We start from the raw sequence: 72,089 nt of genomic DNA, 5'->3' as shown, positions 1-72,089 counted from the left end.
GCGCGCAGCAGTCTCATTGCTCTACGTTCCCCGTGCGGAATGCGCGTCTCCTCCTTCCAGACTCGTAACACCGCTGCATACATCCCTCTTAAATCCCAGAAACACAGAAACTCTGGGGTGTTTCTGTGAGTCAGTACTGGGTTCCTCTGTTCGAGGTTACAAGCAGAAACAAAAAAAGCGCTGAAAGCAGGAAGTTATTTCTGCTCGTAGGCATAAACATGTAAAAATAAATTTTCTGATTCCTAAAACCCTAATAAAATCCATTTAAGTCTCCCTTTCGTTCCCAATGCACATAACTGAATATAAACCAGTCAAGTTCAGGTACTTTTCTGATGTACAGTATCTGAATAGTTCTGGCGCGGCTGTTGTAACAAAGATACTTACGAACTTCTTTTTTCCATACGAACTCTTGCCGTTTTTAAAATGAATATTTTTTTGAATTCGCTAAATCACACGAAACACCAGCATCACTTATCGTAAGCATCTGACCAATTACATTCCTGAATGTTAAACCCATTTAGTATTTATTTTTAACTTGTTTTATTTTTTTTTAAATTACACACCTGTTAACTTAGTCCGGATCGCGGTCACCGAGGACCACTCCTGTCTCCCCAGATGACACTTTTTATTTTTAAGATAAACGCGAGATAAACAACGTTTGTTTGAAACCGCTCCACAAATTTTCTCACATGCACGTATTCTCAAATATCACCACAACAAAACCATAAAGTTTGTTTCCACAGACATGACACTATTATGCAATAAACCAATAAATTAATGAACTAGCAGAATCCCATTAAAAACACACGGCAACCCGGCCAGCACAGCATGTCAATATCATACATTTTTACCAACAAAACCGCAAAAGCAAAAACCAGCAAATATATATATATATCCCATGTTTTTACCTTATTCTGGAGCATGATATATATCCAAAATAACCCAGACTAGTTTATCTCAAGAGCTAGAGACTAGTAAACGTTACTGATTACGTAGTAAATGTTTGAAGAACGAGCGCCAGAAATAAGGCAATTTGATTGGTAAAAACCGCTGTCATTCTTTGTATTTTCAGCCATTCAGAGCCCTTAGGGGGTGAGACTTCCTCTAGAAGCTTCAGGCTGCATTTTTAGCTGTCAATCATTGACTCAGAAGGGATAATCAATCATTTTTTTTATCAGTTTCTTATCAGTGCTCCTATTTTTCACACCAGAAGGCAACTCTGAGGTTTTTTTTCATTGCATAACAGCAGATAAAGGCTCTCTACCAGTGTCTTAAGGTTTTTATAGCAATTGCAATGGTTTTTATTCTTATTATTTTCAATATTTTTATGATTTTTTATTATAGGCGTGAAATTTCATTCCAGGTCCAGTCTTCACAAAACATGATGTAGAAATTTTTCTAAATGATCAATTTGTCCCAAATTTGTATCCAAGCTAGTAGCCACCAGGTTTTCACATCATTCCCAGGTCCTTGACATGCATATAGTTGACAAATCCCAAAAAAAATGTTCGCCAGCTGTTTTTTTTGTTTTTTTTCATATGTTTGTCTGCTGAGTGGACACATTAAGAAATATGAGAAATTTGACTATTCACACTCAAAGCCAAGGGGGTTAGCTTCAATTTAAGACCTGAACCAGGCTCCTGCTATGTTCTGCTGCAGAGACATAACAAATGTTTAAGGGGGAGGAAATTCCAGGCGGACATTGGCTAAATATGTCACTGGTAGTAAAAGGTTAAGTATTCTTGCCATTTTTAGCATATTGTAAGTGGATTTTTTGCAAACATTTTATTTTTTAAATCACATGAAACACAATCAACCCATTGTAACTTCACATTGATAATTCCTGAGCTTTATAACTGTGTATTATTTCTTTTTACCTTGTTTTAATATTTTTTTATTATTTTTGCATTTTACAGAGCTTTTTAATATATTGTGAGCATTTTAGTGTCATTTTAAAATAGGACTATCAATGCTCCTGACTTTTAAACCTGTATTTATTCTGACATTATTCTCTCCACCTGCAGATGAGGGAGGTATTTGATTTTAAATTTGTTGATTTGGGGGGAAAATATACATTCATTTCCTTGTATGTATCACCAGTGGGAAACTTGGCATGTTTGGATGAATTGCAATCTTTACTGCAAGGCCTTCAGACTGATATAGAAATGACTGGAGATTTATCATGACACATTTGATAAATCAGACAAGAACAGCATAACATCTAAAATGGCAGAACCCTCTAAAGTACTGAAAAATTTCCAGCACATTCATAATAAATAACATTTATTTAATTTAAAGCATAAAATTTGCTTTAAAAAGAAAACCACAATTTGTACGATATCATATTTCAATATCGATGTTCAGATGAAGAATTTGAGGATTTGAATATCAATGGAGAGTGCATTGATTTTGGTACAATGTTTGCATCTGAATAATCCTTCCTCCTGGAAAGAAGGAAAAAAAAAGTTTTGAGTCTCAGTCTTCAGGATCCCCCCCAAAAAACGTGCAAATTTGTTTCCGATGTATTTTGGATAAAGATATAACTCTCATAGAAGATACATTTTATCAGTTGAATGCAGTCAATACTTTCGACTTTTTATATGATGATAGGACCTACATTTAGGGCTCAGTACTGATAACACTGCTGCTATTGATGGAGTAGAAATAACTGATGTACTGGCAGTTTTTTTTTTCTGAGGCAAGGAGTCCTAGAACACCTCCTATAAAAATGTTAAGATTCAGAGCAAGAAATATTTTTCCACCTCACCTAATGCTATTGCATTAACGAGGCTGAAGTTGGCTTCTTATTCGCCAGCTGCTGCTTTGCGTTTTTCGTTCCATCTTAATTGCTGCTGCTGTGATGTTATGTCGTCTTTCGCCTGTAGATGGCTCTCTACAGTCATTTTTAAAAATACCTATCCGGATGTATTACTGTACATTTCCTCAGTAAAGGGGAATATGTAAGTAGAGACTGTCCAAATTGCATTTTTGTATGAAACACATTTCAGAAACACAACTCACAATAAAACAAACTGGCATGTTATACCACGAGTAAATAAGACAAAGGCAAAACGTAAATTCACTGGCACTTTCTGCATATTTTCCACGACCTTGCCTTCTGATCATAAAAAGTCTCAAACTCTTGCATTTTGCAAGAAATTTTAATATAGCAGTTTTAAATGGGACATTTAGAACATGGCATATAAGACTATATGGTTAACTGAGGATGAGCAGAGGGTGATCGAACCTACCTCCTGGTTATAAAAATGTCTAAAAATTCTGACACAGATGTGTGAGAGAAAATGGAAAAGACTATCAAAATCCTGAACTTCAGGACATTGTACTGTACTGTTTTTTAAATACGACCCTCTGAACATGGCATGAGAGAATACATTGTCAAATAGTAAATGCAATGTTTGCTATATTGCTAGGGCCCTCCCTCCTGATTTTAAAATCGTCTCATATTTCTGACATCAAGGTGTGAGACACAATATAACAGACTGTCAAAATCCTGAACTTCAGGACATTTTATGATACCATTTTAAAAATATGACCCTCTGAGCATGGCATGTGAGAAAATGGCATGTGAGAATGCATTGGGAAAAGGTGAATGCAATTTCTGCTGAATTGCTATGGGCCTCCCTCCTGATTACAAACTCGTCTCACAATTCTGACACTGAGGTGTGAGACAACATGTAACAGACACTATTAAATTGTGAAGTACAAGAGATTATACTGTTACGTTTTTTTTTAATATTGACCCTCTGGCATGTGAGGACTTGTAGTCAACAAAATAGCACACATTCTGCCAATTTGCTTTGTCCCTCCTTCCGAGTTACCAAAACATCTTAGTATACCGACACTAAGGTAAATGTCTCTAAATCCAGAAGTTAAGTTGTCAAAGTATATCGGAGTCAACCGATACTGATTAGTTTCTGCTGATGCTGAGCCCGCAGCCTTCACCATAAGGTCCAATTCCCCAAGCCTGCTGACCTTATATGTCCATCTCTTCTCGTCAAAATTTGTATTTTCACAGGGTACCCTTCAGAAATTGCAGTATAGAATGAAAAAAACTCCAATAGATATCAGCCACTGTTGGCAATTTTCCTTTAAGATAGATAATACTTTATTAATCCCGTAGGGAAATTGACAAATGATTCTCCAGAAATTTTACGGAGTGTATCACTTTCACTGAGACCAAGAAGTGTTAAGCTGTACATGAGTCTTTGTGGCTCGGTTGTTAACCGAAAGGGTGGTGGTTTGAGACCTCCCAGGGACGCTATGAGCCTTTTAATGAACACACCCTCTTCACTTCATTTCTCCATGGCCGGTCTTGTACCGCAATCAAATACAGAGCCCGTAGGGGGCAGTAAGCCCGCATATATAGCTCAATGTGTATATAATGAAGAAGCGGAGGTTAGTTTCTCATCTGCATGTTGCAGAGCCTTATGCAACTCGTACCAACAGTTGGGGTTTGATCCCTACACGGCTATTAGTTGAAAGACCATTGTAAATGACGTGTAACAGATTTATCCAGCTGGCTTTTATGTTTCATACTAAATTGCTATCTTGAAACCAAAATAATTAGAAATATGGAACACAACTGTTGTTCCCCATGAAGGAAAGCTGTTTTACACTGACGTCACTCCTTTTTATTTCATCCAGATTTTAAAAACAACTCCGCCCTATCAAAGGAAAATGTTACACAAAAGTTGGAAAGCACAATCTGAATCCATCTGTATATTTGATTTACGCAATCCGTTCAAGGCTGCCTATGTTAATCGTAAGTGTATAGATGAAACATTTAATATATTGTTCAGTTTAAATCAAAATGCTTTACTACTACAAGAGAGAAGTATAGTATGGAGGATGCGACAAATGTGTGATTTCTTGGAAGAAAACTACTTTTCTTTGCATTCGAAATTAATCGAAACAATTGACACACAAACCCATTGTCTTTTTTAAAGAGATTATATCTTTAAACAGACAAATGTATAAAATGTGTTTTTTTACCTAGAGATTTTGGACAGGGGCGATGTATTACTAGTAGAGGCTGCTGACTAACACTGTACTGTCTGGAGATCAGCTCCATTTGCAATAAAAAAAAACGTTCGTAACAAAGCTGGAGAGCAGCTGAACTTGTGCTCAGTAGTCAGTATGGTGCTGAGGGTTCAATACTGGCATTGCTGTATTAGCACGAGCTGCACAGGCTCTGAATCAGACCATTTCAATTAGTCTGAGTAGTGCAGGACAAGTTAATGTAGAATTATTGCTTTGTCTGTCTCTTGTTTGTATATAAATGAATGTCTCTGATAACTTAATGTTAGTTTTTAATTTAGTTTTACGATGTAGGTCATGCGTTGATATATGACATGTCTCATTCCTGATTCAGCTCATGCTCCATAGGAGAGAAGAGATTCCTCCTGTTTCCCGTACAACCATATCAGAACAGAAGCCCATGTCACCCAGCTCTGATTCAAGATCGAGTTGCATCTTCAACATTTTGTTTTTGATTCTGATCATAAATTTCTTTAGTTATGATCAATATTGAACTTTTTCTAAATAAAACAAAAATAATCAAACATGCAGGCAGATTTTTGAAAAGTATTAGGAGTTGACAGGGCGCTCCTTCGGAATAGTCGTCAGAAAATGTGAGAAAAGGAAAGTTACGTAAGTTCTCACACACAGCATTAAAGATTGGAATCTGATCATAAAAAAACTAGCTGTCTCCCCGTCGGTAATCAAACCCCGGTTTCCCACGTGACAGGCAGGGACACAAACAACTTTACTAACTAGGAGCGCTTGCTAGCTATTAGGAGGCATTTACTCTTAAATATGTTACTGTTTTGGGATTTGACTTTAATTTTCCCAATACCAGCTTTATACAAAAGTAAAGGCACACGGCACATGTGTGCCACATCACGTCCGAGTTTAGTGACAACTACCTCAAAGATTGTAAGCTGGGTAGTTTCAGATCAGATCACTTTTTTTTTATCAAAGGTTCAAGCAAACCCGAATACTTTTGCAAGAGACATTTCAGAATCCCAGTCAAATCCAGTACGACTGAACTATAGCACAGATCTGCAGTCCACCATTAGAATACTGTGGGTGTGTTGTATAAGCCACACGGCCAAAATAGTTCTAAAAGAGGAGATGCATCCTAGTTTAGGAATGTGGTATAAAGTGAAATGGTCTGGGAAGAGTCCTACGTTTGAACAGTTCAAAATAGACGTAAAGGGGTATTTACGGACTCTTTCGAAATGTAAGAACAAGCTGTGCGGACCTTATCTTTATTTACCTTGTGTAATCGTTTTTCATAAAGTGTAATTGTATTATAGCATGTGCCCCTGATGATTTTCTTGATACGTTATATGTGCTCTTGTTTGTATTGTATGTAGTTTTGTTGTTCAAATAAAACGTAAAAGACACAACTTTCCGGATGCGGCTGCTGTAAAGATAAAATGACATCAAGGGTGCTGTACGCAGAGGTCTGAAACCTGCTCCACAGAAGATCTTTATCCAGAGGTGCTAAAGAAGTCGAGATCTCGCCATGAGAGGGAAAGCATCTCAGAAAAAGCAGGTGCAGTCGGTTCCACAGGTCATAACGCCACTAAGTCGGGCGACAAGAGCAAAACCCACCCGACCTCCTCCAAGCAAGTAACGAGACAAAGAGATAGTGCACAGCGGGTAGCGTAGCCGAGCGTTCTAAGGCGCTGGTTTAAGGCTCCAGTCTCTCCAGGGGCGTGGGTGCGAATCCCACCGCTGCCAGGTGCTTCTGTCGCCACCTCCTTTCAGCTGACTTCAGACAAAAGGGAGGGAACTGCTTTTTGGCAGTCTCTCGAGAAACTAAGCAAAGTGTTTAAAGATACTTTCTCAGCTTGACATCAAGGCACAAAACAAAAACCTTCTTGCGTCCTCTCAACCCAAAAGCGCTTTGCCACTTTTTGCGTTATGCAGGGGATGACGTCTGCCCAGATCACTTTTGTGTCAATGCAAATCGTAGTGTGCCCTCCGTTTTAATGTTGGCTGTGCTTGCGTGCCGCTTCTGTCTGTGAAACTTGAATGTTCTGCTTCTTCACACCGAATCGTTGGCGGGGGTTGAGCTTGTTAAATCTTTGCGCATAGCGCTCCTTTGGAAGTACTTTGTCCAAGTTCAAAAGCGATCGTGGGATTTACTTCATGCGTTCAAGAAGCATGCCTCGCACGACAGATTTAAATGGGGAATGGAGCCTGCTTCTTGCTGTTTTTCCTGTGGTTGCAGTTACAAAGTTGATCGTGCTTTCACATTCTGTTAACAGTATTCACTGGCTGAGCTTTATCAGTTGGCTCGTAAAGGAATCTCTGCTTCGGTTCCAGAAAAGTCATCTGTAGTGTGTTTTTTTCCGTGCCCATGGCAGTCTTTTAAAGCTGGTAGTAATGGCGGCGAAGTTAATTTTTTATCCTCTTTAAAAGAATAAGGACGGGCTGGGGCGAGCTCCATTTGCCACTCTTTCAGCTAACCGCCGAACTCGCGAACTGATTACACTGCAGAGCCACAGGCGCCTCGCTTTTGTCCATTCTCTGGGTTAGGGTGAAAAAAAAACACTGCTGGTATTAGCTGGCCTGCTGGGAGTACCTCTTCTTCACTGATAAGCAAGATTTGTGTTTCATCTTTCGCAAGCTGTATAGATTTCTTTCAAAACAAGTTGTTCCAGAAAGGAAACGAACACTTGCATTCACCTGAATTAAAAGGCATGGGATTTGCCCGTAAGGATAAATTCTGTACAGTAAGACAGGAAGAAAGGCACCGCTGGGAATCAGACCCAGGATCTCCTGTTTACTAGACAGGCGCTTTAGCCAACTAAGCCACGGCGCCGGCAAAGTGCTGTCCTTTCACAGCCACTTGGACACGTCTCAACTGCTCTGAGACATCTGTGTTCGGTGTGCACCAAGCCTGCTCGCCTTGCAAGTTGCCTCATTTACATGCGATAGCTCCACCACTAAGAGAAAGGATGAGAAATGGCTTTTATCTGGCACTTTTCATGTCAGAGGATCTCAATCTGCTTTCCGTGTACAAGAGGATGTCCAACTCATGTAGCTAAAGACGTAGACGACAGTGCTCCACTGAAATCTTGATCTCACAACCCTCGGCATGACTCCGCTGTGTTCTGCTTTAGACAAAGGGGGGAAAAGACTTCTTTCATCACACGTTTTGCACTGTTTACGGTGTTTGCAGTGCTCTTTCTTAAATGAAAACCAGGAATCGGCACCATATGAGGTGAGACTAGATAATATTGGAACAAGTAGCCTCGCCATTCCACGCGTGACGTGAGCAAAGTGTAATTCCTGTCTTTATAGTGTGCTTGTTAGAGACTTAGCTGGCACCCAGAGCGCTTTAAATCAGCAGCCCAAGACAAGAGAGCTTCCTTCGTCTATGTTTTTTGCGTGAAGGGGGGAAACCATGCGTGTGCTGCAAACGATCTTAGTATCGAAGTGCCGTCCCACATAACGGATCCGAACAATCTGCTTTACAGAGGAGCACTGCCGGAGCTTATCGTTGGCAAACTGAAGACCAGGCCGACCTCTTCTGTGACTCTTGAACACTGAATCTCAAGGTTGTGAATTCAAGCTCCACGCTGGCGGGAAATTCCATAGGTAATGATCACATTTTCTTGCATGCTAATCAAAAGAAATATTAAGAAACTTTTCCCGATACCAGTTTTTTACAAAAGTAAAGGCACACGGCACATGTGTGCCACATCACGTCCGAGTTTAGTGACAACTACCTCAGAGATTGTAAGCTGGGTAGTTTCAGATCAGATCACTTTTTTTATCAAAGGTTCAAGCAAACCCGAATACTTTTGCAAGAGACATTTCAGAATCCCAGTCAAATCCAGTACGATTGCTGGATCCTTCGAATTCGACTGAACTATAGCACAGATCTGCAGTCCACCATTAGAATACTGTGGGTGCGTTGTATAAGCCACACGGCCAAAATAGTTCTAAAACAGGAGATGCATCCTCGTTTAGGAATGTGGTATAAAGTGAAATGGTCTGGGAAGAGTCCTACGTTTGAACAGTTCAAAATAGACATAAAGGGGTATTTACGGACTCTTTCGAAATGTAAGAACAAGCTGTGCGGACCTTATCTTTATTTACCTTGTGTAATCGTTTTTCATAAAGTGTAATTGTATTATAGCATGTGCCCCTGACGATGTTCTTGATACGTTATATGTGCTCTTGTTTGTATTGTATGTAGTTTTGTTGTTCAAATAAAAGGTAAAAGACACAACTTTCCGGATGCGGCTGCTGTAAAGATAAAATGACATCAAGGGTGCTGTACGCAGAGGTCTGAAACCTGCTCCACAGAAGATCTTTATCCAGAGGTGTTAAAGAAGTCGAGATCTCGCCATGAGAGGGGAAGCATCTCAGAAAAAGCAGGTGCAGTCGGTTCCACGGTCATAACGCCACTAAGTCGGGCGACAAGAGCAAAACCCACCCGACCTCCTCCGAGCAAGTAACGAGACAAAGAGACAGCACACAGCGGTTAGCGTGGCCGAGCGGTCTAAGGCGCTGGATTAAGGCTCCAGTCTCTCCGGGGGCGTGGGTTCGAATCCCACCGCTGCCAGGTGCTTCTGTCGCCACCTCCTTTCAGCTGACTTCAGACGAAAGGGAGGGAACTGCTTTTTGGCAGTCTCTCGAGAAACTAAGCAAAGTGTTTAAAGATACTTTCTCAGCTTGACATCAAGGCACAAAACAAAAACCTTCTTGCGTCCTCTCAACCCAAAAGCGCTTTGCCACTTTTTGCGTTATGCAGGGAACGACGTCTGCCCAGATCACTTTTGTGTCAATGCAAATCGTAGTGTGCCCTCCGTTTTAATGTTGGCTGTGCTGGCGTGCCGCTTCTGTCTGTGAAACTTGAATGTTCTGCTTCTTCACACCGAATCGTTGGCGGGGGTTGAGCTTGTTAAATCTTTGCGCATAGCGCTCCTTTGGAAGTACTTTGTCCAAGTTCAAAAGCGATCGTGGGATTTACTTCATGTGTTCAAGAAGCATGCCTCGCACGACAGATTTAAATGGGGAATGGAGCCTGCTTCTTGCTGTTTTTCCCGTGGTTGCAGTTACAAAGTTGACCGTGCTTTCACATTCTGTTAACAGTATTCACTGGCTGAGCTTTATCAGTTGGTTCGTAAAGGAATCTCTGCTTCGGTTCCAGAAAAGTCATCTGTAGTGTGTTTTTGTCCGTGCCCATGGCAGTCTTTTAAAGCTGGTAGTAATGGCGGCGAAGTTAATTTTTTATCCTCTTTAAAAGAATAAGGACGGGCTGGGGCGAGCTCCATTTGCCACTCTTTCAGCTAACCGCCGAACTCGCGAACTGATTACACTGCAGAGCCACAGGCGCCTCGCTTTTGTCCATTCTCTGGGTTAGGGTGAAAAAAAAACACTGCTGGTATTAGCTGGCCTGCTGGGAGTACCTCTTCTTCACTGATAAGCAAGATTTGTGTTTCATCTTTCGCAAGCTGTATAGATTTCTTTCAAAACAAGTTGTTCCAGAAAGGAAACGAACACTTGCATTCACCTGAATTAAAAGGCATGGGATTTGCCCGTAAGGATAAATTCTGTACAGTAAGACAGGAAGAAAGGCACCGCTGGGAATCGGACCCAGGATCTCCTGTTTACTAGACAGGCGCTTTAGCCAACTAAGCCACAGCGCCGGCAAAGGGCCGTCCTTTGACAGCCACTTGGACACGTCTCAACTGCTCTGAGACATCTGCCTTCGGTGTGCACCGAGCCTGCTCGCCTTGCAAGTTGCCTCATTTACATGCGATAGCTCCACCACTAAGAGAAAGGATGAGAAATGGCTTTTATCTGGCACTTTTCATGTCAGAGGATCTCCATCTGCTTTCCGTGTACAAGAGGATGTCCAACTCATGTAGCTAAAGACGTAGACGACAGTGCTCCACTGAAATCTTGATCTCACAACCCTCGGCATGACTCCGCTGTGTTCTGCATTAGACAAAGGGGGGAAAAGACTTCTTTCATCACACGTTTTGCACTGTTTACGGTGTTTGCAGTGCTCTTTCTTAAATGAAAACCAGGAATCGGCACCATATGAGGTGAGACTAGATAATATTGGAACAAGTAGCCTCGCCATTCCATGCGTGACGTGAGCAAAGTGTAATTCCTGTCTTTATAGTGTGCTTGTTAGAGACTTAGCTGGCACCCAGAGCGCTTTAGATCCGGGAGTCAGCAGCCCAAGACAAGAGAGCTTCCTTCGTCTATGTTTTTTGTGTGAAGGGGGGAAACCATGCGTGTGCTGCAAACGATCTTAGTATCGAAGTGCCGTCCCACATAACGGATCCGAACAATCTGCTTTACAGAGGAGCACTGCCGGAGCTTATCGTTGGCAAACTGAAGACCAGGCCGACCTCTTCTGTGACTCTTGAACACTGAATCTCAAGGTTGTGAATTCAAGCTCCACGCTGGCGGGAAATTCCATAGGTAATGATCACATTTTCTTGCATGCTAATCAAAAGAAATATTAAGAAACTTTTCCCGATACCAGTTTTTTACAAAAGTAAAGGCACACGGCACATGTGTGCCACATCACGTCCGAGTTTAGTGACAACTACCTCAGAGATTGTAAGCTGGGTAGTTTCAGATCAGATCACTTTTTTATCAAAGGTTCAAGCAAACCTGAATACTTTTGCAAGAGACATTTCAGAATCCCAGTCAAATCCAGTACGATTGCTGGATCCTTCGAATTCGACTGAACTATAGCACAGATCTGCAGTCCACCATTAGAATACTGTGGGTGCGTTGTATAAGCCACACGGCCAAAATAGTTCTAAAACAGGAGATGCATCCTCGTTTAGGAATGTGGTATAAAGTGAAATGGTCTGGGAAGAGTCCTACGTTTGAACAGTTCAAAATAGACATAAAGGGGTATTTACGGACTCTTTCGAAATGTAAGAACAAGCTGTGCGGACCTTATCTTTATTTACCTTGTGTAATCGTTTTTCATAAAGTGTAATTGTATTATAGCATGTGCCCCTGACGAAGTTCTTGATACGTTATATGTGCTCTTGTTTGTATTGTATGTAGTTTTGTTGTTCAAATAAAAGGTAAAAGACACAACTTTCCGGATGCGGCTGCTGTAAAGATAAAATGACATCAAGGGTGCTGTACGCAGAGGTCTGAAACCTGCTCCACAGAAGATCTTTATCCAGAGGTGTTAAAGTCGAGATCTCGCCATGAGAGGGGAAGCATCTCAGAAAAAGCAGGTGCAGTCGGTTCCACGGTCATAACGCCACTAAGTCGGGCGACAAGAGCAAAACCCACCCGACCTCCTCCGAGCAAGTAACGAGACAAAGAGACAGCACACAGCGGGTAGCGTGGCCGAGCGGTCTAAGGCGCTGGATTAAGGCTCCAGTCTCTCCGGGGGCGTGGGTTCGAATCCCACCGCTGCCAGGTGCTTCTGTCGCCACCTCCTTTCAGCTGACTTCAGACGAAAGGGAGGGAACTGCTTTTTGGCAGTCTCTCGAGAAACTAAGCAAAGTGTTTAAAGATACTTTCTCAGCTTGACATCAAGGCACAAAACAAAAACCTTCTTGCGTCCTCTCAACCCAAAAGCGCTTTGCCACTTTTTGCGTTATGCAGGGAACGACGTCTGCCCAGATCACTTTTGTGTCAATGCAAATCGTAGTGTGCCCTCCGTTTTAATGTTGGCTGTGCTGGCGTGCCGCTTCTGTCTGTGAAACTTGAATGTTCTGCTTCTTCACACCGAATCGTTGGCGGGGGTTGAGCTTGTTAAATCTTTGCGCATAGCGCTCCTTTGGAAGTACTTTGTCCAAGTTCAAAAGCGATCGTGGGATTTACTTCATGCGTTCAAGAAGCATGCCTCGCACGACAGATTTAAATGGGGAATGGAGCCTGCTTCTTGCTGTTTTTCCCGTGGTTGCAGTTACAAAGTTGACCGTGCTTTCACATTCTGTTAACAGTATTCACTGGCTGAGCTTTATCAGTTGGTTCGTAAAGGAATCTCTGCTTCGGTTCCAGAAAAGTCATCTGTAGTGTGTTTTTTTCCGTGCCCATGGCAGTCTTTTAAAGCTGGTAGTAATGGCGGCGAAGTTAATTTTTTATCCTCTTTAAAAGAATAAGGACGGGCTGGGGCGAGCTCCATTTGCCACTCTTTCAGCTAACCGCCGAACTCGCGAACTGATTACACTGCAGAGCCACAGGCGCCTCGCTTTTGTCCATTCTCTGGGTTAGGGTGAAAAAAAAACACTGCTGGTATTAGCTGGCCTGCTGGGAGTACCTCTTCTTCACTGATAAGCAAGATTTGTGTTTCATCTTTCGCAAGCTGTATAGATTTCTTTCAAAACAAGTTGTTCCAGAAAGGAAACGAACACTTGCATTCACCTGAATTAAAAGGCATGGGATTTGCCCGTAAGGATAAATGCTGTACAGTAAGACAGGCACCGCTGGGAATCGGACCCAGGATCTCCTGTTTACTAGACAGGCGCTTTAGCCAACTAAGCCACGGCGCCGGCAAAGTGCTGTCCTTTGACAGCCACTTGGACACGTCTCAACTGCTCTGAGACAACTGCGTTCGGTGTGCACCGAGCCTGTTCGCCTTGCAAGTTTCCTCATTTACATGCGATAGCTCCACCACTAAGAGAAAGGATGAGAAATGGCTTTTATCTGGCACTTTTCATGTCAGAGGATCCCAATCTGCTTTCCGTGTACAAGAGGATGTCCAACTCATGTAGCTAAAGACGTAGACGACAGTGCTCCACTGAAATCTTGATCTCACAACCCTCGGCATGACTCCGCTGTGTTCTGCTTTAGACAAAGGGGGGAAAAGACTTCTTTCATCACACGTTTTGCACTGTTTACGGTGTTTGCAGTGCTCTTTCTTAAATGAAAACCAGGAATCAGCACCATATGAGGTGAGACTAGATAATATTGGAACAAGTAGCCTCGCCATTCCATGCGTGACGTGAGCAAAGTGTAATTCCTGTCTTTATAGTGTGCTTGTTAGAGACTTAGCTGGCACCCAGAGCGCTTTAGATCCGGGAGTCAGCAGCCCAAGACAAGAGAGCTTCCTTCGTCTATGTTTTTTGCGTGAAGGGGGGAAACCATGCGTGTGCTGCAAACGATCTTAGTATCGAAGTGCCGTCCCACATAACGGATCCGAACAATCTGCTTTACAGAGGAGCACTGCCGGAGCTTATCGTTGGCAAACTGAAGACCAGGCCGACCTCTTCTGTGACTCTTGAACACTGAATCTCAAGGTTGTGAATTCAAGCTCCACGCTGGCGGGAAATTCCATAGGTAATGATCACATTTTCTTGCATGCTAATCAAAAGAAATATTAAGAAACTTTTCCCGATACCAGTTTTTTACAAAAGTAAAGGCACACGGCACATGTGTGCCACATCACGTCCGAGTTTAGTGACAACTACCTCAGAGATTGTAAGCTGGGTAGTTTCAGATCAGATCACTTTTTTTTATCAAAGGTTCAAGCAAACCCGAATACTTTTGTAAGAGACATTTCAGAATCCCAGTCAAATCCAGTACGATTGCTGGATCCTTCGAATTCGACTGAACTATAGCACAGATCTGCAGTCCACCATTAGAATACTGTGGGTGCGTTGTATAAGCCACACCGCCAAAATAGTTCTAAAACAGGAGATGCTTCCTCGTTTAGGAATGTGATATAAAGTGAAATGGTCTGGGAAGAGTCCTACGTTTGAACATTTCAAAATAGACATAAAGGGGTATTTACAGTACGGACTCTATCGAAATGTAAGAACAAGCTGTGCGGACCTTATCTTTATTTACCTTGTGTAATCGTTTTTCATAAAGTGTAATTGTATTATAGCATGTGCCCCTGACGATGTTCCTGATACGTTATATGTGCTCTTGTTTGTATTGTATGTAGTTTTGTTGTTCAAATAAAACGTAAAAGACACAACTTTCCGGATGCGGCTGCTGTAAAGATAAAATGACATCAAGGGTGCTGTACGCAGAGGTCTGAAACCTGCTCCACAGAAGATCTTTATCCAGAGGTGTTAAAGAAGTCGAGATCTCGCCATGAGAGGGGAAGCATCTCAGAAAAAGCAGGTGCAGTCGGTTCCACGGTCATAACGCCACTAAGTCGGGCGACAAGAGCAAAACCCACCCGACCTCCTCCAAGCAAGTAACGAGACAAAGAGACAGCGCACAGCGGGTTGTGTGGTCGAGTGGTCTAAGGCGCTGGATTAAGGCTCCAGTTTCTCCGGGGGCGTGGGTTCGAATCCCACCGCTGCCAGGTGCTTCTGTCGCCACCTCCTTTCAGCTGACTTCAGACGAAAGGGAGGGAACTGCTTTTTGGCAGTCTCTCGAGAAACTAAGCAAAGTGTTTAAAGATACTTTCTCAGCTTGACATCAAGGCACAAAACAAAAACCTTCTTGCGTCCTCTCAACCCAAAAGCGCCTTGCCACTTTTTGCGTTATGCAGGGAACGACGTCTGCCCAGATCACTTTTGTGTCAATGCAAATCGTAGTGTGCCCTCCGTTTTAATGTTGGCTGTGCTGGCGTGCCGCTTCTGTCTGTGAAACTTGAATGTTCTGCTTCTTCACACCGAATCGTTGGCGGGGGTTGAGCTTGTTAAATCTTTGCGCATAGCGCTCCTTTGGAAGTACTTTGTCCAAGTTCAAAAGCGATCGTGGGATTTACTTCATGCGTTCAAGAAGCATGCCTCGCACGACAGATTTAAATGGGGAATGGAGCCTGCTTCTTGCTGTTTTTCCCGTGGTTGCAGTTACAAAGTTGATCGTGCTTTCACATTCTGTTAACAGTATTCACTGGCTGAGCTTTATCAGTTGGTTCGTAAAGGAATCTCTGCTTCGGTTCCAGAAAAGTCATCTGTAGTGTGTTTTTTTCCGTGCCCATGGCAGTCTTTTAAAGCTGGTAGTAATGGCGGCGAAGTTAATTTTTTATCCTCTTTAAAAGAATAAGGACGGGCTGGGGCGAGCTCCATTTGCCACTCTTTCAGCTAACCGCCGAACTCGCGAACTGATTACACTGCAGAGCCACAGGCGCCTCGCTTTTCTCCATTCTCTGGGTTAGGGTGAAAAAAAAACACTGCTGGTATTAGCTGGCCTGCTGGGAGTACCTCTTCTTCACTGATAAGCAAGATTTGTGTTTCATCTTTCGCAAGCTGTATAGATTTCTTTCAAAACAAGTTGTTCCAGAAAGGAAACGAACACTTGAATTCACCTGAATTAAAAGGGATGGGATTTGCCCGTAAGGATAAATTCTGTACAGTAAGACAGGAAGAAAGGCACCGCTGGGAATCGGATCCAGGATCTCCTGTTTACTAGACAGGCGCTTTAGCCAACTAAGCCACGGCGCCAGCAAAGGGCCGTCCTTTGACAGCCACTTGGACACGTCTCAACTGCTCTGAGACATCTGCGTTCGGTGTGCACCGAGCCTGTTCGCCTTGCAAGTTGCCTCATTTACATGCGATAGCTCCACCACTAAGAGAAAGGATGAGAAATGGCTTTTATCTGGCACTTTTCATGTCAGAGGATCTCAATCTGCTTTCCGTGTACAAGAGGATGTCCAACTCATGTAGCTAAAGACGTAGACGACAGTGCTCCACTGAAATCTTGATCTCACAACCCTCGGCATGACTCCGCTGTGTTCTGCTTTAGACAAAGGGGGGAAAAGACTTCTTTCATCACACGTTTTGCACTGTTTACGGTGTTTGCAGTGCTCTTTCTTAAATGAAAACCAGGAATCGGCACCATATGAGGTGAGACTAGATAATATTGGAACAAGTAGCCTCGCCATTCCACGCGTGACGTGAGCAAAGTGTAATTCCTGTCTTTATAGTGTGCTTGTTAGAGACTTAGCTGGCACCCAGAGCGCTTTAATTCCGGTAGTCAGCAGCCCAAGACAAGAGAGCTTCCTTCGTCTATGTTTTTTGCGTGAAGGGGGGAAACCATGCGTGTGCTGCAAACGATCTTAGTATCGAAGTGCCGTCCCACATAACGGATCCGAACAATCTGCTTTACAGAGGAGCACTGCCGGAGCTTATCGTTGGCAAACTGAAGACCAGGCCGACCTCTTCTGTGACTCTTGAACACTGAATCTCAAGGTTGTGAATTCAAGCTCCACGCTGGCGGGAAATTCCATAGGTAATGATCACATTTTCTTGCATGCTAATCAAAAGAAATATTAAGAAACTTTTCCCGATACCAGTTTTTTACAAAAGTAAAGGCACACGGCACATGTGTGCCACATCACGTCCGAGTTTAGTGACAACTACCTCAGAGATTGTAAGCTGGGTAGTTTCAGATCAGATCACTTTTTTTATCAAAGGTTCAAGCAAACCCGAATACTTTTGCAAGAGACATTTCAGAATCCCAGTCAAATCCAGTACGATTGCTGGATCCTTCGAATTCGACTGAACTATAGCACAGATCTGCAGTCCACCATTAGAATACTGTGGGTGCGTTGTATAAGCCACACGGCCAAAATAGTTCTAAAACAGGAGATGCATCCTCGTTTAGGAATGTGGTATAAAGTGAAATGGTCTGGGAAGAGTCCTACGTTTGAACAGTTCAAAATAGACATAAAGGGGTATTTACGGACTCTTTCGAAATGTAAGAACAAGCTGTGCGGACCTTATCTTTATTTACCTTGTGTAATCGTTTTTCATAAAGTGTAATTGTATTATAGCATGTGCCCCTGACGAAGTTCTTGATACGTTATATGTGCTCTTGTTTGTATTGTATGTAGTTTTGTTGTTCAAATAAAAGGTAAAAGACACAACTTTCCGGATGCGGCTGCTGTAAAGATAAAATGACATCAAGGGTGCTGTACGCAGAGGTCTGAAACCTGCTCCACAGAAGATCTTTATCCAGAGGTGTTAAAGAAGTCGAGATCTCGCCATGAGAGGGGAAGCATCTCAGAAAAAGCAGGTGCAGTCTGTTCCACGGTCATAACGCCACTAAGTCGGGCGACAAGAGCAAAACCCACCCGACCTCCTCCGAGCAAGTAACGAGACAAAGAGACAGCGCACAGCGGGTAGCGTTTCCGGGCGGTCTAAGGCGCTGGATTAAGGCTCCAGTCTCTCCGGGGGCGTGGGTTCGAATCCCACCGCTGCCAGGTGCTTCTGTCGCCACCTCCTTTCAGCTGACTTCAGACGAAAGGGAGGGAACTGCTTTTTGGCAGTCTCTCGAGAAACTAAGCAAAGTGTTTAAAGATACTTTCTCAGCTTGACATCAAGGCACAAAACAAAAACCTTCTTGCGTCCTCTCAACCCAAAAGCGCCTTGCCACTTTTTGCGTTATGCAGGGAACGACGTCTGCCCAGATCACTTTTGTGTCAATGCAAATCGTAGTGTGCCCTCCGTTTTAATGTTGGCTGTGCTGGCGTGCCGCTTCTGTCTGTGAAACTTGAATGTTCTGCTTCTTCACACCGAATCGTTGGCGGGGGTTGAGCTTGTTAAATCTTTGCGCATAGCGCTCCTTTGGAAGTACTTTGTCCAAGTTCAAAAGCGATCGTGGGATTTCCTTCATGCGTTCAAGAAGCATGCCTCGCACGACAGATTTAAATGGGGAATGGAGCCTGCTTCTTGCTGTTTTTCCCGTGGTTGCAGTTACAAAGTTGATCGTGCTTTCACATTCTGTTAACAGTATTCACTGGCTGAGCTTTATCAGTTGGTTCGTAAAGGAATCTCTGCTTCGGTTCCAGAAAAGTCATCTGTAGTGTGTTTTTTTCCGTGCCCATGGCAGTCTTTTAAAGCTGGTAGTAATGGCGGCGAAGTTAATTTTTTATCCTCTTTAAAAGAATAAGGACGGGCTGGGGCGAGCTCCATTTGCCACTCTTTCAGCTAACCGCCGAACTCGCGAACTGATTACACTGCAGAGCCACAGGCGCCTCGCTTTTCTCCATTCTCTGGGTTAGGGTGAAAAAAAAACACTGCTGGTATTAGCTGGCCTGCTGGGAGTACCTCTTCTTCACTGATAAGCAAGATTTGTGTTTCATCTTTCGCAAGCTGTATAGATTTCTTTCAAAACAAGTTGTTCCAGAAAGGAAACGAACACTTGCATTCACCTGAATTAAAAGGCATGGGATTTGCCCGTAAGGATAAATGCTGTACAGTAAGACAGGCACCGCTGGGAATCAGACCCAGGATCTCCTGTTTACTAGACAGGCGCTTTAGCCAACTAAGCCACGGCGCCGGCAAAGTGCTGTCCTTTGACCGCCACTTGGACACGTCTCAACTGCTCTGAGACATCTGCGTTCGGTGTGCACCGAGCCTGCTCGCCTTGCAAGTTGCCTCATTTACATGCGATAGCTCCACCACTAAGAGAAAGGATGAGAAATGGCTTTTATCTGGCACTTTTCATGTCAGAGGATCTCAATCTGCTTTCCGTGTACAAGAGGATGTCCAACTCATGTAGCTAAAGACGTAGACGACAGTGCTCCACTGAAATCTTGATCTCACAACCCTCGGCATGACTCCGCTGTGTTCTGCTTTAGACAAAGGGGGGAAAAGACTTCTTTCATCACACGTTTTGCACTGTTTACGGTGTTTGCAGTGCTCTTTCTTAAATGAAAACCAGGAATCGGCACCATATGAGGTGAGACTAGATAATATTGGAACAAGTAGCCTCGCCATTCCATGCGTGACGTGAGCAAAGTGTAATTCCTGTCTTTATAGTGTGCTTGTTAGAGACTTAGCTGGCACCCAGAGTGCTTTAAATCCGGTAGTCAGCAGCCCAAGACAAGAGAGCTTCCTTCGTCTATGTTTTTTGCGTGAAGGGGGGAAACCATGCGTGTGCTGCAAACGATCTTAGTATCGAAGTGCCGTCCCACATAACGGATCCGAACAATTTGCTTTACAGAGGAGCACTGCCGGAGCTTATCGTTGGCAAACTGAAGACCAGGCCGACCTCTTCTGTGACTCTTGAACACTGAATCTCAAGGTTGTGAATTCAAGCTCCACGCTGGCGGGAAATTCCATAGGTAATGATGACATTTTCTTGCATGCTAATCAAAAGAAATATTAAGAAACTTTTCCCGATACCAGTTTTTTACAAAAGTAAAGGCACACGGCACATGTGTGCCACATCACGTCCGAGTTTAGTGACAACTACCTCAGAGATTGTAAGCTGGGTAGTTTCAGATCAGATCACTTTTTTATATCAAAGGTTCAAGCAAACCCGAATACTTTTGCAAGAGACATTTCAGAATCCCAGTCAAATCCAGTACGATTGCTGGATCCTTCGAATTCGACTGAACTATAGCACAGATCTGCAGTCCACCATTAGAATACTGTGGGTGCGTTGTATAAGCCACACGGCCAAAATAGTTCTAAAACAGGAGATGCATCCTCGTTTAGGAATGTGGTATAAAGTGAAATGGTCTGGGAAGAGTCCTACGTTTGAACAGTTCAAAATAGACATAAAGGGGTATTTACGGACTCTTTCGCAATGTAAGAACAAGCTGTGCGGACCTTATCTTTATTTACCTTGTGTAATCGTTTTTCATAAAGTGTAATTGTATTATAGCATGTGCCCCTGACGATGTTCTTGATACGTTATATGTGCTCTTGTTTGTATTGTATGTAGTTTTGTTGTTCAAATAAAAGGTAAAAGACACAACTTTCCGGATGCGGCTGCTGTAAAGATAAAATGACATCAAGGGTGCTGTACGCAGAGGTCTGAAACCTGCTCCACAGAAGATCTTTATCCAGAGGTGTTAAAGAAGTCGAGATCTCGCCATGAGAGGGGAAGCATCTCAGAAAAAGCAGGTGCAGTTGGTTCCACGGTCATAACGCCACTAAGTCGGGCGACAAGAGCAAAAGCCACCCTTTTTTTTCCGGGCAGGTAATGTGGCTCAGTGGTTTAAGTCTCTGGCTTAAGGCTTCAGTCTTTTTGGAGGTGTGGGTTCCAATCCCATTGCTGCCTGGTGTTTTTGTTTTAGAACCACCTTCCTACTGTTTAGGAATCCAATGGGGGACATGTGTTTTTTGATAAATGGAGCAAAAGCTATTTTATCAGCTTAACATCAAAGCAGGGAAAAAAAAATGTTTCGTCTTTTCAACACAAATTCTCGTTTCCACCTTCAGCAGGGAAGTTTGTCTACCAAGATCACTTTTGATTCAGTGCAAATCACAGTGTGCCCTCAATTATGATGTCGATTGTGTTCCTTTTATCGTTCTGCGTCTTCAAGTCGAGTCGTCCTCAGAGGTAGAGCTGATAAAGTCTTTCTGCATAGCGCTCTATCAGAAATAACTTGTCCAAGTTCAAAAGAGATCGTGGGTTTTACTTCAAGCGATCACAAAGCATACCTCACATGTCAGATCTAAGTGTGGAATTGATTCTGTTTTTTTATGTTCTGCTAGAGTATCTATTGGCTTGCCTTTATCAGCTGTGTTGGAAAGATAATCTGTGCTTCGTCTCAGAAAAAAATCATCAGTACCGTCATTTTATTCTGTGCGTATGGCCGTTATTTAAAATATATAAAAATCACGAGTTCATAGATTTCTCCAAATAACAACGACACCTTGTAAACCTGTGATAAGAATTCCTTCAATCCAATAGTTTCACTCCAGGGAAAAGGCAGGGAAACATAGAGGATTCTTATTTAAAGACAACATCCGTATTGGATTGCATGTAAGCAGGCATCACTCAGAATTCCTAATATGATTCTGAATTCAGTTTTGCAGTTCTTTAGTGTTTTACTACTTTCAGAGAGTCCTTTATTGACCTTGCTGAAGCAGAGAAGCGACATAATCACAAATGTGACCAGTTTTTTTGCTGTTTCTGGTTAATAATGATTATTATTTTGTATTTTGATTAGTATTTTTCGTAGCATTCTTCTTCAGCTTTTAAGTTATTTGGTGAGCAAGAACCACTGAGAACGAATCTGAATGTGTGAGCCCATTTCAAAAAATAAAAAAAATAAGTTATATAAATCAAACCTTTTCTTCTGTAGTAATTTCATTTGATATTAAAATTAGTCCTGATTTACAATTTTTGGACATGGTTCATCTTAAATAATTTTGTAATAAGTTTCAGTTTAGGAAAATCATGCCCAGAAGCTACCAAAACTGGTAATGTTCACATAATGTGTAATGCAATAGCAGCAGTTGGGGTGGGAAACAAAAGGCATCTTTTGGTATGAATCCTAAAACTTCATAGATGGCATTCTAGGATTTCTTGCTTCAGATAAAGCTGTCAATACAACATAGATTTCTACTCAGTCAATATCAGCAGTGTTATCACTACCAAACACTAAATATAGATCCTGGCAATACTTCATGAGTTGTTCATTAGAAAATTGTTTATGTTTTTTTTAACATATTTTCAATACCAGACAAAAAGTCGAAAGTTTCAATTTCATGCAAATGATGAAATCTCTCTTCGATGGAAGTTATAAGTACAGTACATCCAAAATACTGCGGAATCAATCAAATTTACATGTTTCTTGTGGATCCAGAAGATCATTTTGAGACTCAAAACATGCCTGTCTTTTCTTTTTTCGAGGACGAAGGAGTAGCAGCAGGAGTAGCAGTAATGGCAAGAACATGTTTAGAGTTCAGCACTTCTCATTTCTAATGCGGAGCCATCGACTCGGAAAGCACCAGCCCCGATAAAATAAATTGCAGAATTGCTGCCTACACGCTTTGAATTGCTGGCATTCTCTGAAAGCGTTCCTTTTTGAGGGTTCATGAAATTCCTCACATTTGAGCCAACCCTAAAATATTTCATTCGGGGTCGCCTAATTCATAGTGCAAACCGAATCTACAGGGGAATGCTGTGGCACATGAAGCCGTTTGTTATTCTGTTGTAAGGTGTGAAGGGCGGAATGCAAATCGAGTTGGTGAATAGAAAATGAAACAGGAGTCACTTCTTGAGCTACAAATTCCAAAAAGTATGAAAACCTGTGCATTTTAACAGTGCAGAATACTCACAAATTGCACTGAGTTGCTTGCTTTCTTCTGCTGCTTTTATATTTCAGTCATTCACTGTCAGCTAGCACTGGAACAATTCAAGAGAGGTAAAAACAGAAGCAGTCAGGAGTGAGATTTGAACCCACGCCTCCACTTGGAGACCAGAACACCCAAGCCAGCTGAAAAGACACACATCCTTGAGTCTGGCGCCTTAGACCACTCGGCCACCCTGACAAGCGAACGCAAGGGGTGTGCTGAATGTACCAGTAGTTGACTAAACTGAGATTCTTCCCTGAAATTATTTGCTTGCGAAGAGCCAAGTTGCCTTGAATGGATCTTGGAAATCAAATATACGGATGGATTGTTATTCGTTTGTGAGTTTTGAGGGGCGTATTATAAATTGAGTTGGTGAAAAGGCGCTTTTTGTTAGTCTGTCGGGAGGCTGCACAAGGTGTTTAGAGGGAGAACTTCAAAAAGACCGGCTCTCTATGTTTAACATCAAGGCAGATTTTTTTTTTCTCAATGGAAATGCTCTTTGGCGCTTTCAGCTTTACGTAGGGAACAACGTCTGCCGAGATCACTTTTGAGCCAGTGCACAAGGTAAAGTGCCACCAATTACATTTAATATTGGCTGTGGTAGCGAGCTGATTTTGTTTGTGAAGCTTTTACTTCTTTAAGCTGAATCATCAGCAGGACTAGCTTATTAAATCTTTGCTCATAGCGCTCAATCAGAAATACCTTGTCCATGTTCAAAAGAGATCAGGGGATTTACTTCATGCTTTCACATAGCATACCTTACACGAAAGATTTAAATGGGGAATTGATTGTGCTTCTTGATGTTGTTCCTGTGGTTGCCTTGATTACAATGGTGAACGTTCTTCCATGTTCTGCTAGAGTATCCACTGGGTGGGCTTTATCAATTGGCTCGGATAGGTCATCAGTGCTCCGTCTCCAGAAAAATAATCAGCACTGTCTTTTTTCTGTGCACATGACTGTCTTTTAAAACGTGATTATGAAATCACGAGTTCATTGATTTCTCCAAATAACAACAATACATTTTAACCCAGCGGTTAGCATTCCTCCAATCCAATAGTTTTACTCCAAGTAAAAAGCAGCGCAATATATAGAGAGATGATATTCAAAGATTTCAACATTCTTATTGGATTGCCTGTATCCAGATATCGCTCAGAATTGCTAATATGATTTTAATTCAGTTCAGAGTCTTTTATTGACCTTGCTGAAGCAGAGAAGTGACATAACCACAAATGCGACCAGTTGTGCAGCTGTTTCTGGTTAATAATGATTAATGCGGAAAAAAAACAGCTCCTTGCATTAAGAGCAAGAGCAACCAATGCGCTTGCTTGTTGAGTTGGGTGTTTTCCGAGCCACTCTTTTGCTCCCTTTTTGACCAAGACACAGATGTGTGCTGATTGGTTGAGAGTTTGGCGGGCATTGGAGACCCACGTGGTGTTACCACGCCCTGGCAATCCCTGATTGGTTGATGAAGGTGAGATATGAGTCACTTACTCCTGACACTTAGGAATGCAGTCCAGATGTCCATTCGGCACTCCCTAGACAGATAGGTGCCAATGGATGACCATTGATCATGATAGCCAGGCTTAGCTAAGTGCATCTCCGTTTGGGAACTGTCCCTTATCAAAAGAAAACATCTTTAATCAGCCTGCATGAATACTTTCTCTGTGGCTGCACCACAGAGAGGGAGAGTGAGATGGGGCCTCATTTAGGAAAGCACAGCAACGCTTAATTCTGTATTATTAACAAGCATTGCCGCTACAGCTGTAAACTTATTTGGCGAGCATGGACCTCTGAGAAGGAGTCTGAATCCATCAAGAAGACAGGAATTCTAATATCGCACTGCCGTCTTGTGTACAAAATATTTGTTCAGCTCTAACGTCTGTGTGCATTGACAAGGCATCTCAAAAGGATGTATTAAATAGGAAAATGATCCTTTCTGTTACCATTCCTGTAGTTGGAGCATTGTTTCACCCTTTTACGTTCTACAATATTTACAGACAAGGTTTTATCACTGGAGTTGTACAGAACAAGTGTGCATCAGTCCATGAAAATCATCAGTACTACTGTTTTTCTATGCATAGTTTAATCAAGAGCACTTAAAAGATACAAAAGATGGATTGTGTTCTGTGAGCACCTGCACATCTCTAAGTCACTCCCACAGCCTTTTATGTGGGGGATGTAGCTCAGTGGTAGAGCACATGCTTTGCATGTATGAAGTCCTGTGTTCAATCCCAGGTATCTCCACGTGCTTTATGTTACTGTGCTTACATCGCAGTCTTCTGTTGAGTGAGAACTCTTTGCTCGTGCTCATAGAGAGCCAGGTTTACACAATTAAACTCGAAGTGCTACAGTGTTCTCTGCAGTTTTAAATGTACCTCCAAAGCATTTAGTTCTGTTAACTACCAAAGAATGTGAACTAATTTAAAGTCACATTCAGGAAATCCAGAGAACGTCTTCACACTTGACATGGCTGTTGCAGAAAAACCTCACCCGGGATGTTGAATCTCACCCGGGATTTCCTGAGAGATCATTCACCGAGCGAGTCCTCCCTCTGGATTCCGCACTGAGCTGAAAGCTGCGCAAATTCCTCATTGTGTGTCCTGTACTGTGAAGCACAGTGACAAGAACGCCTTGAGTTTTTTTTCCGTATGTGAAGGAAAATGCAAAAGAGCATGAAAAGTATTGATGGCATAAAATATCCATGGTACAACTCGAGAAGGAACTGACGGACAAAACAATGCCATTTGATGATTACAAGAGAAACACAACCGTCCGAACATGGGCTTGGATCCTGAATGCTTGCGTTAAAAGACAAAGCAAAGGATATAACCTGTAAATGTCTTCATGTCTTACACTTTATGAAATAACACAATTGCTTCCTTTCTTAATAATTTCTTACTATTGATAGATGCTTTTTTGAATTTTAACAGAATCACAATTACAGACATTTGGGGTTAAACTGTTATTCACATACTCTAACGAAGAGAAACGTTAGTGTCTTCTGGTTTGTGAGCCCATTTCTCAAAAAATAAAAAAATAAGTTATAAATATTAAATTGTTCTATTTGGTAGGCTTGCATAGTCTTATTCATATTTCAGTTAAACATTTTCTTCTGTAGTAATTTCATTTGATATTATATTAATCCTGATTTACAATTTTTGGACATGGTTCATCTTAAATAATTTGTAATTAGTTTCAATTTTGGAAAATCACGCCCAGAAGCTACTAAAACTAGTAATGTTTGCATAATGTGTAATGTAATAGTAGCATTTTGGGTGGGAAAACAAAAGGCATTTCTTGGTATGAATCCCAACACTTCATAAGCGGCGTTCGAGGATTTCTCGCTTCAGATAAAGCTGTCAATACATCATAGATTTTTACTCAATCAATATCAGCAGTGTTATCGCTACCGAACACTAAATATAGATCCTGGCAATACTTCGTGAGATCTTCATAAGAAAATCCAAAAAAGTACAGAAGCAATCAACGTTTCTTTTGGATCGAGAAGAGGATAATTATGAGACTCAAAATATGCCTGTCTTTTCTTTTTTCGAGGACAAATGGATAATTGAGGTGTAAAGTTGGGTTCAAAACCAAAGTCATCTGCTATTGCTGCTGTTTCTTTGATAGTTTCTTCAAATCCTTCAATTGATCATTGATATCGAGGAATAATATTATACAAATTGTGGTTTTCTGTTAATTGCCAATTTTATTGTTACATCTTCGTTTACAGATGTCTTCCATGTATCACAAGGTATAATAGTCGCCGTGTGTCCTCAGCTAAAATGTTTTAAAAAGTACGACAAAAGTACAATATGCTTAACAACATTTATGGTTATATCTATATTAAAATGAAGGTAAATATACCAAGATATTAAAAAACAATTGTACAGTCCTAACCTAATAATGCTTGTGAAGTTTTCCAATAAATCTGAACTGTAATTTTGAAATATTATTGCTGAGAATGCAAAGAGAATACAAAGATCAAATTCAATGAGTGAAAATACAAAAGTAGTTCACTAAACTGAGTTTCTTCCCTGAAATTATTTGATTTGCTTGCGAAGCACTAAGCAGCTTTGAACAGATTGCGGGAATCAAATATACAGATGGGTTCAGAGTGTGCTTTCCAACTTTTGTGTAACATTTTCCTTTGATAGGGCAGAGTTGTCTTCACAATCTGGGTTACATAAAAAGGAGTGACGTCAGTACAAAACAGCTTTCCTTCTTGGGGAACAACGGTTGTGTTCCATATTTCTAACTATTTTGGTTTCAAGATCTCAATTTAGTGTGAAACATAAAAGCCAGCTGGATTAATCTCTTACACATCATTTACAATGGCCTTTCAACTAATAGCCCGTGCAGGGATCAAACCTCAGCTAATGGTACGAGTTGCGTAAGGCTCTGCAACATGCAGGTAAGAAACTAACCTCTGCTTCTTCATTATATACACAGTGAGCTATATTTGCGAGCCTACTACCCACTGCGGGCTCCGTATTTAATTGTGGTACAAGACTGGCTGTGGAGATGAAGTGAGACTGGTGTGTACATTAAAAGGCTCATAGTGTCCCTGGGAGGGCTCAAACCACCACCCTTTTGGTTAACAACCGAGCCACAAGACTCATTATACAGCTTAACACTTCTCGGTCTCGGTGAAAGTGATACACTCCGTAAAATTTCCGGAGATTAATTTGTTTTTAAAGGAAAATCACCAACAGCGGCCGAGATCTACTGGAGTTTTTCATTCTATACTGCGATTTCTGTAGGGTACCCTGTGAAAATACGAAATTTTACGAGAAGGGATGGACATATAAGGTCAGAAGGCTTGGGGAATTGAACTTTAAGGTGAAGACTGCGGGTTCAGCAGCAGCAGAACCTGATCAGTATCAGTTGACTCCGATATACTTTGAAAATTAACTTTGGGATTTAGAGTCAGACATGCTACCGTTGCACCATGGGGTATTTAATTAAAAAAAATAGAAAAACAGTCAGTGTTCCTGGATCTGTTATCGAGAACAACACCTGCACAAGAGCTGCGCAGGAAGAATAAAATGTGGTCTGGGATGAAGAGACTCTCTTCGGAAGAGCGGCGCGCTTCACAGGAGAATTTTTTGTGAAGCTGATTTGTCTCCTTTGGGGAATTCAAAAGTGCTAATTGTTGTGGCGCAAAGGTAGCATGTCTGATTCCACATCAAAAGGCTGCGTGTTCAAATCACGTCGAAGTCTGCTATTAGTTTTTCAGGTTCTGCTGGTCCTGAACACGGAATTCACACCATGTAGTTGAGTTCTATCTGTACACTACATAGATAATCTAAACAAAACAGAGCCCTACTGGACATGCAGTTAGGATCTCACACAGCGAATACCCTTGAACACAAGAGAGAAGGCACAGTTCACATCTGCGAAACATCACCTCTCTCTTTAGAGACAGCTACATCAGAGAATGGAATCCCGGAAGTTTCAAATAACTTCTTTTAATACAGGTTCAAGAAAGTTAGGGAGTTTCCGGACACTTTTGTTTTATTAAAAAGTGTCTGAAGCCTGAAAATGTAATTTGAAAAAAAACCCGCTATTGGACATTAGCAGGTACTTTTTGTAACGATTTGCTATTTCATGCTGGAAAACAAAGGAAACAGACCCAATGTTTGCTTTCAGGTGCGGTTCATTACATAATACACATCTATTACTGAGGAGCTTGAATAAAATTTACACGAGCCAGGTAGAAGTCGAACCTACAATCTTATGATCCAAAATCAGATGCGTTATTTATTAAACTGCTGGTATTTCACATAACCGGAATTCCCCCATAGTGTGCTCAGCGTCGCTACTAGTAATATACCGCCCCGCCTAAAATTTCAAAGTGAGAAACATGTTTTCTGATTTTTTATGAGTTTTAAAATATTATCTCTTTAAATCAGACAAAGGGTTTATGTTTCGCACTGAAATTCTGATTGATTGAGAATTTAAAGAAAGACTGTTTTCTTCCACAACACCGTATAATTATCACATCCACCAGACTCTCCAACTTCTCCAGACCTTGCAGGGTGAGCAATTGCTCCGATAAATTAGGTCACATATCATGTTAAAACACCTCTTCTCAACACAACATTTCCTGGTGCACGTTTTCTCTATGAAAAAAAGACATTTTTCCCTTGCACGATTTCTCGTTTTTTATCAAAGCGTACAGAAAGAAAAAAGAAGAAGAAATAGTGTTGCAAAAGAACTCTGTCGCCCTTGGGAGATGTCAAATGCATTGGACATGAAAAATGCCAGATAAAAACCAGTTCTCTTCGATTCTCAGTGTCGGGGCTGCTACTGTATGTAAAAGAGGCAATTTGCTCTGAGAGCAGGTTCAGCGCTTTCTGAACGCAGATGTCTCAGAGCAGTGTGTCCAAGTGGCTGTAAAAGGTGATGGACATCCTGTCACCATAGCTTAGTTTGTTAACGCGTCTCTTTATTAAACAAAAAAATCTAGGTTCAAATCCCAGCCGTGTATTTCTTCCTATCTTGTAGTACAGAACGTACCATTTTGGGCACACAAAGGGCTTGATTTCGTTAAATGCATGTGTTCATTTCCTTTCTGGAAAACTTGTTTTTTGATGAAATTCACACAGCTTGCGAAACATGAAATTCAGTTCTTGGTTATCAGTGCAGAAGAAATATTACCGGGTGGCAAAAAGTACGGTAAGAGATTTTTTTTTTGATTCGAGAAAAGGCTTCCACAGTCAGTCTCTGTGGTGCAATCAGTTAGCGTGTTTGACCCTTATCTAAAGGGTGGGTGGTTCAAATCCCCCCCAGGGATGGGTTTCTTTTGTGATGTAAACATTGTTTTCGCATAGGTCGATTGGATTTCTCAGCTAAACCATAGCCATTTTAATATTTGTAGGAAATGCGACTGTTCAACACGTGTCAAAAATGTCCAATAATGCCCAACATCGCAACTCCCCAGAAAACCATATTCACCCAAGAAAAATGATCATCGAATCGTCATTTATACTCCCGTCACATCCTCTGCTGAAATATTTTAAAAATACAATGCAGATTTGTTTGAGAACTTGACAAGCATTGTTTTGTTAGCACTGTGCAGTTGGATTTTGATATTTTGACATATTTACCTTAATTTTAAACTGTTAATACTGTACAATCTATTGTAATTGTGTTATAATATTAAAATATGTTAGCTGAGGATGCAAAGGGGTGAAAGGGAAAGGTCATAGGGTACAGTAACAACAAGGTTAGGATTGGTGGAGGTGGTGGGGGTGTTGATGGTTTTTCTCTGTAGAGGATGATTGAGTTTTTTATCCTTCTCTGAAGTGAGAAACTGGAAGAGTTGGGAGTTGAGAGATCTGATGAGGTTAGTTATAGAAGGAAGTTGATGTGGAGCTGTTAGCCGTAAGAATTCCTTAATGTCTTTGATGTTGTCATCAAAGATAAACTGCAGTAAGCAAAGATAAAAAGAAAATTATCTTTGCATACTGCCCTGTCTTTCTAACACCTGAAGAAGGCTCCACGGCCAACACGTTGTGTTTCCTTTCTTCTCTTTTCAGCATGGAATAACCCTTTACTTGTTCCTTTGCAGCATACGCATGCTGACGCAGCTACTCACCTGATATTTAAATTTCCTATAATCACAAATATGAATGTCCACTGTGGGTATTTTTTCCATGATTATTTATTCTGTCATTGAAGCATATTTTATGTCATACCGAAGTGTCATAATCACTGAAATTTTTTTTTTTCATTTAGAAAGTAAGAAAATGATAAATCACTATGAATTGCATTTAGCCTGTTCTGATCTAGATTTTCTATATACTTTAACATGCCATGTTCACAATGTCACAACTCAGAAATGCAACAGTGAAGTGTTGTAATTACCAATGTACATAGTGTCGGAACATTGAGATGTTTTGGTAATGAGGAAGGAGGGACATGCCATGTTCACAGGGTCATATTTAAAAAAATGGCACAGTAAAATTTCCTAAAGTTCAGGATTTTGATAGTCTGTTCCATTGTCTCTCACACCTCAGTGTCAGAATTTTTAGATGTTTTTATAACCAGGGGGTAGGTTTATAGCAAGAAGCAGAAAGTGCCATCACCCGTTGCTCATCCTCGGTTAACAATATATTCTCATATGCCATGTTCTAGACGTCCCATTTATATTAAAAAGTTCGCAAGATTTTAAGACTTTTTATGGTCAGAAGGCAAGGTTGTGGTAAATATGCAGAAAGTGCCTGTGAACTTCTGTTTTGTCTTATTTACTTATTGTGTTTGTGTTACTATGAGTTTTGAAAATTGGTTTACAATTTTCTGAAATGTGTTTCACACAAAAATGTTATTTGGATAGTCACTACTTACATATTCCCATTTACTGAGGATAAATACAGTAATCCATCCCGATTAGTACTTTTAAAAATTACTGTAAAGAGCCATCTACAGGCGAAAGGCGGCATAACATCACAGCAGCAGCATTTAAGGCAGAAGAAGAAGCTGGCAAATAAGAAGCCAGCTTCAGCCTCGTTAATGCAATACCATTGGGTGAAGTGGAAAAATATTTCTTGCTCTGAATCCTAACATTTTTATAGGAGGTGTTCTAGTACTTCTTGCCTCAGATAAAATTGCCAATACACTTATTTCTACTCCATCAATAGCAGCAGCGTTATCGGTACTGAGTCCTAAATGTACGTCCTGTCATCATATAAAATGTAAAAAGTTTCAACTGCATTCAACTGATCAAAGTTCTCTTCGATGACAGTTATAATTTTATCCAAAATACATCCGAAACAAATTTGCACTGTTTTTTTTTATCCAGAAGAGCATCATCATGAGACTCAAAACATACCTGTTTTTTCTTCTTTCCAGGAGGAAGGATTGTTCAGATGCAAACATTGGTCCAAAATCAATGTACTCTCCTATCGCTGTTGCTTCTTTAAATCCTTCATTTGAACGTCGATATTGAGGGATGATATCGTACAAATTGTGGTTTTCTTTTAAAGCAAATTATATTAAAGTATGAGCCTCTGTTATACTGTAGTTGTCTTGGAAGTTTCGGAAGGTATAATAAACCCCCTTGTGCCCTCAGCTAAAATATGATAAAATACAACAAAATTTATTTACATAGAACAGCACTTATGGTTACATGTATATTAAAATTAAGATAAATATACAAAAGTATTAAAATACAAATGTACAGTCCTAACATAATCATGCTGTCCAACTGTCTTTTTTGCTTGTCAAGTTCTCCAACAAATCTGTGTCGTAATTTTAAATATTCTAACTAAGGATGCATCGAGAGCATAAATGAATTCTTCTGCCAGCCGTTCGAAGATCAAAGTCCTTGGCTGAATATGATGTTCTTGAATGTTGGTCATTATTGGCCATTCCCAGTGATATTGACTTACGTACTTAATTGTTTAACAAAAACATTCACATGTCTTGCAAATATCAAGTGGGTTAAGGTTTTGCTAAGAAATCCGAAAAAGTAGAGATGAGGTTTACATTGCAATAATGAGAAGTGCATTTCTGGGTGGGCTCAAACCACTAACTTTTCAATTAACAGAGACTCACGTGTGTCCTTTTTCTCCATTTGCAAGCTTAAAAAAAGAAAATAATGCTTTTTTCTTACCAGCCTGCGATATACAAGGCAAGATTTGTATTTCATCTTTCACAAGCTGTATGAATTTCATGAAAAGCAAGTTGTTCCAGAAAGAAAATGAAAACTTGAGTTAAACAAAACCAAGCTGTACGTAATCATCCATAGTGATTCATTTTGTAAGACAAGCACTGCTGGGATTTGAACTCAGCATCTCCTGTTTTAAGAGGAAAGCATGTTAACCAAATCAGCCAAAGTGCCATCAATGGATCAACACCATGTCTGAGTCAGTGATTGCAGCTGACTGTCACTGGAGGACAGTTCATCGTTCAACAAGTCAGCCTGCATAATGAGGGGGAAGAGACTGACTTCTGTGATGCAGTATCGACAAATACTAACCTTCTGTCCAACTGTTCTCTGCTGCATTCTGGATTAGCAGGTAAATATTGGTTTCCATGAATGTGTAGGGGTTTTGTGTATTTACTGGGACAATTATTAATTGTAGCAGTAAGTCACAAAATGATTCTTTGATGGCTATTAGAAAACCGACCTTGTGAGTTAACTCATTAACGCACACACAGATACTAATACACTTATTAATACATAAAATGTGCATATAAACATAACAGATCTTAAGAGTGTGGGTTAGCAGAATACAAAAGGTATATATTAAATCACGAAGAGTTCCAAACCAAGAGGGACATTCATTCAGTATACCATTCATTTAGACTGTTTCGTAAATGAACTGGGATTACAACTTCTACACTAGATACTCAAAAGCAAGTACATCACTCATAGGTATTAGATTGATATCAATTGTGGTTGAGGTAACAATTGAATTCTCGAGCTGTAATGCAGAATGTTGAATACTCATCCGATCTGTGTGGATTCAGATCTCCCGCGGACACAAAGAAGTAGTGGCAGGCTGTTGCTGTGTGCAATCGGCACTCTCTGGCTCGGTGCCAGGCAGTGGCCGGTGCGGCTGGCGAGAGAGAGAGGAGGGAGAGATTCCTGCTGCGATGCCCTGCTGATGCTCTTTGAAGACCGGCTAGTTAGTGTTGGCTGAAACTAGCAGAGCTTGTGCACATGGAAAGTGACTGCGGGTCCAAGCCAGTCACACTCTTTAGATGGGAAGAAGACCAGTTCGTTCCCGATGTAGCGCTAGCCCTGAATCCTGAGATTCAGCTGTCAACAGTTCCGACCGTAGTTCACTCGTTGATCAGGCGAGCTTTGGCGGTGGAGTACCAGTGGTTCACGAGGCTGTCAGCTGGGCTAACCTACGGTAGTTCAGTGGCTAAAAGTTCCGCGGGCATTCGAGACCCATGTGGGGTTACCCTGCCCTACCAGTTCCTGATTGGCTGATTGAGGTGGAGGATGAGTAACAGTGACCTCTGACCTTAGGGTTGTAAACCTTGGGATGAGACTCTCCCATGGAATCTCCCAGACAGTAAGGCGCCAGAGATGACCATTTATTAGGATGGCTGGTGAATCTCAGCCCTGGGAGCTGTTCCTTATCAGGAAACTCTATCAGCTAGAAAAACACCTTAAATGTGAACCAGATGGAATGGCCTCTCTGTATCCAGCTGCACTGAGATGAGGGAGAGAGGGACTGGCAAGGGAGCAGCAAACTTAATTCCTGTATTTTAAATACGCCTTGCCGCTACAGAAGTGTCCATAGAAGAAAAACATCTTCTATGATAGTGGTACAGTCCAGCACGCCCCTCCTATAGCCTTTCAAAGAGAAAAAAAACTGACAACAAAGTATGTCTATGTGTGGTAATCAACCAGGTCTTACAAACATTCTTAAACCCTTCCACCTCCTTTCACTGCAAATGATTTGTACATGTTAGAAGGTTAATTTTGGCTTCTGATATTATGGTGGATTAAGAGTCCTGGAATCTTTGTAGAAGTACAAAGATGAAAGAAAGGGCAGTGTAATCATGGCCAAGAGAAGGCAAATGTTGGGCTATCTGCTTGGAGTGAATGAAGCAAAACATAGGCAACTCCTTGAGCAGAACCTGCTTCATCCTTCAGACTGGGGTTTCTGAAGATCTGTACATTTGAACTTTCAAAGTGATTAAAGTAAAGGAGTTTTCCCTTTTTACCACATAATTCCCACAGATCAACACTTACAGAGAGCCTAATTCCAGCCAGGATTCAATCACTGTCTCTCAGGCACCCCAGCAGTGGATTTCATGACTTCAGAAAGCCATCTTCACCAGTGGAGAACTCAATGCTCTGAGGTTTACTGGCAGAGTCTCACACTGGGTAGTGTTAGATGTTGATAAATAATGTCCTATGGAATTCTACTATTGATAAATTATACTATGGAACTACATCTACTATGTGTCCTGAAAAAAATCTTCTATGATAGTGGTACAGTCCAGCACAGCCTTTAAAAGAGAAAAAAAAAACTGACAACAACAAAGTAAGTCTGTGGTGTAATCAACTAGGTCTTGCAAACATACTTAACCTCTTCCAACTACCAACATTACAAATGCTGTTTACACATTAGATGGTTATTTTTGGCTTCTGATATTATGGTGGATAAAGAGCCCTGGAATCTTTGTAGAAGGACAAAAGACGGAAAGAAAGGGCAGTGTAACCATGGCTAAGAGAAGGGAAATGTTGGAGAGATCTTTTTTCATTCACTTTTTATCATTGTTTTTCCAGCCCAACAAAGATCAACATATATGAGCAGGTATCCTGTGTCAAATACAATCTGCCTTCCTTCCAAGCATACAGGAATGTCAGTGAATTAAATATTGACATATGAAAATACACAAAAATATGCAATCACACATATGCAGTTTGAGCAAACATAAGACAATAACCAAATACCACAAACTACCAGGCATCTAGTATCATTAGCAGTTCAGGTGGGGAGCTGTGTCAGCATGTGTAGGCTGCAAAGGAACAAGTCATAGGTCTATTCCATGCTTAAAAGAAAAGAAAGAAAACACAACATTTCAGCCGTGGAGCCCTCACACCTGAAGAAGGCTCAACGGCCAAAACGTTGTGTTTTCTTTCTTCTCTTTTCATCTAGTGTCATTAGCCGTTTAACAGTTCCTGTCAAAATAAAATATAAATGGATAACATTCTAGAGAGAGTTTGAAATACCAAGGTACAATTTAAACCATATTTCTTCCACTACAACCACAATATTTTGGAGAGATCGCTGAACCTCACTGTTCTGGCATGTCTGTTAGCCTCCATCCTGCTTCAGCAATGAATGCAGCGGGGCACATTCTGAGAGAGATGCGGTCAATCAGGTTGCAGGAAAACCACGCTATGCTTTTTTTTGAGATCCTGAAAAGGACAGGAAGCCATGTATATGTGTGCAGCTGGATATGTATTTGCAGGTGGCATAGCAAATTCTGCTGAAGCCCCAATGCCTGGTGTGGACGGTAGCTGTGCATGTTGCAGCAGAATTGTGCATGTGGGATCAAGGGGCCATGTCATGTGTTTCAGCACTTCACTCCCTTCAGTAGCACATGATTCCCTGAGTCCAAAACAATTGTAAGTTCTTTAGATGACCTGTGGACCGATCTTTCACGATGAAGAATTCCTTAAGAAGAATAGATCTCGGCCCACCATCCCAATGCCCCTGTCTCAAAACAGCAACCTCCCACTGCCCTTAGTCTGCAAGGCAGTCCTTTCAAGTGCGATGACAACGCCGGGACCTTCATTGCCTATTGTACAAGCTGAACTTTTGTGCTCATCAATTCAATGCTCTTTCCATCAACTCATCTTTTGACGCTTCGTGTTTTGCGCTCCTTTGACCATCGGCATATCGGGTGACTGCAAACACTGAAGTTCTTGCTTACGGAGTGTGGAACATTGTTTTGAAAGGATCGCTGTTCTGTCATGTTGACGCCGAGTGAATCTTTCTTTGGCAACATGGGCAGCCTGACAGCAGCGCGAAAGAAAGTAATGGCAAATTTCTTGACTTATTTCTGAATGTGAATATTCTTCAGGAAAGGGATGCGGCGTTGCTTCTCCCCCATGTAAAGGTCACACGTTCCAGACGTGGTTATGAGCAAACAGTTGCCGCAAGTGTCTGAAAAGAGCAAGAGAGGAAGTGGCCCTGCCCCGAAACTCACAACTTTCTGATGATGAGGTTATGAGGATGCGAGAGGTCCCTCATTTGTAAGGAATCCACAGTAACAGCTGCTGCCCTGTAGTCGTTGGTGCAGTAGGTGACTAAGCAGAACACCAGATGATATTAGAACGTTCCTGAATATAGTGGAAATAATATCCTCAGTCAGAAATGAACTTGCATCAGTCGCTTGAATTTTATTGTAATATTTCCCCAAAATTGCTTTAAAGACACACCAGAAATATACACAGTGAAGTTTAATTAATTCTTGTTTATTAATCAGTGCAATTTAACAATGTATTTTAATGTCTATAAAATTCGATATTTCAGCTAATAGATGTAGAGCCTTAATATGCAATAGTGAATTTTCAGAATTCCTGGGGAGCAACAAGAACAAAAATTAAATACATATTTAAATTCAGTGTATGTCTTAAATGCGATCTGGCCCCTCTGACTGTTAATTTAATAGATTTGTTGAAATTTTCATTAGGATGGTACTCTACACTTTTGAGAGTGAAAAGGGATAGGATTTGGGGATTCCGAGCATAACGTTTGTAGGCCAGTGTAAGGACATGTCCTCTTTTTAAAAGTCATTATTTAAGACAGTTCTGAACACTCTCACTTCTCTCACTCACTCACAAAGTCAGAGGAGCAGATTGTTTCAGGTCATTTTAGTTCACTGTAGTTACAGAGGTCTCTCCTCTGTAGCATTTTTGACTTATAAGTAAAACAGAAATTATATTTGCAAATTAATTGTATTTGCAGTTCTAAAAAGATAAACTTCAGAGACTTCTGTAACAGATCTTTTCAGGTCATTTCAGCTCAGTGCTGCTCCTCTGACCTTGGGAATGAGTCTTAGGAAATTCAGAACAGCGTGTTGCTCGCCTCTCACTTGCTCTGTGGACCAGTCCAGTAGGAGCTGCACAGTCACTATGACGTGTGCAGTCCTACACCGCCTTGATATCAACAGGATGAACCTCCTCTTCCATCTGCAAGACTATCAGCACTCTGGCTGTATATTACTGGACCACAGCCACAGGACAGAGAAGGGGCAGTGTTCCTACGAACTATCATGAATAATCACTTTTAAAAAGACGTAGAAGGTTCTTTCCTTGAACGTACCCTTACATTTGCCACCACAACTTAATTCTCTGTACCCCCAAATCCCCAATATCCCTGCTTTCCCCAGAGAGTCCTGGCACCCTCTCAAACTGCTAGGCGGTGCGGTCAGTTACAAAATAAAAGAAATTCCTTTATTTAGGCATCGTCATTCCCCGACATTTCCTTGGCCCAGTGTACAACATTGGACACACACCTTCGGAAATGTCTAAGAGGACACATTTTGTGGATACCAGAGATGAACCGCTGTTAATAAAGACCCTGCCCTTCACAAGCACTTGAATATTCATTCAACCTCTGGGTGAAGCCATTTCCAATAGGGGCTCCTTCTCGCCAGTTACTTCCCACAAGTAACTCCAGTCGTTGGGATGTTGGAATGACAGATGACCCAACTGTTGATGTGCTTGTGTGAGCCTCAGTTAACTGGTGTCATGGGATACCAGATTACAGCGAACAACAGTCCCTCGGTAACAACAACATAGTGAGAGCTATTACAGCAATCTACAGCTAGTCCATATTAGGAGAGCAGGACGAATGACCGGAGACAGTTCATCACATCCTTTTACAGAATACATTTGGTTACAAAACAGATCATGACCCTTCTGCCCTTTCTATTTCCACATAAGATACAAGAACAGTGTAAGATTGCAAGGCTTAAGGAGTTGTTTCAGACCTTGCACAGGGAAATGTAAATATAATTAATATGAATATATTTAGAGGTCTCAGGTTTTGCAGTCTTATTTTCCAATAATAGAAAAACACAGAGACAGCAGTTAATTAGTACAAGTACACATCTCATTTCATTTCAAGTACACCTGTACTTCACCGGGTGCCAACAGTGTCCGAAAGCAATGGTCGAACGGGGATTGATTTCTGTTGTTTAAGTTGTGGTACGTGTTGCCAACTAAAGTTCAAACGCTTTCTACAATCTTTGGCTGAACGTGGATCTTGTAGGTCAAACGAATGTGTCGTGACTGAGGATGCCTCTTCTTCGTGTCTTCGAACAGCTTCCAGTCCATTTCGTCCAGCAGCCAGCCCGGCAGAAGAACATGCTGGATTCTAGGGAGATGCGCGATGGCCCTTACACAGGCGACGACCAGGCAGGAAGAAGGTTTCAGCAGATGAGACACGGGTCTGGAGATGTCCACCTTCACCAGGTTACTCAGGCGCCCCAGACAGTGGAATAATTCCTGCCAACCTCTTTCTGTGGTGTTGATGCTGTGATCTATAATGAGTTTATGAAGTCCAAGGAAATGGCCATTTTGAGTTGCCTTTGCTAAAAAAAATATTTATATTTATTTATTACATGGAATAAGATAACATAAGATCACTTTATTAGCCATATACAATTTCTTGCATTAGGAATTTGTCTTTTCGCATACCACAGCTTGCCTTCCATGAGACAGACAGACAGAGAGAATCTTGGGGTCAGAGCCCAGGGTCAGCCATTGTACAGCGCCTCTGGAGCAGTTGGGGTCAAGGGCCTTGCTCAGGGGCCCAACAGAGTAGGATTCCTCTGCCGGCCACGGGATTTGGACCAGCAACCTTCCAGCCAGAGGCAAAGTCCCTTAGCCACAGAGCCACCGCTCCTCCCATAGGCTGAATACAGTTGTGGTATCACAGCTGTAGGTAAGGACAGCTAATCAAGCATTTTAATTCATTCGGATGTCATTTCCAGGAACGTTTCAAAACAGTAGTATCAACCAAGATAATGTTTTCCTGATAGATAGGTTTAAACAATATTATTTTTTGAGAATACTAATGCTACTAAGTTTATATATATATATCTAATAAAAAAAACTTCAATTGCATTGAAAAATGAAATGCACTATTGTTAGAAATAGAACTACTGTTTTCTTACAACACAGTCCTAACTTAATAGGATAACAATTCTGGCATGCAGCTTATCAAAAATTAGAAAAAGCTCTATTTTATGATTTCCTATGCCTGATTAAAATAACTAAAAGCACTCACTTTATTTAGATCTTTTGAATGTTTTATAAACAGACATAGAATGCATCCTAAGCAATGTATTTGAAAAATTACATAGAAAACAAAAAATATGATAAAGTAAAGAGTACTGTTTCTGAGCTGTGTTCTGTAACCCATCTACTTCCTAACCAGGATATCCCACACGGGGTCGGAGGGGAGCTGGAGCCTATCCCAGCAAGTAACAGGCGTAGGGCAGGATACACCCTGGATGGCACACCAGTCCATTACAGGGCAGACGAACACACACTCACAAACAGCAGGGTTAATTAACCTACCAGCATGTGGGTGGAAGCCCACATCAACACAGAGAGAACATACAAACGCCACACAGAGAGCATCTTAGGAACTGAACCCAGGGCCCCAGCACTGACAGGTTTGATTTAGCTCTTATTTTTACACCATTTGAAAATCATACAGTAGACTTGTCATAACAAGCACTTATTCTGTTGTAGATCTATTCTAAACATAAAGGATCTCTGTACAACTTACCAAATGTGACAAGACTGTCATCGTTCAAACAGGAGTGCATTCGAAGGGACCTTAAGCATGGCAGAGTTTGACAAACTGTAATAATCATCTCAGCTGCTTTTTTAATGCCTTTTCCAAACGGCAGATGCAAGACTTCAAGGTTTTTAAGTTTCTGCAGTGCACAAGCTGAGAACACAGATAATTAGCAGCACTTATTTACTCAGCTCTTTTCAGAACGGCCTGTCCCTTCAGGACATTCAGTCTCTTTACTATACATACTGTACAAATATGTGCAAGAGGGGAGTGAGTCAAGACAAACTTGAGGTTCTTGTCTGGACCGCATTTCCCAGAATGCTGTGGGGTGTGAGCTGCTGCCCGCTGTCACAAGACCTGCTGATGGAAGATTATTGGTCAGGTGTCAGATCACAAAGAAGGAAGCTCAAGCTTCCAAAAGTCAGTTGCTTTGCTTTCTGCCATTTGAAGACAGATGGCAGATCCTCCGTTAGGCTTTGTGCATCTGAGGGACCAAGAGAAAGACACAGAGGACAGAGCTGCAAGGTTCTGGAAGTGTTTAGTATGAAGAGACTCAGGGAAACACATGTTTTTTGTGAAGAGTCACAGAGAAAGAGACTGGAGCTAAGAGTTGTTCAGTTAAGGATGGCAATTAGCTTAGCTGCCCACTCCTGATAGTGAGGGACTGAAAAAGAGCTAGATTATTCCTTTGGAGTTTGTTTTTTATTTCCCTGCACTATAAATAAACAGTCCTGTTTCTGAGCCTTATGCCTGTATTTGCACATGTCTGTTTCTCTGCATTAGCCTGTGTTTAAAGACTGTTACAGCAAGTCCAATGGACAGTCAAATGTTTTCATCATTTGGTTTTCCATCACAGGGCACATATAGATGCCAGCTGTAGATATTTTAATGTTTTATAGACACACATACAATACAATATATATGCAATGTATTTGAAAAAACTGATAATTCTGTCAACCAAATTCATCCATCCATTTTCTAGCCATGTTATCCAGTACAGAGCTGCATGGCAGCTGGCGTCTATCCCAGCAAGAAACACGTGCCTGGCAGATACATCCTGGATGTATCTAGATGTGCACATACCTATATAACCTACCACTGTGGGAGGACTGTGGGAGGAGACCAGAGCATCTGAAAGAAACCCACACTAAACCGGAGAGAACATGCAAACTCCCCACAGACAGAACCCAGGTCCGGAATTAAACCCAGGGCTCCAGAACTGCTAATGCAATGACAGGCAATGCCAATGTCCCAGCAATACACCCCAGGGAGCCACCGTGCCACCCATGGACAGAGCAAGCTAATTGGTTTTAGGTCAGCACAATCATGCCCAACATCCCAAAGAAATTGGAGCTGAATTGCAGAGCAAACAATCATTTCGCCTATATTAAAAAACTCAAAGAACTTTTGATCAAATCATAAATATGTTACAGTCACATTGTCAATAAGACGAGTCGTTCACATGAAAGCTTCAATAACTCAGTGAGAAGTGCCTGGCTTTTTAGAAGTTAGTTTCCACCTACCGAAAGCTGGCGTTACTTCCACAGTGTCAAACACTTCATTACACAGCTTCAGCACTTTCAGATTTGTGAATCTTCCAAGCTGTGCAACTGAGAAAAAAAAAAAACAAAACATTACAATTAGCAGAGATCACAACTACAACTGTTAGAGTGATTGTTTACTTGATAAAAGACCTCTTACATTTTCTCTTCTATTATGTCCAGAAATAGAATACCTTCTGTACAGTTTGATCTGTGAAAAGGTTGTGCAAGGGAAATAAACCTAGAATCACAATTTATTTTACTTTTATTCACACACTGTAAAATACATCCTCCAAGTGAAAAACAAATGGTCAGACACTCTAAACAGTAATTTCAAATGAAAATGAAATAGAAACACTGGCTGGACATCTTCAGAATGAACAGTGAAATGTGAACCAAAGAGGACAGAAGGAAACTATGAGAGTGCAGAACAAGATACCCAGGCATGTTGTTGAGGATAATGCCCTGGATTCAAGTGTTTCATAGCAAAAGCAAAAAAAGTGAACTACTCATGCAAGTTACATTCTGTCTTAGATTTCTAATTGATTTGGGATGAGCTGTAGACTTTTGTTATTTTGACATTATTTTGTCAGTAATATGTGAAAAAGTCTAGGCCAGGGTTACTAGTTTTGATAAACTCTTTAAAACCCGTTGGTGTGGATAAGAACTGCTAGAACAACAATCTGGAATATGATCCATCAGAACATGGCACAGACTCATTGGCAGAAGGAAACGGCTCACCAAAAGAGCTCAGCTGAGAACCAGTGAACGCTATGCAGCCCAGTCTGAGCTCCTGCAGGCTAGCGCAAGGCAGGGGGCTGATGATGCCTTCCAATGCAGGACAGGAGTCACTTTCCAATACAAAGCTGGACAAGAGTGGGAAATGCGTGAAAAGCCACGCTGAAACAGAAACAAAAAAACAAAAACCACCCATCAGCAGCTTCATACTGTTACTGGTGCAGACAATGACTGGTCACTCCTTCTGAAAACCACAGCCTCTGGTTCTTTCACCAAGAAGGGCAGTGCAATCACATTGCAATAATACAGTAGGATTTTTCCCAATAATAATTACTGTATATTGATTTGACCTCAGCATTGTCCTTACCTTGATTCATTTTGGTATTGGTATTCTTAATTTATCTGCTTGTGCCTTTTCAAACAATGCTGTGACAACTCCCAAAGTGCACTCTATTCCTTCGTCCTTTAACTTTCCATCAGCACTTTTGTAAGACTTACATTTTGGTTATTTGTAAGCATTAATGTAGCTTCTACTTGTCACACACTATCGCATTTATAAAGGGAAATTTGTAGTTGATTACATAAATAAGTTTGGAAATTTAAGATGGAATGCAGTTAAGGCAGATATTTAGATTCATGCAGCAATATTTTTTGCATTCGTATTGCTCCAAGGAACACATCTGTTCGGTCATGTTAAGTGTTTTTAAAGACAAAATGGTTTGATGTTTTAGAAGAAAATGCAGTCCAAACACCCATATTTGTTTGCTCTGGCACAATATTTTTGGAATCATGTTTTGATCACCTAAAAACTGCTTCCCAGTCTTGGTCAGGAGTAGCCATTTATTCCAACAGATCTTTGTTAGTCTGACTCATCCATCCACCCTTTTTCTAACTACTTATTCCAGTTCAGGGTTAGGGTTAGCTTTGTAGCGCAGTGGCCCTGGGTTCAATTTCAGTGCTGTCTGCATGGATTTTGCATGTTTTCCCTGTGCTCATGTGGGTTTCCTCCAGGTGATGCAGTTTCCTCCCACATTCCACTGGCAGTGCTGGTAGGTGAACAGACCCTGATCTGAGTGTGCATGTATGTTTCTATCTGTCTGCTCTGCAGTGGGCTGGCATCCCATCCAGGGTGTATCCTGACTTACCCCTGTTACTTGCTAGATAGGCTCTGGCTTCCTCATGACCCTGTACTGTATAAAGCACTTTAGAAAATGGATGGATGGATTAACCTGATATTACCTAATATAGTGTCTTCCTCTTGTATGGTAATATTCAAGTACAGTTTCCTTAGAGTAACCACCTTACTGAATCCAACTGGTAGGACACACACAATTCCTGGAGATGGACCCAGTACTAATTTCAGTTCCTCCAGTTTTGAAAATTTGTCCATTTGACGGAGTAGTAATTCTGGAAAATTAGAAAAGGCGGTTTATTCATTAAACTCTAAGCTACTAACAGCCAACTTTCTGTAGTAAAACCGTGTTCAATATTCGTGATTTCGCTTCTTTGCACAAAAGTGTTATAAGGTTTTACAATGTTATAAGGCACAACTGCATTAACATGACTTAACATGATTCTGGAGCAGTGCATCCTGGGTAATGCTTCAGTTGTTCAGTTTCCTTCAGGAAAGCGTAAGAAGTGGCTTGTATGTGGACCTGTTACCAGAGCAGTGCCTGTGCGTGACTCAGTGTTGTGTTGCCAGATAAAAGAAATATTATTAAAACAAATATCTTCCATGAATCCCTAAACTATCAATTTCAATTTACTTTCCTGTCAGTTATTCCTGTGAGGTAATAAACGTCATTACAAGACGATAGTGCTGCATTTTTTAACAATAATAAAAATAAGATCTAAAAAGAAAGAAAATGCACACAACAATGAAAAGAAAAACTTAGTCCAGTACATGGTAATCTGTTATATAGCAGTGATCTTATTAGTTTGCACATACAATAATTAGAATTATAGGGAGGACGGAATGCTTTTCTGAAGTTTTCAGTACTAATTTTCATTAAAAATACTAATAACTAATATCACTTATTTCTGATATAGTTATAACAAAAATAATTATGGTTTTGTGAACTGTGGAACCACACATTATTTTCCCGCAAGGCATTAAGTTCCATGTTTGAAAATTCACCATCTGAGGAGACCTCAGGGCACCTAACCCTCATAAATACCAAAGTGTTACTGTACACTGTACTAGTACACTAGAGGGCACAAGTGAATTTCAAATTAGCTTCTTTACGAAAGCAGCTGTAGGTGTGTGGAACATGCTGCCCAATGATAGTGTTGAAGCCGATACCCTGACTTCATTCAAGACAGCTAGATGAGGTCCTCCAGTCAGGAAGGGAGGCACTCCTTTACACAAAGGGATGTGGGAGCATGGAACAAGCTAAATATCCAAGTTGTTTCACAAATGGAAACCACAGGGAAGTACATTTAAAAATGAGCATGGGAGACAGTAGCTCACACAAAGGGTGGTGGGATAGTTTTCTTTCAGGAAACAAATGGATGACATCCTGGGATCAATTCAGTACTAGCTACCAAATAAAAAAAAGGTCAGAATGCTGTTGTAGTGTGCTCTCATGAGGCACCAGTTCTGTAGGGGTTTGGGCATTTACTGGGACAATTATTAATTGTGGCAGTAAATCGCAAAATGATTCTTTTAATGGCCTTAGAATCCAACCATGCGGTATAACTCAAACAACGCACACACACAGGTACTAATACACTAAAATACATTTATTAATACATAGAAGGTGCATGTAAATCTAACAGATCTTATCGTGAGGGTTAGCAGACTACAAAAGGTATATATTCATTCAGTTACAAAGAGTTACACATATCAAGAGGACATACGTTCAGTATATCATTCATTTAGACCGTTTCTTGAATGAACTTGGTTACAACTTCTACATTAGATACTCAAAACAAGTACATAACTCTTAGGAATTAAATTGATATCAACTGGTTGGGATAACAATTGAATTCTCGAGCAGTAATGCAGTGAAGTTGAATACTCATCCAATCTCTCGGGATTCAGATCTCCCCCGGACAAAGAAACAGTTGCAGGCTTGTTGCTGTCCAATCCGTGCTCTCTGGCTAGGTGCCAAGCGGTGCTCGGTGCGGCTGAAGAGATTCCTGCTGCGCTGCTCTCTGAAGACCGAGCTAGTTAGTGTTGGCTTTAACTAGCAAAGTTTGTGCACAGGAGAAAACTGACTGTGGGTCCCAGCTGGTCAGGAAGAAGAACGGTTCGTTCCTGAAGAAACGCTAGTTCTGAATACTGATTCAGCTGTCCACAGTTCCGACCTGTTCACGAGGCTTGCTGCTGATGCTAACCTCGGGTGGCAACCTCCGCTCTAGACTCTTAGAACAAGGAAAGTTCTGGCACTCGGACACACTGGCCGTTACATGATGATCCGGGCTGAGTCTCAGGATGGTCAGGAGGCATGCTGCGAGAATGTCCTGCACTTCCCAACTGTTCTGGCCTGCGGGCCGTCCTGTCCTGGAATCATTCGCACCCCTGGAATTGTTCTTTTTGGAATTCTTCTTCAGGCCCTCTGTGTTGCCTGTTTTTACCTGGAGGAACTTCAGGTCGTTCATTGGCTGAAAGTTTAATGGGCATCAGAGACCCACGTGGGTTACTCGGCCCTACCAGTTCCTGATTGGTTGATCAAGGTGAGATGTGAGTAACTCACCCCTGACACTTAGGAATGCAGTCCAGATGTCCATCTGGCACTCCCTAGACAGATAGGCGCCAATGGATGACCATTGATCATGATAGCCAGGCTTAGCTAAGTGCATCCCCATTTGGGAGCTGTCCCTTATCAAAGAAACCTTAAATCAGCCTGCATGAATAGCTTATCTGTGGCTGCACCACAGAGATGAAGAGAGAGATGGGGCCTCACTGGCAAGAGAGCGCAAAACTTAATTCCTGTATTTTAATAAGCCTTGCCGCTACAGGTGTAACAGTAATAGTATCATGAAATCTTTATTCCTCCCTGCAGTCTCACTCTCTAACAATGTAAAATAAATGCATTATGACATTATCCATAAACAAATATTTCTGGTAGTAGCTGATACATTAATGCTGCACACTGGTATCTTTCCGGGAGTGAATAGGATGTGCATATAAACTGTGCATCATGTGATACCTGTCAGTTACACCTTCAACAGGCTGACAGGGTTAGCTTGAGAATACCAGCAGAGTTAGCAGAGGAGTGTTAGTTGTTGTGAAGCAGGGTTATGAAGTGGTGTAGCTTCTTCTACACTCTGTTGTGTTAAATCCTGCTTGACCTTAAAATGCCTTTTGTCTTGTGTTTTTGTGTGTGTGAATTACCTGAGTCAGGGTAGTGTCAGCAGGGTCTTGTCACAGTAGATGAGTGTATATACAGTGCCTTCAGAAAGTATTCACCCACTGGACTTTTTTTGTTGTATTTTGTTCCCATTACACCTCCACATTTTAACATTTTTTTCCTCGTTTTAAGAACACTAAATTCAACACATTTATGAATCAAAAATATTTTTTATTCAAGAACATTTGTTTTTCAAAATGAAAGATTTACATTTCTCATTTACAAAAGTATTGTATTACAAGAGATTGTTTGTGTCTGCAGTTTCTCCCATTTCAGCCAAAAAGCTCTGCAACTCTGTCAGTGTTGGAGCTGGCCACTTTTGGTCACTTTTCTAACAATCACCATTCTTGTCCGGTTGCTCAATTTGGTAGGAGGGCCTGATCTTAGTAGTGTCTGGGTTTTGCCATGTTTTTTCTATTTAGTTACAATGGGATTTAACGGTGCTCCTAGGAAGGTTCAAAACTTTGCCAATCTTTTTATAACCTTCTCCAGTTTTTTTTCCTCCTAACAACTTCATCTCAAAGTTCCAAAGGTAGCTCCTTGGTCTTCATGACAGCAGGACTGATCTGATCTGCTGTTTCAGTGAGACCTCACAGTCAGTGATATCTATTGTGCAATCAAGCAATTGAACACCGGTGAATTTGAAATGAACACAGGTGTACCTTGTTAATGTATTTAGTGTGATCTCTCAAGATAATTGACCCAAATTAGGTTGTTGAAACAAAGGGAGTGAATACTTATCAATTAAGTAATTTTCCATTTTTATTTTTAATAGATGTCTTCAGAATTATAAATACTTAATTTCATTTGAACATTATAAAGAATTGCTTCTACAGGAGTGGAGAAAAAACATTTAAATATGATTTAATTTGACTTTGCAACACAGCAGAATGAGAAATAAACAATGGGGTGTGAGTACTTTCTGAAGACACTGTATATATAGCTTGTCCTGTCTGCAGTTGCATTGAAAAAAAAATTGAAGTATTACTAACGGTGCCAAAATAGATTTTCTTATTAAAAGAGATTCATACAGTATCTTATTCTTTATTATTTACCCTTTATTGCATAAATATTTCTTGTATTTGATATATATGCTCTCTTATCCACATAAATTAAACTCTGACAAGAACTATTTCTGTTTTAGTCAACTGTAAATAAGAGTATAGTCAAAATTTAACTGACCAGACGAACTCAAAATTGGGTGACTACAAAGTGACTATGACTAATAGACATTTTGGGAACAAGTAAAGTTTTGTTCCATGCTGAAAAGAGAAGAAAATAAATGTCTCGGCTGTGGAGCCTTCTTCAGATGTCACATGCTGACGCATCTACCCACTTGAACTAAAAGACATATTAGTTGACTTGACTTAGACTATGATTAAATAAAAAACCTGGTGACTAAATTGGTGTTTTTAAGTCACCTGACTGGAACTCTTCCCACACTGACTGTAGCTGAATGGTCTGTCTCCTGTGTAAATGCGCTGGTGCTTTTTTAAGTCATGCGATTGAATAAAACTCTTCCCACACTGACTGCAGATAAATGGTCTCTCTCCTGTGTGAATGCGCTGGTGGGCTTTTAAGCTACGTGACTGACTAAAACTCTTCCCACACTGACTGCAGCTGAATGGTCTCTCTCCTGTGTGAATGCGCTGGTGCTTTTTTAAGTCATGCGATTGAATAAAACTCTTCCCACACTGACTGCAGCTGAACAGTCTCTCTTCTGTGTGAATGCGCTGGTGGGCTATTAAGCTACTTGACTGACTAAAACTCTTCCCACACTGACCACAGCTGAATGGTCTCTTTCCTGTGTGAATGCGCTGGTGGGTTATTAAGCTACTTGACCGACTAAAACTCTTTCCACACTGACTGCAGCTGAACGGTCTCTCTCCTGTGTGAATGCGCTGGTGTGATTGTAAGTGGCTTTTCTGACTAAAACTCTTCCCACACTGACTGCAACTGAATGCTCTCTCTCCTGTGTGAATGCGCCGGTGGGCTATTAAGCTACTTGACTGACTAAAACTCTTCCCACACTGACTGCAGCTGAATGCTCTCTCTCCTGTGTGAATGCGCTGGTGGGTTATTAAATTACTTGACTGACTAAAAGTCTTCCCACACTGACTGCAGGTGAACAGTCTCTCTCCTATGTGAATGCGCTGGTGGGTTATTACGTTACATGACCAACTAAAACTCTTCCCACACTGACTGCAGCAGAATGGTCTCTCTCCTGTGTGAATGTGCTGGTGGGATTTTAAGGCATGTGACTGACTAAAACTCTTCCCACACTGACTGCAGCTGAATGGTCCCTCTCCTGTGTGAATGCGCTGGTGGGTTATTAAATTACTTGACTGTCTAAAAGTCTTCCCACACTGACTGCAGCTGAACGGTCTCTCTCCTGTGTGAATGTGCTGATGTTGTTTTAAGAGGTGCAAGTGACTAAAACTCTTCCCACAATGACTACATCTGAAAGGTCTCTCTCCCGTGTGAATACGCTGGTGTCTTTTAAAGTCACTTGACTGAATAAAACTCTTCTCACACTGACTGCAGCTAAATGGTCTCTCTCCTGTGTGAAGGTGCTGGTAGGGCTTTGAAATGCTAGAATAACAGAAACGCTGCTCCTCCCTGTGCCATAATGGCAGTTTGTCCACTCCATCTGAGCAAGGCCTTGAGTGATTCTTCCTCATCCTCTGATTGTACTGGGGTCTCTTATTCTGCCAATGCTCCATGGAATGGTCTTGCTCTGTGTGCTGAGATTTGTTTTCTCCACCATGTCCTTCAGTGTGCTGCTCAGCAGTGTGAATCATCCGGGGCTCCTTCTCCAGCTCTCTGAGACTAAAACTGTCTAGTTCATTCAGTTGTTCCCCTCTTTGCCCAAGAACAGACCTACTCTCCAGTTCATTAAAACTTTTAACAATTTTCTCAGTAACCAGATTATTAAACCTGTGTGTAAAGCCATCAGATACTAAGGGATCATATGATTGTTTGAGACTCTGCAATGACAGTCTCTCCACTTGAACAGAACAAGGCCTAATTATCAAGCCCTGTAGGAGCTGCTGTTGCTCCTCCCTGTACTGACTCCTCTCTGTGTGCTGTGACTCAGTACTGTTCTCTTCACCAGGTACATCAGTCTGCTGCTCTGCAGCGTCAATCAACTTGGACTTCATGTCCTGTTCTGTAAGATTTAAAACATCCAGTTCTTCACTGTGCTCTCGTACAGAGACACAGCCCAGTTCATTACAACCTTGTGTAATATTGTTCGAGTCCAGATTATTAATCTTATCTATAAAATCATCACATACTAAGAGCCCAGGTGTCTCACTCTCAGGCTCTGTCTTCATCATGGGCACAGAGTCCAGATCCTCGACACTCTGTCTGCTCTCTGTGTGCTGCTCACTGAGTGTCTCTTTCCCTTCTGCGACAGTGAGCTCTCTCTCCTGCACCAAACTGGAGCCCCACTCCTCCTCACTGTGCTGCTGTTCAAGAGGAGCCATTTCCCCAGCGTCAGAGAGAGCACTGGTCTCTGTGCCTGTAAATACAGGAAAAGAAAACAAGAACTTTATAATAATAATAAACTTTATTTTATATAGCACCTTTAAAGGTGGCTTCTCAAAGCACTTTACAGAAGGCCAACAACAAAAAATACACAATATAAGCATGATGAGAATATAGTTAGACGAGTCAGTAGATGGTGGTACTAAGTCCAGTAGGAGCAGAGGGGTAAAGAACAGATAAATAAAGGCTCTTCTGAAATAGAAGGTTTTGAGTCTGGATTCGAAGAAGCTTAGAGAAAGTGACTCTGATATCCTTGGGGAGAAAGTTCTAGAGCTTGGGGCAAAACAGGAGAAGGCCATGTCACCCATAGAGTGTAGAAGGACTGGGGGACAAATAGTTGAACACAATTAGAAGAGCGAAGGTTGTGAGGTGGGGAGTAGGGCGATAACTCAGACAGGTACTGAAGTGCCAAGCCATAGAGAGCCTTATAGGTAAGCAGGAGGATTGTTAAGCATCACGAAACTTGACAGGAAGCCAGTGCAAGGACTCCAGGATAGGAGTAATGTGAATACTTGCACTAGACAAACTGGAAATTACAGCATATTAACACTGCACTGACAGAGATGGGTAAATACAGACACACTGACTGGACACTGCAGCATATTAGCACTGCACTGAAAGGGGTTAATATAGACATGCTGACTGGACACTACAGTACATTAACACTGCACTGAGAGCGAAAGGGGTTAATACAGACACACTGACTGGACACTACAGTACATTAACACTGCACTAAGAGAGGGGTTCATACAGACACACTGACTGGACACTACAGTACTTTAACACTGCACTAAGAGAGGGGTTCATACAGACACACTGACTGGACACTACAGTACATTAACACTGCACTAAGAGAGGGGTTCATACAGACACACTGGCTGGACACTACAGTACTTTAACACTGCACTGAGACGGAGGCATTTATACAGCCATGGACTGCTCAGAGAAGGGGGGTAAATACAGACAGACTGACAGACAGGACACTACAGTACATTAGCACTGCACTGAGAGAGAGCGGTTAATACAGACACACTGACTGGACACTACAGTACATTAACACTACACTGAGACAGAGAGGGGTTAATACAAACACACTGACTGGACACTCCAGTATATTAACACTGCACTGAGAGAAAGAGGGGTTGATTCACACACACTGACTGCACACTACAATATATTAACACTGCACTGAGAGAGAGGGGTTAATACAGACACACTGACTGGACACTACAGTACATTAACACTGCACTGAGAGAGAGGGGGGTTAATACATACATACTGACTGGACACTACAGCACATTAACACTACACTGAGAGAGAGTGTTCAATCAATCTTTATTGACAGAAAAAATAAACAAAGTATGAATCTTGATTCTTAGAACCCCACCTTAAGAATTATTAAAATAAAATCATAATTGGAATATTAATTTTTTATTCACAATCCTGCACGTTTCCGAAACACCAACGCTTTTCAAATGTTCCACAGTCATTATGAGATAATATAAAACATATATTTTAACGACATCCTGCTCTTCACCAACCCTTCAAACATCCTCACCAAGTCTACAGACCCGGAACCAGAGATCTTATTTTTCAGAGTCTTGTAGATGGTGAGTTTGGCCTGGCCCAGTAGAAAGTTGGCGAGGAGGGTCTGAGTTTTTTGTTTTTTGGTATGACCCACCCCGAACATGAAAATAATGTAATTGAAGGCCAGGCCAAGGTTGATGAAGAGCCAAATCAACACGGCAAACATGGGCGACAGGTGGGGGCAGGCACTGTAGTAGTGGAACACCGTCTCCCTCTGAGCGCAGAAGGGACAGGCCCCTCTTGTTGAGGGGAAATCTGTAGAGGCTACCCCAGGCAGGCCGGACGTCATCTGGCACTCCCAGACGAGCCCTCCAGGGAGTGTCAGGGAGTGCAGACAGCTGGGCCTGGTGTCTAGATGTTACAACTAGTCTATACAGACACTTCCCCTCAACACCAGCTAGAGACCTCTTCTCTGAAGCAAGGGACTCAAGGAGAGATCCTGTCGGCCCGGGACTGAGTGCAGGAGACACTAGCAGACCAGGGAAAGGAGGCTGTGTGGTTGGAAGGTGGCGTTCCTCAAACAGACCCTGGACTAGCAGCATCTCCTCGAGAGGCAGAGCAGAGCAAAGCTGACTAAGAAACCCGTCCACACACCGCCGCGAGTGTAGTCCCAGAGCGTCACATGCCCACTCCATGCTGCGCCAGCAGTCCTGATCCACGTCAAGCAGGTGGTGGAGTTGTGTGACGTTGGCGCGGACCAGTCTGCCGGTAAAGTCCAAGGAGCGGCCCAGTTCTGTGTCCATTCACGGATTGTGTACTAGTGGCTCTCAGAGTGTCCAGTATAGACTGGGCCGCTCCTCCTCTCTCCGCACGTGCAGATGCCGCCAGGCTTTCAGGAGACTACGCTGGAAAGGCTGCAGTGGAGACAGGTCAACCCTGCTGGTGTCCATCAGGAAGAGAACAGAGTCGATCCCGAGGTGTCCTGCTAGACGCAACAGGATGAAGGTCAGCTCCCTCCAGGACAGCGAGGCCGGGCCATACAGCAGCTTCTGTACTGCCTGCATACGAAAGGCGTCCACCCGGCTCCGGATGTCAACGAGTCCTTGTCCTCCGTCCTCTCTGGGCAAATAGAGGACACCCCTCCACAGCCAGTGCAGTCCATCCCAGAAGAAGTCGAGAAGCGTGGCTGCAGCTCCTCGATCAGTCCAGCTGGTGGCTCCAGGCACAGCAGGCAATGCCACAACATTGAAGCCACCAGGGTGTTGACAATCAGAACCCGGCCTCTGTAGGAGATCTGGGGGAGCAGCCAGCGCCAGCGGTCCAGGGGACCTTTCACTTTTTCGAGGAGCCCCTCCCAGTTCTTCCTCACACTGGCCTTGTCCCCCAGGTACAACCCCAGGTATTTGAGTCCCCCTCTGGTCCAGCTGAACCTCTCTGGCAAGACTGGGGGACCCGTCTCGCTCCACTCTCCCAGGAGTAGGGTGCTACTCTTGGCCCAGTTTACTTTGGCTGATGATAGCCACTGGAAATCATTCAAAGTTGTATGTAGCGCCCTGACATCCTGTTCTCCTCCAACCACGACCATGATGTCATCAGCATATGCCAACATCTTGACAGTAGAATCGGGGCAGCCCGGGATGGACAGCCTCTTGATGACCCGGCGCAGCTGATGTAGCAGAGGTTCAATGGCAAGGGAGTAGAGCATTCCTGAGAGTGCACAGCCCTGCCTGACCCCCCTCCGCACTGGAAACGGAGCACTCAGCCCTCCGTTGACCTTTAGCACACTGAAGATGTCACTGTACAGCACCTGAATCATGGCAACAAAGACAGAGCTGAATCCGAAACACCTCATGGTTCTCCACAAATACTGATGTTCAACCCTATCAAAGGCCTTTTCATGGTCTAACGAAATGAGACCAGTATCTAAACCCAATAGTCTGGAGGTGGTCACAACATCTCGAATCAGAAATATATTATCAAAGATTGACCTTCTGGGCACACAGTACGATTGTTCGGAGTGCACCACTGATCCCAGCACCACCCTCAGCCTGTTGGCCAGAGCTTTGGACAGGATTTTATAATCCACACACAGCAGGGCAACAGGTCTCCAGTTCTTAATGTCACACAGGTCCCCTTTCCTAGGCAGCAGGGTGACAACGGCTCTCCTGTAGCTCAGTGGCAGGTCCCCGTGCTCCAGACTTTCCGAGAACACATCCAGCAGGTCAGATCCCAGCACGGCCCAGAAGGCACAGTAGAATTTGGCCGGCAAGCCATCAAGGCCAGGGGTCATACCATTACTCAAGACACTGAGTGCAGTGGAGAGCTCCTCCAGGGATAGAGGCCTCGCCGGCCATGCCCCCTCCTCTTCGGGGACCTGTGGAAGGTCTTCAAGGAACCTGCGTGTGCAGACCGAGTCCTCACTTGCCTCGCTGGAGAAGAGCGTCTTGTAGAACTGCATGGTCCTCTCCTGGATCTGCCCAGCCTTGTGCAGCTCCTGCCCTGTCTCCGAGCGCAGGCAGAGGTTCTGCCTGCTCTGGCCCGGTTTCTTCTCTAGGCCAAAGAAGTAGCGAGTCGGGGCGTCTACCTGTGATGCACTCTGAACCCTAGATTTTATTAGAGCTCCCTGTACTTTTGTGTCCAGAAGGCCAATGAGTGATTCTTTTTGAGTGTGGAGGTTATCAATTAGCCTCCTGTCTGCACAACACTCCAGAGCCTGGTGGAGCTCCAGAATGTCTCTCTCCAGAGCATTCATGGACTCACGGATACCTCTCGTGACAATTCCAGTGTACTGCTGGTGGAACTGGCGAATCTGCACCTTCCCAGTATCCCACTACTGCCTCAGGGAGACAAAGTGGGCTTTCTGACTCCTCCACTGCTACCAGAAGAACACGAGGCAGTCACAGAAGTGAGCATCGTCAAGCAGTTGGGTATTAAAGTGCCAGTAGGCACTGCGGGACCTCACTGATGGGACGACGACTGTGCAGATGGTGAGACAGTGGTCCGACAGGCCCACTGGACAGATGGGAGTACTGCTTGACGATGCTGTAATGATGTTTACGGCAGTAGATGCGGTCCAGCCTGGCCAGAGAGAGGGTGTTCCCTCAGACCTGGGCCCAGGTGTACTGCCTCTTGTCCCCATGACATCTCCTCCAGATGTCAGTGAGGTCAGATTTGACAAGGATCCTGCGCAGCTCCCTGGCCGACAGGCCATGTGGCTCTCCGTGATTCCTGCATAATTCCTGTCCAGTGTGCTGCTCTCTGTGCAGTTAAAATCTCCTCCTAGGAAGACCAGTTCTTCAGGCTGGCAGGTCACCAGCGCATTTTCAAGCTCCCTGAAGAAGGTGACCCTCTCTCCGCCGTCTGTGGATGCGTAAATGTTAATAAAAACAAAGGTTTTCTTCCTGTAAACTACTCGCATGAGTCACAGGCGACCTTTCACAACCTCATGGACGGTGATAGAGAGGGGCTTGAACCCCACAGAGAACAGCACCGTGACCCCCGCGCTCACAGGGGACCCATGATTGTACACAATGTCCCCCTGCCACTCCTGCTGCCAGGCAATGATGTTGGAGCTGTCGGTGTGGGTCTCCTGCAGGAACGTCACCTGCAGGCTGTTTTCTTTGATGACCTCCAACACCGCAGCTCGCTTCAAAGCCCTCCGGCACCCATTGGTGTTCAAACTCCCTATTCTAATGCCGCCCATGTTTGCGGAAAAGAAAAAAAGAAACAACATAAAACACAAACAGACACATAGCACGCAGACGGATAGTGATGTGATGTAAGAGACGGGACTCATTCGTGCTGAGGTGCATTCCGTGGTCCTGCCCTGATCTTACCCAATAAGCTCTTCAGGCACCATCTCTCTTGATCGCTGAAGTCATTCGCACCTGAGCCTTTTCAGATGGTGCGTCGCGGAGAGGACAAAGAGCTCAGTGTCGGGAAAAAAAGTCCTCGACCACAGTTCCCCTCTTACCTTTAGTCTTCTCCAAGAACTCCCTGATGCTCTGGAAACTGTAGCCTACTCTGCAGCTCTGCCGGGCCGAGGAGCCCGAGGCGAGAGAGGAGTCTGGGAAGCCGCCCTCGTCATCGTTGCTCCCGGACTCCGAGGAGCTCCGGGCGGCGGTGGCGAGGACACTCCAGCGCGTCCTTACTCTCCCAGTGTCGGAGTCACTCGCGGCCCCTGGGCCGGCGACAGAGCCGCCCTCCACCGAGCTCTCTGTGCTGTGCTTTTTCTGCACCGCACTCTGCACAGATTTTTTCGTACGCTTTCTCCACGGTGTCTTAAAACCATCGTCTATTTTTCTGGATGTTAATTCATTTCCTCCCCACACTGTGTCTACAGTTTTCGCTGCCACTTGTGACGAGTTTTCCTCCGTCGGTGTCACTGCCTGCTCTCTCTCTCCCTGACTCTCCTGAGCAGCGGGGCTCTGCAGCTCCCCTGCTCCGCCAGCGCTCGTATCTTGCTCCCCGCTGTGGGGAGCTCCCATCTGAGGGCTGAGGTGGTCCACTCTTCGCTATCTGTTCTCCTGCATGGGACACCACCAGCTCGGGCTCACCTGTCCCCTCCAGCGATCTCCTCTCCTGCACCCCGGCCGTGGGCTCTGCCTCCCTGCTGCCTCCCTGCACTGCTCCACTCCCCGCTGCCTGACGCTGTCTCCTGGCCTCCTGTGCACCCTGGGGCTGAGGCTCCCTGCCCATCTCATCCTCCACCTCCGGGCAATTCTTCACCACATGCCCCTTGCTCCCGCACCTGAAGCACTTCGTCGATTCCAAAGTCACGAATGCAACATAATCACAGGTGTCAATCCGAAATTTAAGAACCACATTGATCTCTTCCATGGGGTTTTTTAAGATGCCCTGCAGCCCAGAGGGACCCTCCTGATCGGAGAGACCACCTGTCCGTAACGGGACAGCTCCCTCTACAGCAGCTCGTTCCTCATGAACGGAGGCACATTGGAGAAGGTGATCCTCCAAGCTGGGGCCGCGAGCGGCAGCACCGGGGTGAAGGTGCCGTCCAGAACGACCCCTTTACCACCAGGGCATTTGCCAGATCAATAGATTGCAGGAAAATAACTATCCCTCCACTCATGCGGGAAGCGACTTGATGTTCCTGCAGCCCACAACCTCCCCGACCGCAAGAACGCACCTCTCCAGCGGATCATACAGACACACTGACTGGACGCTACAGTACATTAACACTGCACTGAGAGAGGTTCATACAGGCACACTGACTGGAAACTCCAGTACATTAACACTACACTGCAATCAGAGAAAGGGGTTAATACAGACACACTGACTGACTGGACACTACAGTGCATTAACACTGTACTGAGAGAGAGGGGGGTTAATACAGACACACTGACTGGACACTACAGTACATTAACACTGCACTGAGAGAGAGGGGTGAATACAGACACACTGACTGGACACTACAGTACTTTAACACTGCACTGAAAAAGGGGTTAATACAGACATGCTGACTGGACACTACAGTACATCAACACTGCACTGAGAGGGGGGGGGGTTAATACAGACACACTGACTGGACACTCCAGTACATTTACAATGCACTAGGAGAGAGGGGGGGGGGTTAATACAGACACACTGACTGGACACTACAGTACATTAACACTGCACTGAGAGAGAGAGGGCTTAATACAGACACACTGACTAGACACTACAGTACATTAACACTTTATACAGACAAGGACAAACTGGAAATTGCAGCATATTAACACTGCACTGACAGAGTAGGGTTTAATACAGACACACTGACTGGACACTACAGTACATTAACACTGCACTGAGAGGGGGGGGGTTAAAATAGACATGCTGACTGGACACTACAGTACATGAACACTGCACTGAGAGAGGGGGGGGGTTAATACAGACACACTGTCTGGACACTACAGTACATGAACACTGCACTGATAGAGAGAGGGCTTGTTACAGACACACTGACTAGACACTACAGTACATTAACACTGCACTGGGGGGGGGGGGGTTTAATAAAGACACACTGACTGGACACTACAGTACATTAACACTGCACTGAGAGAGGGGGGGGGGGTTAATACAGACACACTGACTGGACACTACAGTACATGAACACTGCACTGAGAGAGAGAGGGCTTAATACAGACACACTGACTAGACACTACAGTACATTAACACTTTATACAGACAAGGACAAACTGGAAATTGCAGCATATTAACACTGCACTGACAGAGTAGGGTAAATACGGACACACTGACTGGACACTAGAGTACAATAACACTGCACTGAGAGAGGGGTTAATACAGACAGACTTACTTCTCAGTACAGTACATAAACAATGCACTAAGAGAGAGAGGGATAAATACAGATACAGTGGATTAATATTCCAGAGGAGTTAATACAGACACAGACCTCACCAGTGAGGAAGTTATAGACACTGGTTTTAAACACACACACATACTCTGACTTCATACACGTCACTACACTGACCTGACAACAGTTTCATGTCCATTTCTTCTTTTATTTCTGCAGTGACTTCACAGGGAAGCGTCTGGGTACCCTGATCTCCTCTTGCTCCCGAATCCTCCTCCCACAGCTGCAATCTCCACTTCAAGCACTCGTTTTCCTTCTTCAGCTGCGCCATTTCACTCCCGACACTGTCCTGCACACACTGTGTGCGACCTGGGAGACGCTGCGGAGTTTGTCTTCAAACTCGTTCTCAGAGTCAGACATCCTGTTTCCAAAAACTTCTGACACTTCATACACGATCGATTTGAGCAAAACGTGCATGAACGAGTCAAGCTGGATTTGCAGATTTAACAAGTACTCCCCCATCCTTCTTCAGAGTCGGTCAGAAACAAAGGCTGACTTGCGATGTTTAAACAGAACAGCTTCTTTATTTTTATTCTTCACAGATTCTGTTGTCAGGGCTGTGCTCTGTTCAAGCATAAACACAGTTGACAAGATGCTACGTTTTCAGAAACTGAAGTTATTAATAAAACAACTTTCTTCTTTATAGAAAGAAAATCATTCAAGCACCCACAGATATGCTGTGTAGCGCCGTGTGATGATGTCATTCGTTAGCGCGGCCGCGGCTTCAAAACAATCGAGAAGCGGAGCTGAGAAAGAGGAGTTTCTGCAGCCGGATATAAACTTAACTGCACCTCCTAGCGCCACCTAGTCAAGAGGAGTGAATCACCTGCGACTTGCGCCGTTCGTAAGTGTGAATTTTGTGAAACGGAACAGATTGATTGTTTTGCCCTTCCACAACGAAAACGTCTCCCTTTGCAGGTTTTTGGTTAAAGAAAAAAAAATGCTGTCATATTCTTCCCAGCTGGCAGTATTTATTCTGCACCATAAGCAAGATTTGTATTTCATATTTCGCAAATTGTATGAATTTCTCGAAAAACACGTTGTTCCAAGAAAGGAAATAAATACAGTAACAAAATCAAGCCATATGTGATTGTCCTTAATGATACATTCTGTATGACAAGACAGGAAGAAAGGCACCTCAGGATTTCGGACACAGGATCTCCTGTATATTGAGAGAAGTTTAAACCATCTGTCAGTTTATATGTCCAAGGAGCTCAATTTGCATTCCATGTACAACAGCGTGTCCTCTACACCCGCCACTGAAGCACAGCACAGGCTCAGCATCTTGACATCTCCCTAACAGAGACACGCAGAGACCTTTTGGTGGGCAGTGGCTCAAAAGGGGAGAAGAGACCATTTCTGGAGCAGGATTTGTTACGTTGGAGTACTCTGGACACAAATCAGTGCCCGCTTGTATTTCTGTGTTTTTTTTAATTTTACAGAAAGTTTAAATGCGACTTTGAAGGCATTATAATTCACAACCTTGGCAAAAATGGTTGTCCATAATTGTTGATTATGTTTGATTAACAGACAAAATATGACAACCCCTTTACTGAGCATATACTTTATTTTCCTGATGTAACACATCTTAACAAGAGGGCAAAGTAAATAAAATAATTAGCATCTAATTGCATGCAATAGCAAATGCAATCTCTTTCCATCTTAAGAGCAAGGGTTCACATGATACATCAATTCAATTTTTTTTTCCCAAAAAAGTGTCTATTGTGGGACAAATACTGCTTGAGCAGCCTCTGTTCCTCAACCACCTGGCTCAGGTCTCGATGGAGTACATGTTTCTATGAGGCTGAATTGTCTTAGTTCAGGGATCTTCTTTACGAAATAAAGGATGGCTTTCTACCTGCTCAAGCTATTGTTGACACGGTACGGGAGGTTGACGATGAGCTGTCTGGCAGTTAGATCCGCCAGGACTTTGAGCAACTCAAACTCAGCCTCCTGGACAGCTGGCTGGAGAAGCTGTGACCGGTGCATGGCTCAGGGAGATGACAGTGAAGTGGGGGGACCATGGGGTGAGCCTCCTGGGGTGCACCACCATCGTGTTCCACAGGCTGGTTGTGGCAAAGCAGTTCAGGGCACCGGTCTTGGAGGTGGTTTGGGGAAAAATCTTCCCCCACTTCGAGCCGGCGTGGCTGTGGGCACGTCTGAGGCTGCCTTTCCTGCCCCAGAGGTTGAAGCAGCTCGACAATTTCATCCAACATACAGATGCAGCCATTCAAAGTGCGCGTTACAGACACGTACCGCAGGTGACGTCGCTCAGTATGACGCAAGATGACGTGCGGCACCGCAGTACGTGATTGGTTGACCGACAGGGGCACTCGTGGTCCGTTGGTCTGTCGTAGAAAGACTTACAGTAAAAACGTCTTTGCTGTGCCCGTTGTAGGTATTGAATTTTACCACTGAAGGGAAATCTTAGTAGCTGAGCATAAAAAGAATAGGAGCATACTGTAACGCGTGTGAAAGCCATAAACGATATTAATTTTGGAACATAAACATACAGTATATAGCTGGTCTTGGTACTTTAAAGAAAAAAATACACACCAGTATTCCATTTCTCCCTAAACATTGTAAGCTTCGAAGTCTTTAACTAACGTGATACCGGAGTCAACAAGCATACTTTTAGAATTTGATTAAAAGGGAATATAATATGGAATCGCGTATCTCAAGAATTTAATAACGGTATGATTATATCCGTGTACTGCGGCAGGGCTGTGCAGGGCTGTTTCGCCTGCCTGCTCATGCAAGCTGTCTTGTAGCCGACTGGTCTAGGTGCGTGGCTACCAATGGGCAGGTTGTGTGCTTGAATCCAGCTGGTGCTGGACCTTCCAGTTTTATTTATTTATTTTTTAATCGCGTAACATAAACATATTACCGTATGCAAACTGTACTGTATACAGTATGTATATGTATATTTAATGTCTTAACTGTGCCCGTTTAATTGAATTTAAAAAAATTATTTAACATGAACATTAAGCTGTTTACATCTTCCGCCTGAGAACAGTCACCCGTTGCTACCCAACGCAGAATGGTGATTGGCTGACACCATCTGACACCCCTCTGATTGGAGAAAAAAAACGTGCTGGTTTGCTATACATACTGTAACAGGAAGAGGATTTCTTTCTATTCAAAACGTGTATTTTAAAAGTTTAAGAAGTAAAAACCTTACAGCGTACACAGATTCAGGATCGTTATCTTTGTCTTATGCATAATAATATTCACCGCTCTGTCCAGCAAATTAATAATAAACTTTATTTTATATAGCGTTTTAAACGAATAAGTAATTAGATTGCTCATAAACCTAATCACTTGCTTTTTCTTTTTATTTAGGCTCAGATTTCAACTATAGATCGTATTATTAATAACCATAATAACAACCAACCAACAAAAACAACCATATAAACATAATACCAACCAAAAACATAGATAACAACCACAATACAAAATCAAATATATCAAACCATTTTACTCTCGCAAAGTCCTCCAATTATCATAATCCCGCCCCTTATGCAAAACCAAACCTTCCTCCCATCCCAGTTTATCCTGTTTATCATAAACAAAATCCACCTCAATTTTCAACATAAAGCATTACACAAAATCAATACCTCAACACTCCATACTCAACAACGATAATTCACAAACAGCCAGAACATGTAACTACACATTCCCAAACAGACCTAATTTCCATAGCCCCGCCCCTTATGCAAAACCAACATCCCTTCCCTGTTCTCTCTCTCCCCTGGCGGTTGTAATTGTTTTTATTTTCAAATAAATTTTAGCAAAGTCATGCATTTTAAAAATCTTAAGATTTTTATATTTATGTCTTTATTTAGTGGTTTCATTAGTGACAAAGGCTAAACTTTCTTGGAAAAATGTCTTTTATGTAAACCATGTTTGCTATTTATTCATTCAGGGCTAAAATATGTTCATTGTATTCTAATGAAAGAAGGGTTCCTTTCGCCGTAGTCGGGAGCCTAGCCTTTAACTAGTAAGTACTGTACTTACTGGCTTTTTGAGGGGGGGGGAGTGTCTTTCGCTGGAAATCTCGCCTCCTACTTTGAAAATACCCGTGAAACCGGTTCAATTCGTCACAGCCAGCACTCCTGCAGAGAGGGGGGTTGTACTTGCAGTGTATACAGTACACGCGTTATGCTCTTCGTTAATGTCTAAGCCGGAACATATCATTATATCTCATTTTGTATTTCTTTAAAAAAATCGTTTTCCCAGCCTAACAGTATTGTTTTTAACCTGTAAATTTGCTGGACAGAGAGGTGAACATTATTACACAGAAGACAAAGATAGCGATTTACGTTGCATTGTGTATCGTGCTGCTTTAATACAGTTTTAAATAATTGAAAGTCTAAACAGTATCAGCTTTATTTATGGGTTTTAAATAAAGGTGATTTAAACGCGATTTAAATCAATATAAATGTTTATATTGTAACGCATAGGTGACTATTCATTGTTATTTGAATGACTTAATTTCGATCATGTTGTGATATTTAGAAATATACATTTGTTTGGTGCGAGTGAAGTTTTATTTAATCTCTGAGCCATACTGATTCTTCTGGAAGCCAGTTTCCGCCAGGGAGTAAAAAAAAAAAACACACTATGGTATTCTCTCCAATGCAGTGCAGTTAAAAACATACCTCTGATGCTGCTCCTAAATGAATATCGTTTATGACCATCAGAAGCTTTATGCTCCTTTTCTTTTTTCCAGTGGATTGAACAGGGAGAGGCATTTCATGATGTACTTTTCACTGATGAAACAACAGTGGCTCTGGAACAGTTTTCAACCATGTCGTTTTATAAAAAGGGGAGATATGTACACGTTACTGAAGCTAAAAGTTTAGCCTTTGTCACTAATGTAAACACTAAATAAAGACGTATAGAAATCCCTACGTTACAGACTGTATATGGCTGGTATTGGTAGTTTAAAGAAAAAATACACACCAGTATTCTACTTTCTCCCTAAATATTTTAAGCATCAGAGTCTTACATGTGGTTATTTATTGCATAATTTAATTTTGAAAGCCACTGAGACATCAGGTACTACTGTTGTATTTATGAAAAAGAAACAAAACAAAAAACATACTAACAACTGTGCCATCCTACTCCTTAGTTAATACATTTTATTATTCATAAACAGTTAACATTGTTAGCAAAATATTTTGAATTATATTTAACCCTATTTTTTCTTTAGTTTTGTATTTAACTTATTATATGATAGTCAGACTTAATGTATATTTGAACAATGAAAATATATTTTTACAAGATTTTACATTAAGCACTTAAAATTAATATGGTTAATAAAAGTAAACTGTAACATGCTGTAACAAGATCGGTTAAACTGCGAAGAAAATGCTTTCAGAGAAAATGTTTCAGGTGTGAAGAACATAGATCTCTAATGCAATTTCAACCAAACCTGTTCCCACACACCCTGCCCCCACTACCATTAGAATATACACAAACATTTTAGCGTTTCATTCTGAGCAGAAGACCCTCACACCTGAAGAGTGCTGGCTGTGACAAATTAAACCGGTCTTACAGGCTTCAATCACAGACCATGTGACATGGGACTCAGTAAACTAACAGCGGCACTGGATTTGATAATACCTAACCAAAATCCGCAATATGGAAACAGAACCTGTGTGATTGTTGATAGATGATGTACTCGTAACATTTTTTCAAGACGAACTACAACATTTAAAAAATGACTTGTATGTACTTGATATCTCTAATCAATCCACGGGTCCCAGCACAAAACGAAAGTAAAATACATACCGTTTCGCGCTTCTTATTAGTTGCTCAAAAGTAATTTGACCTTATGAAATGCATAATATAAACCTAGAAACATATATGTGAGCAGTACTTAAGCACTGTAGTATCGGTGTTAAGACATACCTCTCAAATACTGTAAATCAAGTTAAAAATATCTCAAGACCGATTCTGGTCGTAATGAAACCATGTTTCGTGTATGTTTTCTTTTTCATCTTGAAATAACTCATTTCTAAATACCTTTTTCACTGTTAACATCTTGCAGCAACTTTGCGAACAAAATATACACTCTGACAGTTCATCCTGCTACCAACATTAAATAAAACAAATCTTAAGATTTCTATATTTATGTCTTTATTTAGTGGTTTCATTAGTGACAAAGGCTAAACTTTCTTGGAAAAATGTATTTTATGTGTTGCAGAAAAAACTGACTTGCTTTAACAAAATATGTTTACAAATCCTTTCACCTGGCATTTTCGTAGTTAGAAATTATGGAACGCTCTGTTAAAAGCAAGGGAGTTTTTATGTCCATTGCAGTTCTTTTGCAACATGAATATAATTATATCGTTATTATTTTCTTGAGATACGCGATTCCATATTATATTCCCTTTTAATCAAATTCTAAAAGTATGCTTGTTGACTCCGGTATCACGTTAGTTAAAGACTTCGAAGCTTACAATGTTTAGGGAGAAATGGAATACTGGTGTGTATGTTTTCTTTAAAGTACCGAGACCAGCCATATACTGTATGTTTATGTTAAGATTTCCCTTCAGTGGTAAAATTAGATATGAATATTCAATACTTAAACGGGCACAGTTAAGACATTAAATATACATATTGTATACAGTACAGTTTGCATACGGTAATATGTTTATGTTACGCGATTAAAAAATAAATAAATAAAACTGGAAGGTCCAGCACCAGCTGGATTCGAACACACAATGTGCCCGTTGGTAGTCACGCACCTAGACCAGTAGGCTACAAGACAGCTCGCACGAGCAGGCAGGCGAAACAGCCCTACACAGCCCTGCCGCAGTACACGGATATAATCATACCGTTATTAAATTCTTGAGATACGCGATTCCATATTATATTCCCTTTTAATCAAATTCTAAAAGTATGCTTGTTGACTCCGGTATCACGTTAGTTAAAGACTTCGAAGCTTACAATGTTTAGGGAGAAATGGAATACCGGTGTGTATTTTTCCTTGTGATATTTTAAGCTCTAGTTGAATGATAGGTGTCGCATTTTAAATCATTTTCGTAGTTAGAAATTATGAAATGCCCTGTTAAAAGCAAGGAAGTTTTTATGCCCGTTGAAGTAAAACAAAATGCCTGACAAAGTATGGCTTGGACAGATTCCAAGTGCTTGTACAAATGTGCAAAAGAAATTATACTTTGAGTATACAGCTTGTCCAAAGTCATCCATTATTAATACTATTAGTAATATCTTCGGTAAAGGCTTTGATGCATAAATATTTCTGATAAAGGTAGGTTGTGTACTTTTGTCCAACTGAGCAATCTTGCTTTCATAAAATATACCAACATTTTAATGACTGAAGATTAACATGCTGTAATACACTGTTCAAAATTAAAGGCTCAAATGCTGTACATGAGAGGTTAAGCTCCCCCTGGCGGTTTTACAAGGTGACGCCGGATAGTTTCCAGCAGAGCGTCAAATGACGCGCGATTAACCACGTGACACTGCGTGACGCCGCGTGATACCGCGACACGCCCACCGGGGTATGCCGCAAAATAACTCACCCATTTTGAATGGCTGCATCTGTAATTGCATTTTATGAAAATGGTGCTGCAGCACCTTCTGTATGTCTGTTGTGTCCCACAGCTTGTGAGAAGAAGAGAGAGACCCCTATCTCTTTTGCCTTCCGTTACTCCCACTCAGGGGTCTTTCCACTGACTCTGTGAGGGGCAGGTGTGTCCAGTAGATTATCGAGTGGAAGTTAGGGATGTTGGAGATGCAGCTCCTTGCATTCACAACAGGAGTCACCAGCAGCAGCAGCAGTAGTGCCTGCAGCTTTCCATTCTGTAGTGGTTTCGCCTAAACGAAAGGTTTCCCAAGCAGAAACAAACCACCTTTTTTCGCATGCTTCTCAACTGCATAAAGGTCCCTAGCGACAGGCCATCTTTTCTCAATGTATTTCTGGTGTTTCATGGCATCTCGTACCAAATGCACTTTCCTTCTGTACACGGAGCTGATCACTTGAAATTTGGCTGTGCAGAGAGACCAAGATGAGCTTTGTCGACTCCAAAGCAGCTCCTTTGTAAAACGCTGTTTGTTCACATCACTTATGTGGGGCTTATACACGGTGGTCTCTAAAGGTCTTTGCTACCTGATAGTGGGGCATTGCAGTAGTCTAACCTGCTGTATGCAAGAGCATGCATTAATTTCTCTGTGTCTTGAGTGGAGAGAAACTGCCTTAGTTTTGCAATTTTTCAACTGTTGAAGTTTTGCAATTTTGCAACTGTAGGAAGTATGTTTTGATACTCTTTTAACATGAGAGTTAAACGAGAGCCTTGCGTCTAATATGGTTATGTGCTGAGTCTTTGAGGCAAATTTTTGAATGCTCTGAGTAAAGTGCTGAAGTTATAGTAGTCCTATCAGTATTGTAGCCACCAAACAACAGAACCTGTTTTATCAGAGTTGAGAAACAAAATGTTTTCACACATCCAAGTCTTTACTTCATTAATGCAATTAGATACTTTATTGATCCCTCACGGGATCAATAAAGTATCTATTAAATAAAGTGATAATAGACGAGTTGTTGTTAGGTGTAAACAAAATGTTTATTTGAGTGTCATCAGCATATGAATGAAAGTTAATATTATGTTTTCGTATTATCCTACCTAGCAGCAGCATGTACAGAGAGAACAATATTTGCCCCAGCACTGATCCCTGTGGTACCCCAAATTGACATTGAGGAACCAGTTCAATTATTAGATATTGGAACATTTAAAAAGCATCAGATATTTTATTCTTGATATTGCATTTATACTTTATGTTACTCTTTTCTATATATTAACTGTAGAAGTCCTTCCCAATTTTTTTCAAATATCACAATTTGTAGGCATGGAACTAAGGCATGTTATATCAGAATTTATTTTACCTTCATTTACACATTATAACACTCAACCTCTAAGTAAATAACAAATGCTCAAACATTTCGAACAGTAATTATAAATCCTCTCAGTCAATAACTTTGGAAAATCAAGTTAGAAACACTTAATCTCTGTCTGTAATAGATTCTTGTAAATCTTGGATTTTAAATAAGTCTACTGTAGCTGAATATATTTCATGTAAAAGCACATCCTTAATCTCTTTAATTACCTCTCTGCTACATAAGGCATCTCAGAGAAAAGTATTAAGGGGGTGGTATAAAGAGTCTCCACTTAATCTCAATCTCATCTCTACTTAATTGGATTTCTTAGCAAAATCTTAACCCACTTGATATTTGCAAGAAATGTGATTGTTTTTGTTAAACAATTGAGTACGTATTGTACAGCCTTTAATATGCGATAGTGAATTTTCCCGTATTCTGGGGAGGGAAGAGAACTGAAATTAAGGAAATACATATTTAAAGGGGGTGAAAGTCTTAAATGTGTTCTTTAATATCTGGGCGTTTGAATAGATTTGTTGTATAATTTATTGTGATTCCACTCCATACTTGTGTTTCTCAGGAGAAAGTAGTAACATTGGGGATTTGAGGGTACAGAAAATACATTGTACTGTACGGGAAAATGTAAGGTTATGTTAAAAAAGAAACTTTTCAGCACCCTTTTGAACGTGATTATTAGACACCTGTTGAATCTCAACCGGAGTTTCTTGAGACATCATTCAGCGAGCGAAGCCTCCCTCTGGACTCCGCACTGAGTTGAAAGCTATGCGAGCTGCTCACTGCTTGTTCTGTACTGTTACCAGAAATCAAGATAAATCATGTCAGACATTTTTCCATCTTTAATGTGACCTTGCAACCAACAAAATTCAAGAGAAAACAGATAATTATTAGGAAAAATAATTGAAATTAAAAAACCTACTGTCACGGACATCCAAAGGGACTAACCGTGGAGAGCAGGAGAGCGGAAAAAGACCCATATGCGTAGCGGCGGAATGGGGAGCTAGCCCGGGCTCGTTCGTGCAAAGAGTTCAGGAGTGCCGTATAGAAACCAATGCCCTCAGGTAGCGGACTTGGGGCGACCAGGTGCTAGGCGGGTCTCAGGACATCTGAACGTCAATGCTGAGCCAGGGCAGAGTGCAAGACCCGGAAATATATAGCCCCAGAGAGAGAGAAATACCAGAAGGACAGCAAATAACCGGAAATGAGAGACAGGACAGAGAAGGAGCACCCTCTGGCTGCAGAGGGCATGACACCTACAACACTCTGGTTGCATAAGTGTGCACACCCTTTTATTATGGGGGCTGTAGCTGTGTTCAGAGTTAACCAATCACATTCAAAATCATGTCTAAAGTTAAGTAGCATACACCTGCCATTAATGAAAGTGATTCTACTGGGATAGCCATGGTCCTCAAGGAGGTGATTAAAAATATAAGGGATCTTATTGTTGAAAGGTACTGATCAGGAGAGGGGTATAAAAGAATATCAAAGGCATTGGATGTACCACGGAGCCTTCTGAAGATTATCATCAAATGTGGCACCACAGGGACATTGACAAGATCAGGACAACCTTCCAAAGTTAATGACGGGACAAGGAGAAAACTTATGAGGGAAGCTACCAAGAGGCCTACAGAAAGCTACAGAGGCCTACAGAGCTGCAGCAATTTTTGGTGGGTATTGGTCACTCCTTGCATGTGACAACAATCTCCCGTATTCTGCACGTCTGGGCTATGGGGTAGGAGGCAAGACAGAAGCCATTTTTCACAAAAAAATAAATCTAAATTTTGCAATAAAATGCATTCAGTCACCCTAAAAAATGTCTTATGGTCTTATAAGACAAAGGGTAAGCCTTTTGGCCTTAAGTTTAAAAGATATGTTTGGTGCAACACAGCCCATCATCACACACCACTTGGTGGTGGAAGCATCATGCTTTGGGGATGCTTTTCTTCAGCTGGAACAGGGGCTCTAGTTAAAATAGATAGGATAATGACTAGCTCCAAATATCAAGATATTTTGGCACAAAACCTGCTGGCCTCTGTCAGAAACCTGTCATCTAGACACTGTTCCCAGAGCTGGATAAGTGACTCCAGATTCTACAGATCTCTAGCAATAGAGAAAGTCAGGCTACAGAAGTGGAGAAATGGAGAAAATCTCCTCTTCACAATGTGGAAAAATATTACCGAGACGAGTACATTTCTTGAAGTTCAATACTCTATACAAGTTACCCCTACCCACCTGGCAAAATTTAAGGGCTTCAGTACAAAAGCTGGCTGAAACAAGCGATTGCTATTATTACACATTTTTGCAGACCTCACGGTGCTCTACACTGCTCTTTTCTAAACTGAGCTGCTCATTTGGAAACCAAAAGGCAACAGAGAGGCGTTCTTATACTGGGAGCCGAACCCGGGCCACCTGGGTGAAAACCAGGAATCCTAACTGCTAGACCAACGTAGTCATTCTGTGCATAATGCAGACAAATTGTAGTTCCTGTCTCTATGCCGTGCTTCCTTGAGAGCTAGCTGACAACCAGAGCGCTGCAGAGTCTAAACAGAAGGCCACACCTGCATTCAACATATTCACACCAGGACTTGAACACAGATACACCTGATGAAAATCTTCCCACATTATAAACTTGCAGTCCTGGGTCTCAGTTCGTTTTTGGTAGCCTTAGCCAATCAAAGCCTGTATGGCTCCCAATTATTTACAAAGAATTGTCCAATCACAGTCTCCGCTCTCATTCTTGGTAGTTTTCACCGAATCACAGCCCTCCCTGCTTTCAATCAACTGGGGAGTTTATCCATTTGTGTGCTGGTTAATCAATCCGTTTTTTCAAACTAGAAGTACCAGAAACTGTGGGCTCCTTGTGTTTCTTTGTCCTTTTTAAAATATGTTTCTGGTTTGTAAAATAACTGTTTTTGACATTATTGACTCAGCTTCTCCGGTGCTATTAGAAATATATATAAATAGGTATGTGGTATTTTAACAAATCTGGTGTTTGAATCAATTAAGGGGTGGCTCTTTGTAATTATAAAAAAAATGATAAAAAATGTAAGTGAAGCTTGATATGAGGGTAATCTGTGTTTTTACAAGTTCGGTACTTAATAGACTTTTGGGTTTGGATTTTGAATCATTATTGTCATGCTCAGGGTGGGACCAGCTTCTTTCTTCACAGAAATGTTCACACACAAGTAAACCATGTACACTCAGGAAAAAATCTCAATTTCAATTTCTCATCTAGTCTATTTTGATCTTACAGATTGATATTATTGATATATTATCTTATCTGTATTATTGATAGAGCTCATGTATTTGTTGTAGAGTATTTATATTCTTGAGAGAACAACTGTATAACTGTAGTATTAACAGAAACTCTGCATTAAATACTATCTCCATTGTTGTAACTGCTTCAATCAATTCAGAGTAGCGGGGTAGGCAGAGCCTATCCCAGCATTAAATGGGCACAAGACAGGATACGCCCTGAATGGGACACTACAGACACACACTTACACCAGGGCTGGTTTTCCCAGAAGCTAATTAACTAAACCCAAGCGAACAAGGGTACATGCACATACCCAGGGAGCAGATTGAATGCACGAAATGAACCCAGCAATGCTAACCACTGCACTGCCTCGTCACCCTGACAGAGATTTAATATAGAATAATCCACAACATAAGTCATTGATCTCCCTTCTTCCTTTATTTCTTATCTACACTCTGGTTTATCGATTCTCTCTTCCTAGTGTAGTGACTCCTTTCCGCTTGATTCTCAACTTTATTTCAGAATTTTTTTCAGATCCCTTCTTCTCTTCATTCTAGTCTGGTGAGAAGTCAGGCTCCAAACAATACCATGAGCAGTTTCTGCAATTTTAAAATAATAATAATAATTAATTCTGCTTCTTCTACTAATGATATCACTCCTGCTGCTGCTTACAACAGTAAATTCCCCCCTTATGTTTATAGTACTGATGACACTACTAGTGCTCTGAATAATATCACAGCTGTATCTACTGCTGTTCCTGCTAAACCTACAGTCTGGACATAGCTAGAGGCTGCTCTTCTCCTCCTTCACTCTCTTCTTCTGAGCTTTCATTTCTCTCTTCTTTTTCTCCACTTCCCATTTCCTCTTCTCGACCTCCTGCTTCATCTGTTCCATCTCCTTCTTTTTCAAGATTTCCCCCCTCTTCTCCTCCTCTTTTTCAAAAAACTCTCCTCCTCTTTATCTCCTCCTTTTCCATTATTTTCCCCCTCTTCTCCTCCTGCTTCATCTGTTTCTTTTCCTCCTTTTTCCTCCTAGAGTCTCTACAGTTTGTACAGATGAGACTATACAGTGTGTCCAATAAGAGTCTGTCCAGGTGAGACTATACAGTGTATCTAGTAAGAGTCTGTCCAGATGAGTTTATACAGTGTGTCCAATAAGAGCCTGTACAGGTGACTCCACACAAGGACAGAGGTTCTGTTCACTTCTCACCTGTCTCTGAGTCTCAGGAACTCTGAAGTTCCTAAAAGGAGGGGGCTCCTCCAGGGCTTGATGGGGACGGCATGGCACAGTCACCAGGGGTTTCTTTGAGTTCAGATGAGGAGGGAGGGCCCAGGGGCGCCGAGGTCCAGGAGAGGGAGGGATGAACATCTTGTTTTCTTTAACAGCCTCGCCAATCTGGATCATGCGTCTCCTTGGCTGTGGAGACTGAAGACACACAGAAGACCTTTCTGTTCCTGCTGAGTCCCACAACAAGTCAGACTGTCCTAAGACTACCACAAAGAGAAAAAATTAACCTGCTATTCACAGACCTCAGTTACAGGGACTCCCAGGTAGTTC

The 72,089-nt window shown here is 42.1% G+C and overlaps 4 non-coding genes across 4 annotated transcripts; 2 read left to right on the top strand and 2 right to left on the bottom strand.

Moving 5' to 3' along the window:
* The first annotated feature begins 12,368 nt into the window (after positions 1 to 12,368).
* trnal-aag (transfer RNA leucine (anticodon AAG)) lies at positions 12,369 to 12,450 on the top strand. The gene has a single exon. It is a non-coding gene; the product is annotated as a tRNA-Leu (tRNA).
* Positions 12,451 to 13,455: 1,005 nt separating this feature from the next.
* Positions 13,456 to 13,529, bottom strand: trnat-agu (transfer RNA threonine (anticodon AGU)). Its single transcript has one exon. It is a non-coding gene; the product is annotated as a tRNA-Thr (tRNA).
* Positions 13,530 to 23,061: 9,532 nt separating this feature from the next.
* Positions 23,062 to 23,174, bottom strand: trnal-caa (transfer RNA leucine (anticodon CAA)). Its single transcript has 2 exons — positions 23,137 to 23,174; positions 23,062 to 23,107 (listed from the first exon to the last, which is right to left on the bottom strand). It is a non-coding gene; the product is annotated as a tRNA-Leu (tRNA).
* Positions 23,175 to 25,148: 1,974 nt separating this feature from the next.
* trnaa-ugc (transfer RNA alanine (anticodon UGC)) lies at positions 25,149 to 25,220 on the top strand. Its single transcript has one exon. It is a non-coding gene; the product is annotated as a tRNA-Ala (tRNA).
* Positions 25,221 to 72,089: the final 46,869 nt, after the last annotated feature.

This window comes from Atractosteus spatula, chromosome 10 (genome assembly GCF_055471065.1).
Source record: "Atractosteus spatula isolate fAtrSpa1 chromosome 10, fAtrSpa1.hap1, whole genome shotgun sequence".
NCBI lineage: Eukaryota > Metazoa > Chordata > Actinopteri > Semionotiformes > Lepisosteidae > Atractosteus > Atractosteus spatula.
This window is presented reverse-complemented; position numbering and strand designations above follow the sequence as displayed.